We start from the raw sequence: 72,089 nt of genomic DNA, 5'->3' as shown, positions 1-72,089 counted from the left end.
TACTATATATTAAATCATTAATATATGACATAAAAAAACTCTCAAAGAATATAAAGGCAGCATGTCACAAAATAATAAATACAATGTGACTCCAATTATAGAATAAATGTGACTGTGTATATTTAAGCATTGCATACAAAGTAGATTTTAAAACTTCTTGGCCAGGCATGGTGGCTCACAACTGTAATCCCAGCACTTTGGGAGGCCAAGAAGGACAGATCTCTTGAGCTCGGGAGTTTGAGACTACCCAGCCTGGGTAACATGGTGAGACGCCTTTTATTTATAAAAAATAAATAAAAAGACTTCTGGAAAAATTTATTCCATAGTGCTATAATTATTTTGTTAACAGTGTACCTAGAAAAAGGTTTAATTAAAAAAAATCAGCTTTTATGCTATATGCTTCTCTACTACTTGGAAATCTAAAAAATAGAATACATTTCATGTGTAATATATAAAATTAAATTTTATAAATGTAATATATTTCATATTTCATGTGTAGTTCACATACTTAAAATTTTAAAGTGATAAATATTATTTATACTATCTGAATTTAAATTTTTCCATGTTGCCATTAACTTGTCTACATATTATTTTGTTCCTGGAATTATGCTTTAATTTCATTCCTCTTTATTACTTTTACTTGACCTTTATACCTGTGTTCAACAGAATATCATAAACACAGTCTTTGGACCAGCTCTACTAGGAAACTTTTTCGTAGGACTTCTTAAAAATGTAGATCACTGAAGCCCACCTCCTGTCTACAGAATCAAAATCTCTGTCAAGGATCTGGGGGTATCGATTTTAGCACTATCCTGTGTCTGATGTGTATTAAATTTTAATAATCATTGCTCTCAACCTAAAATGCACATTAGATTCTTTTTCCCACTTCCACTAAATACTATGATGAAGGCTTACCTTCTGAGATTTTAACTCAGTAGTTCTGAGATGGCAACTGAATATGTGTATCTTTAAAGAGTTGTCCTAGCAATTGTGTTGTTTATCCTTTAGTGTATGAACCATGTAGTGGAAATCTATCACTGGGACGAACATCCCAACTTATCTTTTAACAACTTGGCTACTAGTTTCACAGTAAGAGTCCTAGCTTTACAAAACAGAATTTTAACCAACAACATTTTGTTAATTTTATATGTTGTCTCATGTAATACTCAGAACAATCTGTTAAATGTTTAATATTATTAATAGTATTCTCTTGCTATATGAAAATCAGAGTGTTTGGTGAAAATGAAGTGGCCTTTAAATTTACACATGTGCATTCAACACATATTTCTTATGTTTTCTATTTTATAGACATTATTGAAGATATTGGATCACAGATAAGAATCAGACAAAGTCACCCGAGGTCAGGAGTTCAGCGCCTGTCTTGCCAACATGGTGCAACCCTGTCTCTATAAAAATACAAAAATTAGCTGGGCAACATGGTGAAACCCCATATCTACTAAACATACAATAATTAGCCAGGTGTAGTGGCACACACCTGTAATCCCAGCTACTTGGGAGGCTGAAGCAGGAGAATTGCTTGAACCCAGGAGGCAGAGTTTGCAGTGAGCCAAGATTAAGCCACTATACTCCAGCCTGGGTGACAGAGCAAGACTCTATCTCAAAAAGAAAAAAAATAATAAGAAAGAAATCACCTGATGTTAATGAAAGAATAAGGAATAGTACTGAAGAAAATAAGTGATCAGGTCAGGAGATAAAATCTTAAGGGCATAGGGTAGACTATCCCAAGAGTTGGAAGATGATAGACAAGGAGAAGGTAACTAGACAGTTTAGCTTGTGCCACAAGATTCCAAGTTGTGAATTTATAAGGAGAACAGAAATATGGTTTTAAAGTGGCAAAGAAGATGAAGGAACCTACCTACTCCAACCCCAGGCCTAGTTGTCTAGCAGACCCCACGTGACACAGATGCACCAATCACAGAGTTTGCAGGGGACTCAATTTCACTTAGTATCAGAAGATGAAAAGAATTCTCAGAAGTAAATTTGAAGTTGCAGTGGATTTTGGCAATGGGTGAGATCCAAAGGGCACATATAGTTTTTAAAAGAAGTGATACTAGTACCAAAATATCCTGACTCTTACTCCATTATTGTAAGAATGTTGCCTTGTTTCATTACTATTATAAATTAATGAAAAACTTGTTTGTTTGTTTTTGTAAATAATCCTTAAAATGAACAAATGCTATTCAGCCAAAATTATTATATAATTGTAGTCATATAATTGAAGTACCACAACTTTGGCTTAATCTGCACCTATTGTCATAAAATAAATAAAATGAAATATATCCAGCAAATCTATTTAAGGAATTCAAACTCTGGAATCATGTATGGCAAGGAAAGAAGAAAAATGAAATAAGAATCCTTCATGTCAAATGATATGAAAGCTTCCTTGTCTGTTGTTACCTCAAGCTTCAGGGGGTATGAAAATATCCTGCCTCCTTTAGGCAGGGAAAATGGCACTGATGCTGTGCTTTTTGCTATAACTGACACATCCTGCCTCACCTACAGTAATTGAGATATCAGACTGGATTCTCTCTATAAGCACAGTAGAGCTGCCTGGTATCCTGCACATTATGGAAATCTTTCAGATAGTCAATTGGTGTTTCTATCTCAAGAAGCATCACAGATGCCCGGTTTCCTAAGATAGAAACTTCAGAGCCAATCTGGACTCCTGATGTCTCCCTCATCTTGCACAGCCAATCATTCACTTATTAATCCTTCCTCATAAATATCTCTTGAATCTGGCTTTTCCTGTCCATTTCCCCTGCCAGTGCCTTAGTTCAGGTCTTCATTATCTTTTCCCTGAAAGTTTTTGCAGTTTCCTGTATAGGCGAGTATCAGTTAATCTTCAGTTAATCTTTTCTTCTCTCAAGTCCATACTTCAGTGGAAATAGAGTTATCTTCTCAGAAAACTACTTCATTGCATGCAGATATCTGTTTTTATACAACTCATGTTGAACTACCAAAGATTGTACATGAAAGTGAGGTTAATTATTGAATATGTATTTTGCTTCCTGAATTCAGTTTTAAGCATCTCCATGGAGGGCTTACTTTACAAATTTATTTTCTTTTCAATTTTGTTCACCGTGCCCAGTGCAAAGGTGAATGCAATTACGTAGGTGCTTAATGTAGAACTGGACAGTGGATTGCTTTAGTATAGGCAGGATTTCAGAATTTTGAGAGAATATCGGAGTTTTCTTTTCTTTTTTCTTGACAACCTTTTCCTAAATCTTCTCTGGCATAGTTCTTGTACTTCCATTATTGTTGAAGATGCTAAGGACATAATTTGATTCTTCCAGTATTTTTGATTTATATAATTTATGAGACGGAAATATGGAACTACCCTGAAAATCTGTTTGTGGTAAACTAGACATACTACAGATAATTGAAGAGTCCAGCTTAATGCTGCAATCAGTATTCAGATATACTTACATTAATTAAGAGGAGGCATTTCTGTAGGGCATTTTATTTGATGAAACACAAATAGGTATTAGCAGGCTGTCCAGCATCTAGTATATAACTCAATACTAAGCAGCCTTTGATTGCGTAGATGTACTGACTCAGGATTCTCAAATGGAGATGGTCACAATACATTTTTGTTTCCGTGTGAAATAACATCTTTTTAAAATTATTTTACAGAACATGTTTATAATATAATATTTTGTGCAAATTTAATGGTACATTCATACTGAAAATTAATTGTTGATCTAGTCCTTTATACTGACAGGAGCTGCAAACTGATGGATTAAGATTACACTATAGTAACAGATGTACCATTTGGATAGCAGAGTAGAAAACAGAAACATGTTCTTTTAAAAATTACTTATTCTCCTCCTGCTATTTGGCTTTTGGAGTTTAAGTAATAATTGAGTATGTAATATGGCTTAAGATGATTATAACAGCCTTCAGTTAAATGTATGAAAAGAAAATAAATATTTCAAACTCTCTAAGATTGAATCTAACATTTCACCCTGCCATCTTTCATGTTATTAAACACCAATAGGAACCAGTTTCATATCAACACTCTGTACATGAGCCCCATGAGGGAAACCTCATGGCTGGTGGTGCTGAGTTGGGCACTCAGTTGGGAAATTTAGACTGCTGGGCTTCACTGTGCTCACTCAAGGCCTCCTTCATCCTGGGTAACAACAGGCTGAGGGCCCAGGATGGCTCCACCTGGGCATTGGTGAGCTGCTGTGTGGTGGAAGCATGGGCAACGCAAATGGCTAGCTGTCTGTACTTTGTCAATGTTGAACTTTGGGTGCCCTGGATTAGCTGGTCCTCAGACACCACTATTGAGGGAGGAAGATGTTCGGGAAGTCCAGGAAGGGAAGGCCTTCTGATGCTTCATGAGTCATCCACCATCTTCTGGCTAAGGACTTACACCTGCTGAAAGGGATGTGAAGTTCTGAGCTGGGACTGCTCCATCAGCCTCCTGGTCCAACAACAGCAGGATGAAATGAGCACTGGTAATTGGACTCCTTGATGTCATCCCTGAATATGGAAATGTTGTGCTCTTAGCACAAAGTTGTATTCCTGACTATGTGTATATAATTTACGCAAGAGTTTCTTCAAGGATATTGCAATAGTGGAGAGAGAGATCAGAACTCAGTCTGAATTCAACCCTACTGGAACAAAAGGCGAGGGAGTTCTTCCAAGCTGGAGTGAGGTGAGGGAATCTTAGTCCATCCTTTTACTTCCTGAGAAAACAGTAAACTCTCTTACCTTCATGAGAGAAAGTTGTTTGACAATTTGAATAAGGTTTCCACCAACTTAGACTTTTACACTCCCAAAGACTCTGGAGGAGAGAGGCTCTGTCTTTCTTGTTTATTACATTTCAAAGGAATGGCTCTCCATTCCTTGAGGAAGACAATTCTGGGCCATAAAACTGGGAGGTGGCTTTTAAAAAGATTGACATTTTAGAGGGGGAAAGAAATTACAAGGTTTCTAAAGTACATGCTCTAATAAAATGGAGATCAGATCTTAGAGTCAGGAAGAAGGTCTTCTAAATAGTGTCACGCCAACGGAAACATTAATACCAGGTTCAGTAAAGCTGAAGAAAACTTTAAGGCTGTAGCTGTCTTGACACATATATATTCAGTTATGAGCTGCATAATGTCATTTTATTAAACAAAGCACTGCATATATGAGAATGTTCCCATTAGTTTATAATGGAGCTGAAAAATTCCTGTTGCCTAGTGTCACAGCCGTCCCAACGTGGTATTGCAACACTTTACTCACGTGTTTGTGGTGATGATGGTGTAAACAAGCCTGTTGTGCTGCCAGTCTTAAAGTACAGCAAATACAATTATTTTCAGCACCAATACTTGATAAGGACAATAAATGACTATGTTACTTGTTTGTGTGTCTACTATACTACACTTTCTGTTATTATTTTAGAGTATACTCCTACTTATTAAAAAAGGTAACTGCGAAACAGGTCCTTCAGAAGATATTCTGGAACAAGGCATTGTTATCATAGGAGGTGACAGCTCCATGGTATCATCCCCAAAGACCCTCTAGTGGGACAACATGTGGAGGTAAAAGACAGTGATAGTGATGACTTATCCTGCCTATGCCGAGGGCAATGTGTGTGTTTTTGTGTCTTAGTCGTCTTTGTTCATAACAAAAAGTTTAAAAGTAAAAAGAAATTTTAAAATATTACAAACAGAAAAAAGCCTATGGAATAAGGATATAAAGAAAATATTTTTCTATAGTTGTACAATGAGTGTTTTAAGCTACGTGTTATACAAAAAAGTTAATACTTAAAAAGTTCAAAGTTTATGAAGTAAAAAACTTAGAGTTTTTAGTAAGGTTAATTTATTAATGAATAAAGATAAAATATATTTTACAAATTAATGTAGCCTAAGTGTACATTTGTAAAGTCTACAACACATTACAATAATGTCCTGGGCCCTCACAGTCACTCACCACTCCTTCACTGACTCACCCAGAGAAACTTCCAGTCCAGCAACTTCCATGATGGTAAGTGCCCTATAGAGGTGTACCACTTTTTATCTTTTATGCTATATTTTTACTGTAAGTTTTCTATGTTTAGATATGTTTACTTACACAAATACTTAATATTGTATTACAGTTGCCTGCAATATTCAGCATAGTAATATGTTGTAAGATTTGTAGCCTAGGAGCAATTGGCTATAGCATACAGCCTAAGTGTGTGGTAGGCTAGCCCATCCTGGTTTGCGTAATTACACTATGATGTTTGCACAATGATGAAATTGCCTAAAGATGTATTTCTCAGAACATATTCCCACTGCTAAACAATGCATAACTACATAAATATTCATTAAGGACAGCAGGGTGGCAGGGTTAATTATAAGATTCAATCTATACATAATGTTCTATTTATTTTGTGTGTTTTATTCCTTCCAGGACATTTCTTAATTAATGTGTGTGAAAAAAACAACAACAAAAAAACAAACAAATAAATTGAGGGGAAATCCTGGAGAAACATTATTAGGATTTAATTTAGGAATCTATGTTCAAAAAAGTGACATGGTAAAGTAAAAGAAGCAACCTAAACCAAAAAAAGAACCCTCCAAAAAACAAAACAAACAAACAAACTCAAAACCTTCATTTGGGTACAGATAGAACTGAATCCTCTCTTTAAAATGTACTTTATGTAATTTGTGTAACATTAAGCAAATTGAGTGAGGTGGGGAAATCACCTCAAAATTAACTGTTGAGTTAATTTTCCACTAAATGGTTACTATAATTCAAGTTTCCAATTTTTAGAATATTAAATTTGTTGAAAAGAAAGACAAATTATAGAGTAAGTGAAATGTATAGGGAAGGTTAAGCATAAATGGTATTCAAACTAGTAACTTGTAATAAATCACATCATAGAATATGTTTGAAGTTACAGATAATGAATAATCAAGTAGATTGTGAAAAGAACAAGTAGTATGTAATTTAGCAACTTACAAGATATATAAGAGAGGGAATAAAATTAAGTTATGATGGAACAAACAAGTATGAGACTTTAAAATAGAAAGAGATAGAATGAATTGGTGATGCCAGTTCTAAGCAACTAGCTATGTTATTCTTACATCAGCCACCTAATGATGACAGTGGAGTTTCATCATGGCCCCATGAGTAGCCTTCTCAGAAAATGTAGGAAAAAAATCCCATAGCTCTTTAACAGCTAACTGGCCAGCTATATCTGTGGCCGCCTCTCTTTCCCTTACCATATCTTCTATCTGTGAGTGCTCATGATCAAAACTTACCCATAATCCTATTAACCACATCATCGGCAGGGAAGGTTTGGATATGGCAGAGAAAGACCATACCTAAGAACCTTGCCTAACCTTGGATTGAGGTCCACACACTTGGCAACTATATTAAGTCAAATAGCATATCCCATCCATTTTCCCTGTCTCCTCACTATCTGCTTTACACTGAATTAATTAAACATCTATTTTGAGCATTTTAATTTGGTCTGTGAGTCTGCTCTGTTCTTTCAGGATAGCTTGTGCAGAGGTAGAAGTGCATCAAGGTCATTTTCCACATTGCAGTTATTGGACATAAAATACCCAGCACAGAGAATGGCCTATACTTGATGTTCAAGAAAGGACTTCTATTACTTATTTCTTAGATTTGTTATCTTACTCTCATACTCTTATCTAGATCAGTGACTCTTAACAAGGTGCAATCTTTCTCTCCATGACATATTTGATAAGTGTCTGAAGACACTTTTGATTGTTATTAAAGAGGAGACACTACTGGCATTTAGTGGTAGAAATCAAGTTTGCTGGTAAACATTCTATGATGCTCAGGACAGTCCCCCAACACAAATAATCATCAAGTCCAAATGTCAGTACTGGTGTGATTGAGAAACCCGCATCTAGAATAATGATGTTCCACCCTCATCAAAAATTTTGAGACCAGAAATTCATATTTTAATGAATACTTCTACTTTAATAAATGTATTTATTTCAAAATAATTTTGAATCTATTTTATGCAATTACCTCTGCTACTATTTAGTATGCAAAGAGATTAACCATTCACTATAGGAAAATTAGATCACAGAGATTTCAATTCACTACTAAATATTTACTATAGAAAACACAAGAAAACTGATGAGTCTTCTGTTCTCATCCTTTTTCCAAATACTATGCCTCAGAAAAATCTTCCTTATTAATCATATTTTGAAAATGTTGTCAAAAGGAAGTATTTTCTAAGAGTTTGAGGCATTAGAGGCTCTGGTCAAGCCAGAGATCTTCCATGCTAAGAACAAGAAGATCAGCAGTTGAGCTGGATTATACTAATTGGCCAAAGGTTGTCTGAAACGCAAGATTTAGTAGGGACTAAAAAATAATTATGAAACTTCATTTAGCTTCAGATAAGATTTTTTGTCTTCATAACCAATTTATCTTCCCAATAGTTAAAGACAAAGAGTAGTATGAGGATGAAAGGCGAATTGTTCCCTTGATTTTATATTAGGATTAGAGCATTTTGAAGGTGGAAGTGTGGGAGGGAGAAGATTGGATTCTCAGATAGAGAAGAGGATAAAATAATAGAAGGCATAGAATAGGACAGAAGGTCTGCTTTCATGGATCTTCTGTGGAAATCGGCCCAGGTCTGCACCTAGATTGGATTCATTAAGCTGTCCATTATTTGAACGGATACAGGCAGTCTTCTTTCCCACATGAACTAGGTTTTGTAGCAATTAATGTTCAAATGCCTTATTTCTGACATTTAAAATTATCTGCAGTATATTCCTACAAACATTCCACCAATACTATTGTGTACATTGAGACTAATTCATATTTGCTTGATATTTGCCACAGAACAAATATTCGTATGTATGAGCATGTGAGAGAGAGAAAAAGGAAACTGAGATAGAGTGGGATGGGGGAAAGTATTAAGCTGGAGAGATAAAAGAAATAGAAAAAGAGAGAGAGAGAGAGATGAGAGGTATTAGAGATGAGAGAGAGAGAGAGATAGAGATGTGAGAGAGATGAGAGAGAGATAGAGATGAAAGTGATAGAGATAGAGAGAGAAAAAGAAAAAAACTGATTCTGTTCCAACATTCAAAAAGGAAACACTTTTGTCCATTACCCTGGAAAGAGAAAAAGAAGGAAATAAGTAATGAGTAACTAGTTTCTCTGCAGGCCAAATGAGACTTTCTAAGTTATTTTCCCTTTCACACATAAACAGGAGAATTGGTGGGGTCTAAAGCTTGTTTGGGAGGGGAGAAAAGACTCTCCTCCAGAATAAGGTATAGAAAAATCACATTAAATGAATAAGGCTCTAAGATGCCACGGCAGTGCAGTGGCAGGGAATGTCAGTGAAGACCAGTAGAGAAAGTGGCACCATGAGAACAGGGACATTGCAAACTCAAGGTGACTCAAAGGATGATTTCAGTCATTAACTGCGCTGACCGCTACAGAAAATGCTGGGGAATCTGCCAGGATTCTCGTGGGGAAAAGTAATGGCACTCCAAGTAGCTTAGGTTCCAGCAATTACTCTTATGAGTGCTTGGCCAAATAATACATCATTTTGGGATGACTCACATCCCGTTGACTGTCCTTCCCAGGCTTGTTGCCAAGAAAGTATCTTTACATTAGAGATATGCAAGAATGATTATATCTAATTTCTCATCCTCATGTCTGAATTGCTGAATGTTCTTGATGCTTACCCACATTTTTTGTTTGAACTGCCATATAAAAGTTTAAAGTGGTTTTGTATACAAGAGAGTGAGCTTCGGCATAGTTGTCATCCATTTCCTTCTTTCCTGAACATTATTAACATCAATAAGTGTGTTCCTTACATGTTTCCTGCTATGGTGGTATTTGGTAATATTCAATTGTTATGTAGGAGTAGTAACAGTGAGATGTAAAAGTATCACCAAGTATATATTCAAAGTTTCATTTAAAATTAGAAGGATACTCTGGCTACCTGCAATGCTGAGGATCTATGGAAAAGTCACATGATAATGGCTCACTGACTTAGGAAGTATTAGGCTACAGTTAAAAGTTTTCAAAGTATATATGGTGTTAATACACTTGTAAATATCCTTTAGATCCAGGACTTAGAATAACATATATAAATTTTCAAAAAAAACTTTGCTAAGTTAGATAGAAGATGAGCATTAATTCTTACTGTGTCTAGACAATAGTACCCTAGGAGATTTGTTCCCAGTCAGAACTGTTGAGTCTGGCTTAATCTGGGCTTATTTCTGAGCATAAATCACATAATGAGTTTCTTTGTGTATGATTGTGAGGATAAGCGAGTAAAGGTAAAGACATATTAGAATCTAAATGTACCCCCTTCTCTTCCTCACTGCCTTTCAATCCAGAAAGTGTCTAAATTAGACATACTTCTTTGTGTTTACAGCGAAAGTACTGCTGAAATGAACACTATTACAGAGAAAAAGGACCTGAACAGCTAGTTCCTTGTTCCACTTTCACATTAGCTAGTGTAGCACTATTACATGAATGCAGATATATTTGTATCTATTTAAAATATTCTGGAAAATATATTAAGATAAAGTGATAGGGGTTTTTCAGTTATAGAATTATTAGGAAAAAGTCAGCATCCTAAGAGGGCAGAAGAGGAAGTCTATAACTCTGGACTTATGTCTGGAATCTACTGCTGCATAGCTAACTGTTGTATAACCAAGGGTAGGTCTTTTGTCTCTTAAGCAGTTTCAGTCATCGGCCAAGTGAAGCTGGAGTCATCTGAAGCTTCACTGGGATACTGGGAAGCTCTCCCTTCCTGCTGGGAACTTGGCCTCTCCTAGTCACTCTCCCTGTTAGCTGAACTATTTACATGATAACTAAGAGATTCAAACATGAAACATGGAAGATTTCAGGCCTTCTTAAGGTTTAGAAGCAAAGCAGATACAGTGTTCCATCATCGTCTTCTGTTGGTTAAAACAAATCACAGGATCATTTAACAATCAGTGTGATAGGGGACCACACAATGAGATGAATGTCAGTAAATATGGTTTGTTACGGGCCAGGTTGGGAAACTGGCCCCTAACATACCATAGGAGCCATTCAAGACTCCTTTAATTGAGTAGCATCGGAAAGAATGGCCAATGTGTTGAAAGGAGGAAAAGACACAACATATGTTTTAAGCAGTGAGACAATCAGCTACACATATGTGATTACTTTCCTGCAGAAAATCAATTTCCTTTGCATTTCAATGTTATCTTAATTTTCATGAAATATCATAACGTTCCATGTTAAAGCATTTTTTCCATTGATTTCTCCCTGGTAATTGTTTTTATGAAAATATTGTTGTCAAACATATTCCCTTTTTCTAAGTCTCAAAGCAAATATAATAGGATGATATTGAACTGCCCTTTCTGTGCGACGTAACTGCTGGCCCTAAAAGGTATCTGGAAATTATGCTGGGGACATTTACACAGAGTCCAATAAATAGAAGTTACACTGAGCAGAGGAAAAGGCACAGAGATACAGAGTCCAACAAATAGTTACATTTGTAGTCTAAGTTCCAAAGGTAAGAGCCATAGAGAAATGATATTCATAGATATGCAAACAATGAAAATTAAGTTTTGCTTCCATAACAGAGTAGGCAGCATTTTCAAAAGGGAACTGAGTTATTGAGAAGCAACAAGAAGCCATGGATGAGACACCGATGAAAAATGTGGTACAGAGGAAATGCATGGTTTCCTAAAGGTTTAGAGAAACAACTCAAGAGTACAAAAAATTCACACAACTACTCTCCGTACTGAATGATTTTATTTTTTCTGTCCTATTTCCACAGATGTGTCTCTTAGGAGAGCATGAAGGAGAGCAATAGAGATGGTGATTTGGCAAATATTGACATTAATGAGAAAACTCAGTTTCTTCAAAGAGTTCTCCTATCCCCTGCTTAGTGACTGTGTGTGTGTGTGTGTGTGTGTGTGTGTGTGTGTGTGTTTTGAAGAGAGTATATTCTTAGCTGCATTCCCAAAGTGCACTGAAGATGAAGTAGGTTGTGTGACCCTCATTTAGCTGGAGACCTCTGAATCACCCACTTTTCGAAAAGTTCCATGTCTTTCCTTCTGCTGAAACTGGTCTGCTAGGCCTCTCTTGTTCACTTTCTTCAGAAAATTTGCCTCTGGTCTTTTGACTGCAGAGTTGGGTGGGTGGGGAGGAGTAATTATAGTGGTCCAGCTGCCTGGGGCAGAGGAGCAAGCAGCAAATCAGAGTTTTCCACAGCAGATTTGTTTTTAGTTTTATTTTATTTTTCATTGACAAATAATAATTATACACATTTATGGAGTAAAATGTCATGTTTTGATACATACATACATTTTGTAACGATCAAATCAGGGTAATTAGCATTTTCATCACCACAAATGTTTATCAATTCTTTGTGGTGAGAACATTCCAGATTCTCTCTAGTTTTTTTTTTTTGAAATATAAAATACATTATTATCAACTATAGTCACTCCACTGTGCAATAGAATATCAGAATTTATTCCTCCTAACCGTAATGTTGTATTCATTGTCCAACTTCTCTTTTGTCTTACACTGCCCCCCAGCCTCTGGTAACCACTATTTTACTCTCAATTCCTATGAATTCAGCTTTATTAGATTCCACATATGAGTGAAAGCATGTAGAATTTTTATCTCTGTGCCTTTTCCTCTGTTCAGTGTAAAAAGCTTCCACTGATCTTTCTGCAGGTCATTGTTTTACCTCTTCCCTTTGGTGGGGTCCTGATGTGTGTGTGTGTGTGTGTGTGTGTGTGTGTGTGTGTGTGTATAAGTTGATGGTCTAAAGAGGTTTTGTTGGACAAATTGACATAGCTGACACATTCCTCCCTCTGCCTTCAATTAAATTATAACTTTCTTCTCACTTTTAAGTCAGTTATCACTCTTCCGTCTGCATTACTTTTTCTAAGAACTATAGAAAATATTTTATTTGTTGTTACTATTGCCTTTGATGCCTATGTCTTTTTTTTTTGTGGTTTAAGTACTATTTAGTGGGCTTATGGAAAGGATAAATGATCAATACCCATGTTAAGTCACAGTATTTAGCTGTTACTCATTCATTGTTGCTATATGCTTTTAGAATTGTTTCATAAATTTGAACATTTGATTATAATGTACTAAAAAAAAATCACAGGCTATTGGTTGACCACTCATTCAGACTTTGTTGTTTCCTTCTGAAAGTGTTTCAAGTTTTTTTTATATAATACATTTCATATGAAACAAGTAGGTTATTAGGAAAAGTAACTCAATATTGATGACTACTCAGTATTTTTTATTTAATAGGAAGAACTACCAAGAGCAATGTATGAATTTTCTCATAATACTTTTATTATTCATTATATTTTAATTACATGAAAAGTAAGATGCTGACCTAGAAACCAGTTTAGTAATTCCTTATAGACCAGTGCTGTTAAAATACTGTGAAACAATCAGTGGTATGAGAGTATCCGGTAACTCCTAACCCCTGCCCTCTGCTATTTATTTCAGGTCTCAGATTAGTTAGACTGGTATTAGTATTTGCTATATCATATAATTTAAAATTATGTCATTTTTGCTGATGATAGAATTTTGCTTCAGAAGTGGTCATAGGAGCAACTGAAATAGTTGTTTCAGTACCGTGATAGAAAAGTAGCTTAACACCAATTAACAAAAACTAAACATTATGTGGATGAGATGTTTTCTTATGTTAAAATGAACCATATTAAATATTTTTATATTATAACTCAATTCATTGGTGTACTCAGTGTGTGGTTGTACTAGCAACAAAAGAACAACAGTAACAAAATGATTATGGAATCTATTCTTGTATTTTTCTATGGGCAATGCAAGTAAAAGTGCTTTGAGTCCTGGTACTTTTCCAGTTACTTAAACTGTTTCAAAGCTTTTTCCTCATCCCAAGGAATTGTGAACCTAGCTCACATGTACTCCCATTGCTCACAGATAATTGAAAAAGTAGGATTGCTTTTGTCCTAGGCCAGAACTTCTCAAATTTTATAGCAAAATAAAATTTTTGCTGCCTCTTCTGTAAGCTTTTGAATCAATTTTTAATTAGGGGTTAATTCCTTAGAAACATATAATAGAATATCAAATAGAAAACTGTTGGTATCAGAACAGAAAAGAATTGTGTAAAAAACTACAATTTTTTTGGTAGTATAAAGATTATATGGCAAGAAAATTAAAAATGTAGGAGTTATATCTTAGTAAAGAAGGAAATAAATGATATAAATTATTTATCATATAATTCACAATTTCAACTACACAATAAGATATTTTTTGTATATTCACAGGATTATTCACAATAAAATTTCAGAAAATTTTAAATAACAGATTGTTCACAATAAAATTTTAGAATATTTCAAAATCACTTAAAGTAATTTTGGATCTTTTAACAGTCATTCTCCCTTTTCCGTTTTTCTCACTTCCACCCCAGCCCCAAGCAACACTAATCTATTTTCTGACTTTATAATTTTGCCTATCCTGCACATTTTATAGAAATTAAATTATGTAATGTGTGGGGTTTTGTGGCTGAATTATATTTCACATAGCATGTTTTCAAGAATTATCCATGTTATAGCAGGTGTCAGTACATTTTTTTTTTATTGTGGAATAACATCTTATTGTGTGAATGTAGCACATTTTATTTATCCATTAATCAGCTGAAGAACATTTGGGTTGTTTCAACCATTTGGCCAAGGATGAAAAATGCTGCAATAGCATCCATATATAATACTTTGCATTAATAAATATCCCTTTTGTAACGTTTATTTTAGGTTTGGGGGTACATGGGAAGGTTTGCTACATAGTTAAACATGAGTCATGGGGGCTTGTTGTACATATTATTTCATCACCCAGGAATTAAGCCCAGTACCCAATAGTTATATTTTATATATTTCAATTCCCTGGAGTATATACAAAGATGTACAGTCAATGGGTATATGGGAACTGTATGTTTAACTTTTTGAGAAACTGAAAAACTTTCTAAAACAGCTAAAACATTTAATGTGTCTATCATTAATGCATGAATGTTTCAATTTACCCACATCCTCTACAACACTTATTGTTTGTCTTTTTAATTATAGCCGTTCTAGTTGCTGTGAAGTATGTCATTGTGATTTATATTTTCCTAATGACTAATCATATAGAACATCATTTAATGTGCTTATTACCCATTTGTATATCTTCTGTATCAAAATGTCTGTCCATATCTTTGTGCCATTTTTCAATTGAATTGTCTTGTTAATTGTCCAATTTTAAAAGGTATTTATATATTCTGGATACTGTCACAGATATATGATTTGCAGATGTTTCTCTCATTCTGTGGATTTTTTCCACTTTATGTTTTTTTTGCACAAAATGGTTTTTAATTTTAATTTAAACAGTTTTATGCTATCCAATTTATCTATTTTTCTTTTTGTCACTTATACTTTTTGTCTTATCTAAGAAACCATTGCCTAACCCACTTAACCCAATGTTTTAAAAATTTACTCCGATTTTCTTCTAATATTTTTATAGTTTTAGTTATTACACTTAGATTATTCATTTTGAGAAAAATTTTTAGTTTGATGTAAGGTAGGAATACAATTACATTATTTTGCATCTGGATACCCAGACTTTGTGCATGATTTGTTGAAAAGACTATTATTTTCCCAGTGATTTCTCTTGGAACCCTTGTCAAAACCTGACTGACTATAAATGTGAAAATTTATTTCTGGACCCTCAATTTTTTTCCATTGACCTATAAATATTTACTTATGGAAGACCACAGTATCTTGATTATTATTGGTTTATATTAAGTTCTTAAATTGGGACATGTGGTTTCTTTAACTTTGTTCTTCTTTTTCTTTTTTTTTTTTGAGAAGGAGTCTCGCTCTTTTGCCCAGGCTGGAGTGCAGTGGCGCGATCTCGGCTCACTGCAAGCTCCGCCTCCCGGGGTTCACGCCATTCTCCTGCCTCAGCCTCCCGCATAGCTGGGACTACAGGCGCCCGCCACCTCGCCCGGCTAATTTTTTGTATTTTTAGTAGAGACGGGGTTTCACCGTGTTAGCCAGGATGGTCTTGATCTCCTGACCTCGTGATCCGCCTGCCTCGGCCTCCCAAAGTGCTGGGATTACAGGCATGAGCCACCGCGCCCGGCCTGTTCTTCTTTTTCAAGATTGTTGATCTCTCCTGGGTTCCTTACATTTTCATACAAATTTGAGGATCAGCTTGTTAACTTCTGAAAAAAAGCCACTTGATATTTTGATACAGATTGCGTTGTTTCTGTAGATGAATTTGGAAGTATTGTCATCTTAATATTTACTCTTCTGATCTTTGAAAATATGTTGTCTTTAGTTTATTGAGATATTTAACTTTCTATCACTTAAAAAATTTGTAATGTTCAAGTCTGATACTTCTTATGTAAAAGTTCTGCCTAAGTATTATATTATTTTTGGTGCTATTGTAAATGTAATTATTTTAATTTAATTTCTTGGTTGTTCATTAAGAGTGTATGGAAATACAATTGATTCTAATATATTGATTCAGTATTGCTGAATTTGTTCATTAGTTTTACGCTATTTTGAGTGGATTCGTTAGGACATTCTATAGATGAGATTATGGCAACTAAAAAGAGCGATAGTTTTACTTCTTGTTTCTTTCACTGGTAAGAGTTTAGTTTAGTTTTTATATTTTTTCTATTTTATAAAAATTGTATTTTATATTTAAACATATAAACATAAATATAATCTTTTATGTATAAATAAATATTTATCTCTTTATCCTGTCAAATTTACCTAACTAGAACATCCAATACAATATTAAATAGAAGTAGCAAAGCTGAAAATGCTTCCTTTGTTACAGAATTGAGGGGAGAATATTCAGTCTTTCAAATTATATATGAGGTTGCCTGTGAGTTTTTCACAGATGCCCTTTTTCAGTTGGGGAAATATCACTTTATTTCTAGTTTTCTAATTATTTTTGTTATGAAAGTCTGTTGAATTTTATCAAATGCTTCTTCTGTATTTATTGAGGTCATAATATGACTTTGTTCTCTTTCCCATAAATACATTGTATTACATTCATTAATTTTTTATGTTAAACAACCCAGTATTTCTGGGGTAAATTTCACTTCTTCATAGTATATAATCCTCTTCACATGCTTCAAATCAGAGTAGATTTGCTAGTATCTACTGAGGAATATTCTGACTATGCTCAGAGATAAAAATGTGTGGTCTTCTTTTTTGTTGTTGTTGTTTTTTGATTTGTTTTAGTTTTTTTTTTTTTTTTAACTTGAGGGTCAACTTTATTCAGTATGAAGTTATTTAAAACATAACCCACAAAGCTTTGTATATTCACGAATTCTGCTGGTCAAGAATTCTTTTTTTTTAATTATTGTACTTTAAGTTCTAGGGTATATGTGCACAATGTGCAGGTTTGTTAAATAGGTATACATCTGCCATGTTGGTTTGCTGCACCCACTAACTCATCATTTACATTAGGTATTTCTGCTAATGCTATCCCTCCCTCTGCCCCCCACCCCACAACAGGCCCCGAGGTGTGATGTTCCCCGCCCTGTGTCCAAGTGTTCTCATTGTTCAGTTCCCACCTATGAGTGAGAACATGCGGTGTTTGGTTTTCTGTCCTTGTGATAGTTTGCTCAGAATGATGGCTTCTAGATGCCTCCATGTCCCTGCAAAGGGCATGAACTCATCCTTTTTAAGGCTGCATAATATTCCACAGTGTATATGTGGCACATTTTCTTAATCCAGTCTATCATTGATGGGCATTTGGGTTGGTTCCAAGTCTTTGCTATTGTGAATAGTGCCACAATAAACATACGTGTGCATGTGTCTTTATAGTAGAATGATTTATAATCCTTTGGGTATATACCCAGTAATGAGATTGCTGGGTCAGATGGTATTTCTACTTCTAGATCATTGAGGAATCGCCACACTGTCTTCCACAATGGTTGAACTAGTTTACACTCCCACCAACAGTGTAAAAGTGTTCCTATTTCTCCACATCCTCTCCAACATCTATTGTTTCCTGAATTTTTAATCATTGCCATTCTGACTGTTGTGAGATGGTATCTCATTGTAGCTTTGATTTGTATTTCTCTGATAGCCAGTGATGATAAGCATTTTTTCATGTGTCTGTTGGCTGCATAAATGTCTTCTTTTGAGAAGCGTCTGTGCATATCCTTTGCCCACTTTTTGATGGGGTTGTTTTTTTTTTTCCTTGTAAATTTAAGTTATTTGTAAATTCTGGATATTAGCTCTTTGTCAGATGGGTAGATTGCAAAAATTTTCTCCCATTCTGTAGGTTGCCCGTTCACTCTGATGGTAGTTTCTTTTGCTGTGCAGAAGCTCTTTAGTTTAATTAGATCTCATTTGTCAATTTTGGCTTTTGTTGCCATTGCTTTTGGTGTTTCAGTCATGAAGTCCTTGCCCACGCCTATGTACTGAATGGTATTGCCTAGGTTTTCTTCCAGGGTTTTTATGTTTTTAGGTCTAATATTTCAGCCTTTAATCCATATTGAATTAATTTTTATAAGGTGTAAGTAAAGGAACCAGTTTCCGTTTTCTACATATGGCTAGCCAGTTTTCCCAGCACCAATTATTAAATAGGGAATCCTTTCCTCATTTCTTGTTTTTGTCAGGTTTGTCAAAGATCAGATGGTTGTAGATGTGTGGTGTTATTTCTGAGGCCTCCCTCCTGTTGCATTTGTCTATATATCTGTTTGGGTACCAGTACCATGCTGTTTTGGTTACTGTAGCCTTGTAGTATAGTTTGAAGTCAGGTAGCGTGATGCCTCCAGCTTTGTTCTTTTGGCTTAGGATTGTCTTGACAATGTGGGCTCCTTTTTGGTTCCATATGAAATTTAAAGTAGTGTTTTCCAATTCTGTGAATAAAGGCATTGGTAGCTTGATGGGGATGGTATTGAATCTACACATTACCTTGGGCATTTATGGCCATTTTCATGAGATTGATTCTTCCCATCCATGAGCATGGAATAATGTGTAGTCTTTTTTTTATCTGACAGCTTTGTCTTATTTATTATCAGCATAATGCTGGCTTCATCAAGTGAGCAAACTATTCCCTCTTCTACTTTTTTTAGGAGGAAGAATTTGTGAAGTTACTAATTCTTCTTTTTATGTTATTTAGAATTCATCAATGAAGCTCTTTGGGCATGATTTTCATTTGTGGGAAAGTTTGTATTTACTAATTTTGTCTTTTTACTTGTTATAAGACAATTTAGAATGTATCATTTCTTTTTGAATCAGCTTTGATACTTTATCTTATTTTAGTAAGTTGTCTATTTTATCTATCATAACTATCTTATTGGCATTAGTTGTTTATAATAATTTTTCTTCTTTTTTTTTGTATTAACACTAATATCCCATCTTCTGTTCTTGGTTTAGTAATTTATCTCACCTCTCTTTTTTTTTTGCCTTCATTTTTTCTTTCTTTTTTTTCCACAGTCAGTACATCTAAAAGCTTGTCAATTTTGTTGATATTTTCAAGGAGGAAATTTGGGTTTTGTTTACATCTTTATTGTGTTTCTACTTTTTTATTTCATTAGTTTCTACTCTAGTCTTTATTATTTTCTTCCTTTTGCTTTGTTTGGTTTATTAATTTGTTTTAAATTAATTTTTAGGTGGAAGATTAGGTTATTAATTGAAAGCCTTTCTTATTTTTTAATGTTGAGATTTACAGCTAGTAGATTTCCTTTATATACTGATTAACTGCATCCCATAGGTATTGTGTGTTTTTTCTTTTTATTCTTCTTCAAGTATTTGCTCATTCCCCTTAGTTATTTGGGGGTGTGTTGTTTACTTTCCATACACTTGTAAAGTTTCCAATTTTTTTAATGTTTTCTAAATTATTTATAAATTAAATTATGGTTAGAAAATGTATTTTATATAATTTCTTTCCTTTTAAACTTACTGAGTATTTTTTTAGGGCCTAGCATATTGCCTGTTTTATAAATAAAAATATTTTATTAATATGTGTTGTTGTATACATTTGCTTTCTAAATCAGCTAAAGGAAGAAAAAATACACAATCATACGTTTAAAAAATTTACTCACATAATTTTCTTTACTGACAGTCTGTTCTATGTAGCATCAAATTATAATGTCATTTGCTTTTAACCCAAAAAAGTGCACTTAGTATTTTTGGTAAAGTGGATATGCAAACAAGACATATGCACAGTTTTTGTTTATCTGGTAATTTCTTTGTTTTCATTTCATTTATAAAAATTGTGTTGTTGAATGTAAGCTTTTTAACTTTTTTTTTCATTTCAACACTTTAAAAACATTGTCTCACCATCTTCTCACCTTCATCCTGTCTGATAAGTCTGCTCTTAATCGTATTAGTGCTCCTTTTTAAGAGATGAGTCATTTTTCTGTTGCTGCTTTCAAGATTTTCTCTTTATTTTTAGCTTTCAAGATTTTTACTGTAAATATGTCCAGATGTAGTTCTGTTTGAATTTATCCTACTTGAAGTTTGTTATGATACTTATTTGTATAGATTAGTATTTTTCCTCATATTTTGGGGTTTTTCAGGCATTATTTATTTAAATACTTTCATGTCCTTTTATCTCTCTACTTTCTTTTATGTTCTCTCATTAAAGCTATATTTTTGTGCTTGATGGTTTCCAAGATTTCTCTTAGACTCTATTTTTCTTGTTTTTTTGTTTTTTCTCTTCTTCATATTGCATAATCTCTATTACTCTATCTTCATGTTCCCTAATTCTTTTTCCTGCTGAGTCAAATCTGTTGATCCTTTCCAGCAATTTTTTAAATCCAGTTATTGTATTTTTCAGTTTCATTATTCTGGGTTCTTTGTGTAATTTGTATCTCTTTACTTATGTTTTCTATTTAGTGAGATGTTGTACTACACCTTATTTAAATCTTTACACACTGATTTCCTTTATCCCTTTTAGAAAAAAGAAATATATATGTTTTTTAATGTCTTTGTGTGCTAAATCTTAATCTCGGCCCCTTCACAGGTGTTTCTATTGCCTACTTTTCTTTCTGTGTGTGGATCCCACTTTCCCGTGTTCTTTTACCTGTCTCAACTTTTTGTTGAAATTGGATATTTTAGATCACATATTGAAGCAATTCTCCATACTGATACCCACTATGGGAGGGAGGGGTGCTATGGATGTTTGCATGGCCATTTGCCTATGTGTTTACTGAGTTAGCACAACTAATTCTTCAAAATATATTTGCAGTGTGAAATCTTCAATATTCCTGCCCAGGTATTTTTCTCTCATTTTATCTTTTAGGCAGCTCCCTGGGTCATCATAAGCCACTTAGTCAAAGATTGGATTACACCTCTATGGCAGGTTACATTTTACTGTTTTCTGCTGTGTTGTGTGTATGCATGTGTGTGTGTGGCTTGAAGGCAGCCATCACAAAATTTACATTTTTCATTTCACATTCAGCTTGGAACTAGCATAAACATTCTCTCCTTCTGGTTGCTGTTGAAAAGAACTCAGCCTTTGGTATTCGTGAAGCATTACAGACTGTCAGAAAGTTTTCCTAGTTTCCTAAAAGGAGTGTGACTCTTGGCTTCCTAGGTTAGGGTAGATAATTGCTTAGTGAGTGCTTAACACCTTTGTGCCAGTGGGGCTTTAGACCTGAGTTGTTGGGTCTGTGTGTAGTTTAGTGAATGCTTTCAAGTCTGCCCCTGGTCTTGCTCTGATACTCCTGAGGGGTGCAACCTCACCTATGCACACAGACTTGCTAACCTCCAGAGTTGTTGTCTTTAGTCCCAGAGCAGCTCTTTTCTCCTTGTTTTTTCTGCCAACCTTCTGACCATTCTGCTGTTTTGTTTTTATCAGACCTACAATCTCCTTTCAATCGGTGTAGGAAGAACTGCATTATTTTCAACAAAGGCCTTAGGAATGGAGTTTTCCACTCTCTGTTCCAAATGAAATCACTCCCCTCAGCCACAGCTGTGGGGCTCGTAGCCCTTCGGGTTTGTCTTTGCCTGTAATCAGAAGCTTTGCAACACTGCTCCAGAATTAGACGAATGTGCATTTACCAGACTGGCAACCCAACTCTACAAATTGGCACCGGGGAGAAGAGGATGGCAGTCTTTCCTGTTTATCCCTTCTGGCATGAAACCTCTCTCTACAAGTGAACTAGATCAAGGACAATCATAACTTCAGTATTCTCAGCCTGCCATATCTGAGATAAAACTCCTTCTGTATAATAAGGGCTGGATGGGGAACAACACAGCAGTCCTTTCTACTGTGCCTTCCTGGAATGGAGCTTGTGTAGCTTTAGACTTGGAGTCATATAGGTAAGAGATGCCAGGAAAGTGTGCTTCTAAGGGTTACACCATTGCCTCTGACTGGGAGCTGGAGTGAGAGGAAGTCCACATTGTCCTGGCTGCACATGCCCAGGGTACAGCTACTGTATCATGAGGAAGGTCATGGGGTAATGGAGTAAAACTTGGATCAGATGCCACGCACTTTTTCTTTCCTATAAAGATTTAATATATTTTCCTGAAGACATGTTTCTCCACTTGATATGCCCTGAGGATAATTTTTAAACTTTGACTTTTTTTTTTTAAATTTCTCTGGGTAATTTTTTTTTTTTTTCCTGTGGAAAGAGTTTATTGGGGAACTTAGTTTTTCATTCTGTAAGTCCTATTACCTCCAGTTGTTCTGAATCACTTTTATTAAATATTTTAATTTAAGCCATATTATATTTAAAGAATTTAAAAACAATTTTTACATATGTATATTAGAATAGCTTAAAACAGTTTTCCTCTTCTGTCATAGGCAGAAAAATGGTATACCAAAGATAGCCACATCATTATCCCCAAATTTTTACCTTTCTTGGAAAAGAGAAATTAAGATTGCAAATGGGATTATGGATGCTAATCAACCAGCCTTAAAGTGAGGAAATTGTCCTGTATAATCTGGGTTGGTCCAGTATAATCACAGGATCCTTAAATGTAGAAGAAGAAAGCAAAAGACGACTTGTTTTGGAGCAATGTAAAGCAAGAAAGACTTACCGGCAGTTGTGGGCTTGAAGGTGAAATGGGAGCATGAGCTAAGAAATGCATTCAGTCTTTAGAGACTAGAAAAGGCAAGGAAACACAGTTTCCTCTAAAACCTCAAGAGAGGAATGAAACCCTCGTGATATGTTGATTTTATTGCAGTGAAGCCTATTTTGAACTTTTAACCTCCAGATCCTTAGGCAGTGAATATGTGTTGTTTTAATTTACCAAATTTATGTTCCTATGTCACAGCTGCGATGGGAACCTAATACATCTTCCATTATCTTTAAATACCAATTCCGTTTGTCTATTTAAAAAAAAAAATCTTACAGAGTCAGAAATCATAAAACAGAATGTCCCATGGCTCTGGATTAAGATAAATATAATATATATACACACACTATATATAAAATATACTATATATACTATTTCTAGAAACTATATATAGAAACTATATATACAGAATCTATATATACAAACTATATATATATATATATTTTTTTTTTCTGAAACACAGTCCAAAATCACAACAAATTCTTCTAACTCAGCCTTTTACGTATTTAGCCCTATGAGAACAGAAAAACTTAAAATCTTAAACATTATATTGCTTTCTGATTTCTTGAAAACATATTTTGGGAGAATGCTAACTGTCCAAGTTATCATCTAATAATTATAGAAAATGTCTGGCATAAAATAAAAGCAATGGAATTTAATATGTTAAAAGAAACAAAAAAAAATACCAAGAAAGAAACTGGAATTAAGGGAGATATACAAAGTTTCAATTACTGCACTTGATACAAAATCTGTGTGGAATTTGAGAGCTGCCAATAAAAAAGTGTTTTAATAAAAATAATATAGTAACTAAACATTTATTTTTGAGTCATCGTTATTTTTCTCACAGGAAAATTTGGCATTTTTTAAAAAAGAAATCTAGGAATATAAATTCAAATTTCAATTAAAATTATTGTATTTCTTATATACTTCATATTCATCAAATACACAGAATCTTCACAAAGTACTTAGACGTTGATGATTATCTCCAAGATAAGATGATTTTGCTGAATATGAACACAACACAATTACGTCATTTGGAACCACCGAGCTTATGTGAGCAGAGACAGGCACTTGGCAGGTTCTGGGCAAAGAGTTAAGAAATTTGGCTTAAGGGAGAAAGAAAAAACAACGCAGGTTGAGTTGCTCTCAATGATCATCTTATTCAATTTGTTTAATCACTGTCTACAGGAAGGTTTGGTTTGGAGTTTCTCCTTGGCTCTATGGAATGTGAGCGAAGAAGGAAACAAGCTAATGAAGAATATGGCATTTAAGATTACACAGTATCATTTAACTTCTCTTCTTCTTCCTCTTTCTCTTTCTAATTCATTTAGAGAATGGAAGTGGGACACTGGGACATATTGGTGTTCTCTTATTTATTTTCCCTCTAGGATTCTTTGTTAATAGGTCACTTTCCCTGTTCAGGTAATAACAGATAGACACCTTATTATTGAATAACTGTTCAGCCTTCTCTTTGACATTCATTAACCGTGGAACATTGTGCTGTGAAATAGGTCTATTTCTTTTTTTATTTTGCCACCTTCTTGTGTGAACAGAGATTAAAGTAACTATTTATTTGTTGTCCTTATATTCTGTAACCCTTTGTTCTTCTGAAACTTGTGCATCTCATTTCTATTTATTTTGGTTATGTGTTCTTATTTCCATCTTTTATACATTTCATTTAAGTTTTTTAAAAAGTTGTACTTGTTGGAGAGCTCCCTGGTTTTTCACATTGTTGCTTTTGGCATCCTATTTTCAATCATAAAAACATTTTAATTGCATAACTAGACATATGTTTTTCAGAGCTTCTCAACTCTTTTAAGCCACTTTCTTTCTTCCAGCCTTGAAATATGGAATTGGTCCAATATACTCTCTGGGTTGACATCATGTCTCTTTCTATCACTTTCATGAATGTCTCTTCCTACCACTCTCTTTCCTAACACCCATAATAAGTATGCAAGATTTGGTAAACTTTAACCCTTAATTTTTCTAGGTAGCAGCTTTCTCTTTATCCAAGGTATGATATTTTTCACTTATGATAACCTTGACAGTCATTTTGATTTCTTTAACTTCTTCAAAATGTGGTAAAAAAAAAACAGGTGTTCTCTTGTATTATTTCTTTATTCTATCCAGGGGCTCTTCATCTACTCTGACAAATTAGAGTATAGAAGGAAAAATGCATAGCATTTGTCCATTTCTTAAAGCACCAATATATTGATTGCCCTAAATGCAAAGACATTATAGTGGTCCCACTGAGTTTATGGTCATTTTTATGCAATTTAAGGATACCAAAATTTTATCAACTTTGGTAAAAGCTGATGGAGTATATAGCTTTATCCCCTCTTCTCTAGACCAAAAATGAGTCAAGTATTCTACTTACATATTCCTACATAATCCTATCCAAATAATTATATAAACATGACAACATTGTATTTTAATTATCTGGTTACTTGATTTTCTCTTCCAAATTGCTCTTAACTCCTTGGAACCATGACTTTGATGAACTAATTAATTTAGCATATAATTGAGAGATATGTTGGAAGTAAAATCAGCAGAATTTGATAATTGATTACATGTCTTGTAGGAATAAAAGAATCTAGAACCAGCCATAGGTTTCTGATATCACTGAATGGGTTAAAAAAAATAAGGCATATTTTCCATACACCTTATATACTGTTCATATAGCTAAAATATGAAATACAGATAGAAGATTCGTCTATGTTTTTTCAGGTAGATTATTGAGCTGATTCCTATGATAATATCAGTTGTGAGTATATTATTTTATTTACTGATCTAATTTCTAATTCCAGTAATCTATGCTTTTCATAGTTCTTCATTCCTTTCTACCATGTTTATTTATGGTAAATTGGGAAACATTGTTAGGAAAGACCTTCTAGCTGAAACTAATACAAAATCTGCTATTTGGTTAATAGCACTATTTCTTTTAAGCTACAAAAGTCCAAGTTAGATGTCTCAAATAAGCTTATGAATGTAGACTTGGATTTGAACCCCAGAATGGCTGGATCAAATACAGCCAGAATGAAGAGATTTAGGTCAGTTCTACCAGGAGCAGTGCAAACCTAATTTAAGTACTATTCATAAACGAACATCTGATACACTGTTCATATTATATTATATTACACTACATGTATTACAAATAATGTTTATGTCTTTATCAATCATTTTGTTTTATCTTTTGAGAAAACTATATATACCCATAGAATGATATACATGCAAAAATGTTTTCATGCAAATCCTGATTTAACCTCATTTAAAACTGGATTACTGTGAACATTGTTGCTCCTAATCATAATAATTAATAATATACTAGTCATATACATGTAAATTCCCAATAATGAAATCAAAGTTGTAAATGCACCCAAAAATGCCATTAAATTTCAAGGTTTTAGTTATAAAGAAGCCATTTCTTATAAAGCTAATTTATTTCCCTTTGAAAATGGGAACTCTAATAGGTTAAATCTATATTTATTATTAATATGCAAAGTGTTAAGAAGATTGAAAGGAAATAAAGACTTCTTTACTAGCTCACTTTTGTATTCATTTATTCATTCATATGTTTCTAACTCTTGATTCCTCCAACGCCTCCTCCAGCCCAACTGTCAAACACCTTCACTATTCAAATCTCCAGTTAAGCTCCCTCCAGTGAGGCATCTCTTCATAACAAATTATGTGTTCATGCTCTTTCATACTTGTATTAAATTCAGTGCAGAGTGTCACTGTGGCAACTATCACATGTATTGTAATTGCTAGGTTCTATGTGCATCACTACAACTTAGAATTATGTCATTTCATCTTTGTATTTCCATAGGCTGGCATATCAAAAACTGCAAAAGAAATCACTATAGAAATGAATGAATGAAACTTACGATAGAATAGAGTAGCATGATCATGCAGATTGGCACAAAATAAACTAAGAGGTCTTTACAAGAACAAATTAATTATCTCTACTTGTTTTGAAGTTTGGGTAAGGTACATCACAGGATAAGGTGCAAGAAAAATTTCAAGGAGAAATATTTATCTGCTATAGTCAAAAACATCTAAAAAGGAAAGCCATCTGGTATTAAGAAAAATTTCAGTCAAGAAATGGAAAAGAAAAAAAAAATGGTTTGATAACATTGACACTTATTCCAAATGCTAATTTCTCATGTCTTGCCAATTCAAAATCATATCACTCTGAAATAGTATTTGGTTTAACTGGCATCTGATATATGAAACAGACCATGTTCTCACATCAAGGATTAATGTGCATATATTTATTCAAGGTTTAAAACTGGAATGGCAGGACAATCCATAGTACAACTGGCCAAATGGACATGACCTATACAAGCTAATAATTGTATGAGAGAGTATCAACCAGTAGAATCTGTGACTAAGGCATAGTGCAAATAGCACCAGCTAACACCAGTGAATTAGCCATTATTTCCTGTGAAATTTATGTTTTCCTCTTAACATGATGACTTACACTCAGAAAAGGACCTTTCCAGAAACAGAAAAGCAGCATGTGTGGTCTACGTAATTTAGCTTTTATTCCACCTAAGAATTTCACCCTCATATAGCAGGAAGTTGAAAATGATTGAATCATCCTACGTTATTATTTCATAGGCATCATTTGCTGTCTTTTTAATAATAGCACTGTGATCTAAACCCATTGTTACTCATAGTTCCTCAATGTAAAAATCAGTGACCTTATTTTTTGCCTATTTTTTTATGCTCATGATGAATGAAGACTAAAATAGAAAAGAACGCAATTACTTTTTGTTCTAAAAGAAAAAGACTTCAACCTGTGGTTTCCAAATTCTTCACACAGATAACAATAGCAAGCTAGGAATAGTAAAGAAAACATAGAAGAGGCTACATAGAGGCAGATTGCAAAAGAATGACAATATTAACCTTTCAGATATATAAATTGTCCCACTCACCTGAAAAAGGAGCCTCTACTCTCTGTTCTGCATTAAGTAGCTAGAATAATGGTTCTTAGAATAGGAAAAAAGTATATCAAGGTGTAGTTTTTTGTTTAGGGCATTTGTTATTCACTGACCTCTGATCAAGCAAAAGGCTGCAGGTTCTGCTTTACATATACTTACAATTTTATTCATAATTTTAAAAAGTTCACATATCTTGCAGTCATTCATAAGCTCCAGAATAGTTTGATATAATTTATAGGAAGTTATCAAGCTATAAATGAATACAAATTTCTTTTTCTATTTAGCTAGGAGACATAATTTATTTTATTGATTTAGAATGCAGAATGATTCTGTTGTCTGAGTTAATTCAATATCAAACAGTTGAAGACTTTTTAAAATTTTCTTAACTTACCTCAGTAGAATTAAAGAATTTAATATACAAATTCATTGATCTAAGTGTAAATATGAAAATATACTCATTTCTTAGTCCAGGCACTGTGTCAAATATCTGCTTTCTCACTCCTTTCAGTGGCTGTTTAAAGTCAGTATCATTACCATGTGAAGATACTGAGGTTTAGGAAAGTTAGATCAGTTGCCTGAGAATGTGCAGCTACTAAGGGTAAAACCTCAGATCTGTACTTTCATTTGCCTTAAATTACCACCTCAACACTTAGTAAACATCTTACACAGTCAATACACAAAGAAGTGTCCAACTCTCTGAGAATTCCCGTTCTCAATTAAATTCCAGTGACAAAAACATTTATGTCATCCGGAAGTTAAGTGAACATTAATTTGATTACAGTGATTACATATGCAAATTGATTTATGGAATTAATTCATAAATCTACTCATAATGGGTGGTAAAATATCACTTGCTAATAAAATTATGATGTATATCCAAAATTTCTTGTGTATTTAATTTTAATAGAAATATCCAATATTTTATCTTAATTCTGCACATGGTAATTCCTTGACATATTTTTTTCTTTATGGAAAAACCTATTAAATTCATCAAATTTAAGAAGGTATAATCTGACCCAAATAATACTGGCTCTAGAGATTAAAATGGTGGGTTATTTCTAGAATATTTTAAAGACATTAGGACCAGAGAAGTTGTTTTTGTTTATTTTTGGCAAGTGTTGAGGCACAAATTCCTAAGGAATATGAGAAAGAGATAATAACCTTGAAGTTGTCCTCTGAACCTCCCACTAGATTAATGATAGAATTAAACTGCCTAAATATGAGAAGCTATTTCTATTTAATAGGCATTGCTGAGTCAGTGACTTTCATATACAGCATAACAATATTCCCCTGTTTACTAAATATCTAAAAATGACTATACAAAAATTAGCTCCAAACCTTTAAACTTCATGAAATTTTCATTTTTCTCCAACATCTGAACAGTCATATGAATTGTTGGAATTGTTTGCCTCTAATAACATATTTATAACCATATATTTGCCATTGGGGGATGATAGTGAGTTAATATAAAATTGCTAATAAAATCTAACTACAATGCTCAGTACTGATGTTATCCCTAAGAAAGAATAACTGTGATTACCGCAAATAAATGTATATGCAATTACCTTACAAAAAATGAAGTTATATCATGGACAAAATGATAATAAATACAATTTTATTTGTGACTCCCTTTTTGTTAAGGTAAAAAGACAAATTATAGTCATTTGTTGGATAGTTGTTTACTTAAAACATTCATAGTACATCTCTGCCCTTGAAGTCTATACGGAAAGCATATGTTGCCAAGGGCAGTGGCTCACTCCTGTAATCCCAGCACTTTGGGAAGCCAAGGCAGGAGGATTCCTTGAACCTGGGAGTTTGAGACTAGTCTGGACAAGATGATGAGACCCCATCTCTAACAAAGTAAAAAATGAAATGTTAAAAATGTATATGCATTAGTCCTTGCAGAATTCAGGTCGGTCTTGTGGTGGTCTTAGAAGGGGAAAAGACTTCATAATCTACATGAAGGGGTATTCTAGAGGAAACAGAAAGATCTTTAGCTTGAAGTAATTCAGATGTAGCTTCAAATCTCTGCTTACTTAATCAGTAACTCTACACTCTAGGGCAAGGTGATTAATAATCTGAATTTTGACATAACATACAAAGGAGAGGAACTGATACCTATTACATACCCAGCTATATTGCTAATAATATCTGACAGAAGGTCTGGCTAAAATACTTGTTGAATGCATCTGAGAACAAGGAAAATGCACACTTGCCCTGGAGAATTATAGTAAAGATGATCAGAAATAAAATGTGCGAAAGAATGTCACATAATCCACGGCAATTGAAAGCAATCACTAGGTCTTATTTTCTCTCTCCTCTGTATACCCTTTCATTATAAAAAGTCCTGAGATTTCTAGACTGCTTGCCTTTATTTCTATCTCTAAAGGTTACTCATCTATATGAATTATCTCTATTTGTGACCCTTTGGTGCTTTCCTTTGATTTGAATTATTGGGTCTAAAGGAGCGATTCATGAGATTGCCTAAAATTGGGTCATTTGGAATTGGTTAGAGGAATCCTATTTGGGTACATGACATTTATATTTTGATACTTTTTTTGAGAAATCTTGGCATGGTCAAGAATATTAATTGTTAGTTTAAATATTTTTGGCTATGTAAAATTTTAGCAACATATATTTCCCATTGATAATCTTTAATCCTTTTCTCATCATTTGTTTCACTTAGTATAATTCTAGTTTCAGGAATCAGTAACTGCTTTCAAATCAGCTTTAAAAGTAATCTGGATTTATTTGCTAAAACAAATGAAATTTCATTTTTATTTGATTAATCAAACAATGTAATCAGGGCTCAATTTCATCTATGTCTTTCCTAGCTCGTCAGCTTTGCTTTGGATTATTTTATGGAAAACTTCCATTTTCTATCTGAGACACGTCTGTCTAGTATTTCCCCAGACTACCTGTTCCCATATTCAAATCTAGCAAAAAAGAAAAATTAAGCTGCACACCTCTAATTGGATTTATAACCAGAGAAAGGAATATTTTAACTGGATTATGTCAATCAGTCATATTTCTGAATAGAGAGGTGGGGGTCAATCTTAATTCAGCTACATGGCTAGAAAATATGAATTAGTGTTATTAAAAGAAAGGCAACCAATAAACAATAATCTCCAACTTTTTGACCAACCAATTTTTTTTAAATCCCCTTCTCATAAATGTCTTTAAAAACATGTCTAATGCTATAAATGCATATATTTAACTCCTCCTAAAAAGAAGACAAACAACAAAATATAATGTGTGATTACATTCCATTCTATACCCAGAATCTCTGGATGATACTCAGTTCTCTTTGTGAAATGTGTCTGTAGCTCACCATAGGCTAGCAGCCTGTCATTAACTGATAAGTTTAACTTGGCCCTGGATGTCCAAGATATTCACTGGGACAAAGCATAAGGAAAGTAGAATAAAACACCCATTTGGAAATACATAATGCCCCCAGGTCATAATAGATATCATAGCCTGTTGAAATGGAATAACAAACTATTCCTATGCTATTATTTAAGTTTTTTGTTTGCCTGTTTTGTTTCGTTTTTCCAAACTGAGGCTTTGGGTTGTGTTTTCTGGACGATGCTGCCTTGATCATTGCACTTCATTCCTTCTGATTCTTCTGTCCATGAGGAACTTTTTAAAATACCTGCCTCTATCTTTATGCCACTATTCTCACTGTTCCACAGGGCACCTCTGGTCTGTTCATGTTTTAGGGTCTGGGGATGGTTTCAGGACTTTAGATATCATATATTCTAATTGCCAGGATTTGGCTGGCCCTGACAGTAGAACCTATGGACAGAACAGAGGCCTCAGATATAACACCACATATCTACAACCATCTGATCTTTTATAAACCTGACAAAAACAAGCAATGGGGAAAGGATTCCCTATTTAATAAATGGGATTGGTAGAACTGGCTAGGAATATGCAGAAAACTGAAACTGGAACCCTTCCTTAAACCTTATACAAAAATTAACTCAAGATGGATTAAAGACTTAAATGTAAGGCCTAAAACCATAAAAACCCTAAAAGAAAACCTAGGCAATGCCATTCAGGACATAGGCATAGGCAAAGACTTCATGACTAAAACACCAAAAGCAATGGCAGCACAAGACAAAATTGACAAATGGGATCTAATTAAACTAAGGAGCTTCTGCACAGCAAGAGAAACTATCATCAGGGTGAACAGGCAACCTACAGAATGGGAGAAAATATTTGCAATCTATCCATCTGACAGAGGTCTAATATCCCGGATCTACAAGGAGCTTAAACAAATTTAAAAGAAAAAACCCCATCAAAAAGGCAAAGGATATGAATAGACACTTCTCAAAAGAAGACATTTATGTGGCCAAGAAACATAGGAAAAAAAGCTCATCATCACTGGTCATTAGAGAAATGCAAATCGAAATCACAATGAGATAGTATCTCACACCAGTTATAATGGCAGTTATTGAAAAGTCAGGAAACAACAGATGCTGGAGAGGATGTGGAGAATTAGGAATGCTTTTATACTGTTGGTGGGAGTGTAAATTAGTTCAACCATTATGGAAGATAGTGTGGCAATTCCTTAAGGATCTAGAACCAGAAATACCATTTGACCCAGCAATCCCATTACTGAGTATATACCTAAAGGATTATAAATCATTCTACTATAAAGACACATGCACACGTATGTTTACTGCAGCACTATTCACAATAGCAAAGACTTGGAACCAACCCAAATGTCCAGCAATGATAGACTGGATAAAGAAAATGTGGCACATATACACCATGGAATACTATGCAGCCATAAAAAAGGATGAGTTCATGTCCTTTGCAGGGTCATTGATGAAGCTGGAAATCATCATTCTCAGCAAACTAACACAGGAACAGAAAGACAAAGACAGCATGTTCTCACTCATAAGTGGGAGTTGAACAGTGAGAACACAGAACACATAGACACAGGGAAGTGAATATCCCACACTGGGGCCTGTTGGGGGCTGGGGGGCAAGGGAGGGATAGCATTAAGATAAATACATAATGTAGATGATGTTGATGGGTGCAGCAAGCCACCATGGCACATGTATACCTATGTAACAAACCTGCATATCCTGCACATGTATCCCAGAAATTAAAGTATATTAAAAAAACTTCATCAATCTAGAATTATAAATCTAGCAAAATTATTCTTCAAACGTGAAAGAGAATCAAAGCCTTTTGCAAGCAAACAAACAAAAAAGAACCTATGGAAAAACAGAATGAGTTCATTTTCTGCCCGTTTTGAATCAATTTCAGGGGTATTTTCCAGTTATAATTTTCAGTCTATGACAGGGCATGCTGAATATCTCTATTTTTAAACATTAAAATGCTGTTTTTGCCTATTCCTTCAGACTTCATTTACCTGTAATTTGCTTTCATTTTAACCTCTGCCTGGAGGAAATTTGAAATAAATGCCAATAATTTGTATCTGTCCCTACGTGACATTCAGGTTGCACTGTCAAAATGATCCTGTTTATCGTAAGTAATGGTATTTGCCAAGCATAGAAAAATTATTAGGTGTTTGTGAGAGATTTGTGGGGCCAGGTTTCTCCTGGAGTCCTAAGTTATCCTTTTTCTAATTTCCCATATCTCAGGGTTTTTCAACTGCGTCAAGTTCCAGATCATTTCATTCAGTTGCTTTTAGTTATAGTCTCCAGGTGGAACAATCTCCACTGAAAAAGTCCTTTTTTCCCTCTGTGATTTCTCTGGCCACTTCTGTAGCATGATTTGCTACAAAAGAAGCTGCTATAAGATGCAGGAAGTATTCAGCAAACTCCAACAGTGTGAAATTGTCCTAAGTTTCCTAGTGTTGTAGCCTAAGGTAGGACATGATCTGCATTCCAAGATATATTTCTTAATACCATATAAGGGTGGAAAAATGGATTACTGATTCCTATGCTTAGTAAGTTCATCACTGTTTCCACCAGAGAGGAAGGAGATAGCGTGGCAGCATATCATTTCAACTTCAATAAGCTCCAGTGCAAGCACGTAAATATAATAACTGTTGTAAAATCATTTTTTAAAACACTCAAATGATGGTCTCTATAGGTCTACATCCCCTGGCATGAGTCAAGACAAAAAATTCAGAAGTTTCTGTCCCCCAAGTGCAGGAATACAGTTAACATAGGTTGGGGAAGAAAAGAAGAGAGAGAAGATTTATGTGGGCAAAGGAATAGTAGTAGACTAGGAAACCATGAGCTTATGCCAGAGCAGAAACAGATTGGCAAGCAACATTTGAAAGATATTGTGGAAAGTGAGTAACTGCTGAGTGGACTCGCTTGTCACTTACTGATGAGAATCTTTGTATTTGAGACTGCTAGCATTCATCAAAGTGGGGTAATCTTCTTCTTGGATGCACAACTTGACAGCATTTCGCAGGCTCCCTGGAAGTTAGATTTGATCATGTTTCTCAGATCTAGCCAATGAAAGGTAAGAGGAAGTGGTCTAACACTCTCTTTACTCTCTCCAAATAAATAACCTCCCGAAATAAGTCCTCCATGTTTCCTTCACCCTGACTGCTAAATGGATAGCGAAAACCAAGCTAACCTGGAAAGCTGTATGTGGAATACCACAGAATGTTCCTCATCTTGATTCTCTGAATATGTGAGGCAGACCACTTGAATCACCTGAATTCTGTCCAAGATTCTTAAGTAAGCAAAACCCTACACAAATTCATATGGAAATCAGTATATAGCTTGACTGTTATATGGTAGGCAATTATAAAACTGATATCACAGATTGGAAAGGATTCCTGTGTCACGCATTGATTAAAAACACTTAAAACACTTGATGAAATCATTACTTCAGTAAACCAGGAGGCAAAGAGCCTACCACTACTTTGGTTCTAGGGGAAGAGATCCAATAGAGCCTACATAGAATTTCAGTATTGGTGCCTTTAGTAAGATTTTAATTAAAAACATAGAATTTCAGTACTGCTGACTTTAGTAAGATTTTAATTTTAAAAAAATAGCTGAAATAAGGGCTTTCTCTTTGAGAGAAGAGATCTAAGGTGATAAGAGTCAAGGAATGAGAAGCTTACAGATAAGGAGAAGTCAACTCTTATTGGGCCCCAAACTATAGAATACAAGATTTTCTACCTAATCGTATTGTTTTATGTCATCTCAAATTTGAATGGACTCCTATTACAATAAGAGAGGCATAAAAACAAAGAAATAAGAATAAAAATCAGTCTAAGAAATTTTTCCTGGAAATAAATTTTGTGAAAATTACTGGATTAAGGAACTGAATGAAAGCAAAAAGGATCAGTAATCTATTGAGTTGTTTTAGAAGGAAATTGATTACTTTATCAAAAAAATAAAAATTGTGACTGTGGAAACCTGGGCTGTACAATATGGTACAGAGTATACTCCCTTGACCACTTCAAGTGTGGTCACACGAGTAATTGTCAGGGTAGGAGCCCAGGGAGAAAGAGTCTGAGCATGGTATTAGATCCTAGGTACAATCTTGTCTTGGGAAAGAAGTCCTATTTCTCCAAGTATGTTAGAGGAATGAAATAGTAGCAAACAAGGTTTAAGATCAAGCTACAAGGTAGGAAATCAATAAAAACTCTTAATACTATGGAGTAAACTAGCATGGAAGTAGCCAAGCACATCCTCATGAATTAATTACTGTCAAATTCCCAGTGTAAAATCTTCATGAGAGCTTGGATAATATTCCTTCTTGCCCCCTCCACCTTGGTGCTAACACAAACAAAGACTAGAGAAAACTGCGAGAAGCTGGTTACTCTATGGATGAAGAAATAAATGATTAAATAAATTTCTAGGGCATACTAAAATATGTCTACATTTTTAAGATTAGCATAGGTTAGATTTGTCTTGGTCCAACAGAATTTTCTATGATGAAGAAGAAATTATAACATCTGAGTTATCCAGTATGATAGACACGAACCACATGTGGCTACTGAACACTTAAAATGTGGCTAATGCAACTGATGAATTGATCTCTACATTTAATTTATTTAATCACAAGGTAAATTTAAATAGTCATGTATGGGTATTTGAGTTAGGCTACTCATACTTCTGGAACAGGAGATGATCATAGAGCTATTTAAATCAAATACCATTTTATCAGGATGCAAATAACTTTCTTTTCTTTCCATTAATATCTGTTAATTTATTTACTAAATCTATAATGAATCTATTTTTTCCTTCTATGTAGGATACTAGTTAGCTGTTTTGAGAGATGCAAAGGATCTTCTGAAGCCTAATGGAAGTGGAGATAACTGGATATTAGTTTGCTTTATATTCAGAGAATACAATCAGGGTTTCAGGACATAAGTTTGGCCTATGTATTTACAATCAAAACTTTTAAAAATTTCCCTCCAGCCTCTTCTCTATGCCTGACTTCCAGTTATTCTGCCAATTCCTCCATATATTGTAGATGAATGTCATTATTCTCCCTGAAAGTTGTTTCCTCCACTGTACCCAACCTATCACCACTTCCTCCTCCTCCTTCCTCCTTTTTCTTCTATAGACCCTTTATTTCTGGCCAGACATGGTAGCTCACACTTGCAACTCCAGCACTTTGGAAGGCCAAGGTGGGTGGATCGCTTGAGCCTAGGAATTCAAGACCAGCCTGGGCAACATGGTAAAACTTCGTCTCTAGAAGCTAATTTAAAAATTAGCGGGGCTTGGTGGCACATGCATGTAGTTGCAGTTACTCAGGAGGCTGAGACGGGAGAATCACCTGAGCTTAGGGAGGTCAAGCCTGCAGTAAGCCAAGATTATGCCACCGCACTCTAGCCTGGGTGACAGAGTGAGACTCTGTCTCCAAATAACAAAACAAAACAAAACAAAACCCCTTTATTTCCCGTTTTAAAAACAGTTGAAAATCATTTTCTCTTTTCAATTTCTATCACTCTTCCAATTAAGGCAGAATTTAGAAAAATCAGTGATTTCCCTTACTTTCTAATTTCATAACTTTTATACATAACTGCTATAGTATTTATCATCATTTATCATGGACTTCTACTTAATCATGAATGACTTTGCTCTCTGAAATTCTTGAGATCTGCTAAACTTGAGACTGAGATATTCGGTTTAAATTTTACTCGAATACATTATTCTGATAATAACATCTTTATTTTGCTATCCCTCTAGCAACACTAGAATTCCTTTTTACAACCATTTCCCTTTGAGACTTCGGGGTACAATGAAGAATACACTGTTCAAGAAAATTTAGCATAGTTAATTGAATCCTGGAGTCTGCCATCCTTCTCAGAGGCGAAGCTTTGCTTTGTCTCAACCTCACAGTAGGAAATATAATTTACGAACATTTGTAAATGATCTTTGCCCATACTAAAATATTCACTCAATTCTACAGTTTCCATCTAGCCAGTAAGCCACTGTATCTTTATCATTGTATCACTACAATCCATAATGAGCAACATAATGTGTGTTTGGAGTCACACACAACAAAGTTTGTCTTTCGTGGCGTCCCTAGAATCATATTACCATTCTATTATCAACCAAGTCACAGGCTTATGCTATAAAATTCAGGAGGCCCATGGGAATTGTGCCTTCCAGCAAGCCAGTATAAAATATGTTTCCTTCCAAATCTTCCTGTCTGGCATTCACCCATCAGAAACCATAAATTATCAAAATCTTCTAGGGTAGCAAGGAAAAAACATGAATACTTTTCAACTTTCTGTTATCTACAACCTAATCCTAGAAGACTTAACCAATCCCAAGTAAAAATTTCAAATGCCTTTAGATACCCTCTTTCAAATTCCAGGCATCTCTACTATAAATGAAAAAATAATGTATTGGACTTGTCTGTCTTGGGGTGAATATAAACATTTGAATAAATGGAAAAAGAAAAGTATCCAAGTTAATTATTTTCTGCCTTCAGCTTAGGTCTCTTCAAACATGTGCAATCATAAGAATCTTTAACCCTTGCTGCTTCCCAAGAATTTCACACAATGTCTGAGGAAGGGCTGATGGTGGAGATTCATGAAGTTTTCATCCTCCTCATACTCCTTTCTGGTTATTGAGAATAACCAGTTGTGCCCTGTATATTGTTTAGATCATGATATCAGGGGACCACTTACTAATTCACTAGTTTGTCTTTGTTGCACAGATTTAACAATACGAGGCTTTATTACGTCAGGAAATAGTATAAGTCCTGAGTCCTCTTTACTTCTATTTTATTTAGTAAGTACTTGCCAAGTGGTTCAGTAGTCCGATTCTATGACAATCAAGTTGTTAATCTCTACTAGTTCCTCAGTGAGTCCCATTACCATCAAGTCCAAGTTCATTTAGATCCTTACAAGCATCAACCTCAAAAGAAATTTTCTAAATATTGATCAAATAATGAAGAATATAGCTCCTCATATTTATTATCCACTTTTATTCAGCAGACAGAACTATTTGCCATATGATCCTTGGCTAAAGAATTGAGCTGTTCTGCAGAAAAAGGGCTTTTCTCCATGTATTTCTTTCCAACTGGTTGATTGTTAGCTAAAATGAGTAGGCAGTAAATCTAGTGAAGAATAATGATGAGTTAGGGTTGATTATTTTAAAACATTTTCTCAACTCCTTTTCAATTCCACAGGTCCCATCTAGACACTCCATATTTCTAGAACTTTTAAGGAGCTACTGTAGTCAAGCACAAGAAACTGTGTTTCCTGGGATCTCTTGAGTCCTATTGACATTCTATTATATACAAAATCACTGACTTTTTTCACCAGTATTACATTGTCTCTTGTTTGCTACCAGCTAACACCATACCTGAATTACCTTTCAGTTTTTCTTTCACCTGCTTTGAATCTTATCAATTGCAAGGTAGTTAACTCTGAAAATGGGATACGTGTTTGCATTTTTCTTAATTTTATGTTGTGGTCTTAGTCTTAAATGCTCAATAATACCCAACCCTGCAATAGTGAGGGTTTGCAGCAACGTAATTTAGGTAAATTTGATTTGGGCAGTGGATAGAGTCCAGTGTGGAAAATGAGAGGGGTGAACAGTGAATCACATTATTTTGAATATCATCGTTTGAATTAATCTTTTAAAAACATATACCTTTAACCCACCTGCATTTGAGTCACTGGCATGCCCAAACCCTATTGAATATTCAAACTGCAATTTCCAAATCTGCATTTTTGTCAAGACCAAACTATCCAACCTCTCAAGACTTTGAAGCACAAAGAAAGCTAATAACACTTGTCCCAGACTTACACGGAGAAATTTACATGGCAAGATTACAATTTAAGCTAAGAATTTTTGAGAAAGTAACATCAGTTGATCCTTTCATGCAACATACCAGCTCGGGGATGAACAGAACCAAATTTATGTGTAATAGTTTTCATTTAATTTTTTATGTTCCAAATTAGAGAAAAAAAGTGATGATGAAACACAGAAGATAACGTGAAAGGCTCTATTTGGAAATTATCTTTGTGCTTATGTTGCTTATAAATTCTTACTATCTATAAATATGCAGCTTTGAGCATTCATTCATTTCGTATTATATCATACCATTGTAGCATAAATTATTCTGTCCTAACATAAGTGGGTAAATCTTAAATTTGAAGTTGATTTCTTATCCCAGAACTAGTCATTCCTTCATTTCTTTCAATCAATATTTTTTATTATCTACTATAAAAGAAATAATTTAGATTTTGAAGACTTAGTTGTGACCAAATCAGACAAAACTCTTTGTCTTTATAGAGCTTAGATTCTTGTTTGATAAGGCAGGCAATAAGTAAATACATAAATAAAGCATAATACGTGCTAAGGGTAATGAGTGCTTTAAAGAAAGATAATTTAGGGAAAGGAAAAATAAGAGATTCATCATTTTTACCATAGCCCAGAAAGTGAAACATGGCTCTCATGTTAATGATCGAAATTTTTTAGAAGTATGGAAAAATAATGTTCATGAAATAGACCCCGAGAAAGAAGAATGAATAACATGACCTAGCTTTTTAGCCTGGTAGATAAATATTTGTCTATTAGGGGATCTTGGCAGTAGCAGAAAAAGAGGAAGGGAAAGTTTACAGACTCTTCTCTCCATTATCTTTGCTTCTTAACTCTCTTATCACTACATTTGCTCCCATTTAACATTTTCTTCTGTTTCTTTTAATTTTGAATTTTTATGGATGCATAGTAAGTGTATATATTTGTGGAGAACGTGAGATATTTTGATACAGGCATACAATGTGTAGTAATCATGTCAGGGTAAATGGGTGCCTGTCACCTTAAGCATTTATCATTTTTTGATGTTACAAACAATCACACTATTTTAGTTGTTTTTAAACGTACAGGCCAACTGCAGTGTTTCATGCCTGTAATTCCAACACTTTTGGGAGGCTGAGGTGGGTGGATCAGTTGCACCCAGGAATTAGAGACCAGCCTGGGCAACATGGCAAAACTCCATTTTCACAAAAAATTAGCCAGGCATGCTGGCAGGCACCTGTAGTCCCAGCTACCTGGGAGTCTGTGGTAGGGGATTACTTGAGCCCATAAGGTTGAAGCTGCAGTGAGCGGTGATGGTGCCCACTGTACTCCAGCATGGGCAACAGAACAAGACCCTGTTTCAAAAATAAAATAAAATGTACAACAAATCATTGTTGATTATAGTCACCCAGTTGTTCTATCAAATAGTATATTTTATTCATTCCACTTAACTACATTTTTGTACTCATTAACCATCCCCACTTTCTGTCCCGTCCCCACTACCCTTCCCAGCCCTGGTAACCATCATTCAATGCCCTGTCTCCATGCATTCATTTATTTTAATTTTGCTGCCAGTAGGGTGTGGTAGCTCATGCCTGTAATCCTAGCACTTTAGGAGGTTGAGGCAGGTGGATTGCCAGAGCTCAGGAGTTTGAAATCAGTGTAGCCAACATGGTGAAACCCAATCTCTACTAAAAATTAAAAAAAAAAAAAAAAAAGCCAGGCATGGTGACGCACACCTGTAGTCCCAGCTACTCAGGAAGCTGAGGCATGAGAATCCCTTGAACCCAGGAGGTGGAGGTTGAAATGATCCAAGAATGCACCACTGCACTCCAGTCTGGGTGACAGAGTGAGACTCTGTCCAACAAAAAAAAAAAAAAAAAAAAAATTGCTCCTACAAATGAGAGAGAACATGTAAAGTTCTCTCTCTGTCTCTGTCTCTGTCTCTGTCTTTCTGTGCCTGGCTTACTTCACTTAACATAATGTTCTCTAGTTCCATCCGTGTTGCAAATGACAAGATCACATTTTTTCTATGGCTGAATAGTACTTCATTATGTGTAAGTGTCACATTGTCTTTATCCATTCATCTGTTAATGAATACTTCCGGTGCTTTCAAATCTTGGCTCTGGGGAATAGTGCTGCAATAAACATGCGAGTGCAGACATTTCTTCAATATACTGATATCCTTTTTTTTGGGTATATACCCAGCAGTGGGATTGCTGTAGTAGTTATATTTTGAGTGCTTTATGGAACCTCCATACTGTTCTCCATAGTGGCTGTACAAATTTACATTCTCAAAAGCAGTGTACCAGGGTTCCCTTTTCTCTACATTCTCATCAGCATTTATTACTGCCCGTCTTTTGGATAGAAGCCATTTCAACTGGCGTTAGACTATATCTGATTATAGATTTTATTTGCATCTCTTTGATGTTCAATGATGTCGAGCACCTTTTCATATACCTCTTTGCCATTTGTGTGCCTTCTTTTCAGAAATACATGTTTAGATCTTTTGCAAATTTCAAAATTATTAGATTTTTTAATAGAGTTGTTTAAGCTTTTTATGTATTCTGGTTATTAATCCCATATCAGATGAATTGTTTGTAATTATTTTATGTCATTCTGTGGGTTGTCTTGTCACTTTGTTTTTTATTTCTGTTGCTCTGCAGAAGCTTTTTAACTTGATGTGATCTCATTTGCCTATTTTTACTTTGGTTGCCTTTCTTGGTATCACTCAATAAATTTTTGCCCAGACCAATGTCCCGGACAGTTTCTCCAATATTTTCTTTTAAGTAGTTTCATAGCTTTAGGTCTTACATTTAATTCTTTAATTCATTAAAGACATAATGGATTAATAAAAACATTTTCTTCAATTTCTTAAAAGTTAAACTTTATGTCCCAAGTTAGCCATTGATTGTCATCTTTTTCTCACCATAATCCCATCTCCTTTGCCCCAATTAAATATCACTTTATTGTGTAATTTACCTCTTAAAAAACTTCTCTGTAAAATATCTACTTTTCAATTATTGATGCATTCCTGTAAATGATCATTATATGTATTCTTTTCAGGGGGAGCCTCAAAATACTGTACTACATTCATCATGGTAGTTAAAAAGAATTACATAAACCATCTAATTATTTAAGCCAAGATTAGCCATAATAAATACAAAGAAGTGATTAATAAAAATATAAGTGAATGTCAGCTTGATAGAACTAGATCTGGCAATGATAGGCAATAATAAAATAAATGATATTAGCTGTAAACAAGGATCTTTTATTTCTCCTTTCTCACTTTGCCATCCCAGAATAGGTTGTAATCTACACTTGCCTGGATTACTGCAATGGTTTTATACCTGGATTACTAGATTCTAGAATGTCGTTGTTTTATCCATTATGCCTTGCATTTTTTATAGATTAATTTTTAGAAAAATCAAATTTTCTCATATAAATTATACTTTTAATTTTTATTTATCTAATAATTTTTTTAGCAATAGGGTCACACTCGGTCACCTAGGCTGGAGTGCAGTTTTGGGATCCTATTCACTGCAGCTCCAAACTCCTGGGTTCAAGCGATCTTCCCATCTCAGCTTCCTGAGTAGCTGCAACTACAAACATGTTCCACCATGTCCAGCTATTTTTTTTTTTTGAGAGATGGGGTCTCACTACATTGTCCAGGCAGGTCATGAAATCCTGACCTCAAGTAGTCCCCTTGCCTCAGCCTCCCAAAGTGCCGTGATTACAGGCATGAGCCTGGCTTAATTTTTTTTTTTTGTATGAAACATTACAATTTTTATTCTGTCACATTATGAAATATCTTTATAATTAGATGATACCTATGTATTTCCATTAATATTAAATAGAGAATTTAGGCTCCAATACATGGTATCAACCACGATATTCTCAACAGGGCTTACCCTCATGAAATATAATCTGCAGTTGTATAGCACTGTTTGGAATGCATTATTCATTGTGAAAATGCTTCATTTTGAAAATATCATTGTTGCCAAACACCTCAACCAAGTTCTTTAATTTCATCTCTATCATTAAGAAAGTAAATATTCTGGCCGGGCGCAGTGGCACATGCCTGTAATCCCAGCACTTTGGGAGGCCGAGGCGGGCAGATCACAAGGTCAGGGGATCGAGACCATCCTTGCTAACACGGTGAAACCCCGTCTCTACTTAAAAAAAAAAAAAAAAAAAAAAATTTAGCCAGGCGTGGCGGCACATGCCTGTAGTCCCAACTACTAGCGAGGCTGAGGGAGAAGAATCCCTTGAACCTGGGAGGCAGAGGTTGCAGTGAGCTGAGACCACACCACTGCACTCCAGCCTGGGTGACAGAGCAAGATTCTGTCTCAAAAAATAAATAATAATAATAAAAGAAAAGAAAAAAAAAGGAAGGAAATATCCTGATTCACCGCTTTTTATGTCAGGCAATTCTCCCTCTCATTGGGGAACGGAGTAAAAATTGAGTAACTACTCAACTGAGAATTTAGAACCATTTCACAAAGGCTATGATTTGACAGTGTTTAAATGGAGGAAATTTTTGGATGGTGAAACATACTAATGTCATGTACTTTGAAAAGAAGAAAAACATTTTAATGACCAAATTGTGCATTTTACATAATTGAAAACATTAATTTGAAGAATAATAAACTTGTATTTCAACTACTCTCATTTTTGAGCAATGTGGGAGACAATAACTCTCTGTGACTCATCATTGCTACTTGTATCTCTAAAGTACAATAAAAATCAGAAATAAAAAGAAACAAAATACCAGAATGATATTGTTGTTGAGGTGAACTGAGAATAAGGTGCACTGTAGGCTTAAAACTGAAGTACAGAAGTTCTAAATTTAAGTTTATGTAAACATCTTTTCTTCTCTAAATGATATTTCGCTTATTTCTACTACTTCTCTTTCAGGAGGTAAATTTGGAGATTCCCTGATTACATTCAGGTATTAAAGTGCCCACTACATTTACTAAAGAATTGATGATTTATAATTGTGTAAAAAAACTATTTATGCTTTCCAGATACAGAATAAGCTCTAATATGATAAATAGATAGATCTTTAGGAGAGGTATTAAGTTTACCTGACTGAAGACATGGATTTTGAGTTAGTTTTGTCCCTTCAAATTTATCTATAAAAATTATAAAGTAAAAATTATAAAATAAGTTAAATCAATTTACATTAAATATTAGGTTTCAAGCATACATGTAGACTGTGCTTAAACAGACTTCTGAAGTTAAATTAATAATATTACTGTCATGATGTGATTGTGATTTCATTAAAGTTTATTGTCTATATCAGTTGACTCAGTCAGTTAAAGCTTCCACCTAATAAAGTCAAAGTGTTGAAGCTGATGCATGGATAGCCAAGGGCATTCTGATACTTTTACATTCTCTCTAGATACTTTCAACATTAAGAACCTTGGTCAAGAAAGAAAGATGATGGAAGACAGTGACTAATAGCACCACCCATCAATAATGATGGAACTTTATATTTCATAGGTAAATTATCTGGATTGTGACTGAAACTAATGAAAACACATAAAAATATATAAGAAGACTGAGAAGAACAACATCATCCTAAACTCAAAATTTCCATTGTCTCATCTCAAGATAGTCTGAGGCATTTAAAATTTAACTTATACTTCCAACTTTTCAACTGTTTTATCTTCTTTTTTTCTTTTCCTAAAAATGCTAATTTTCATAGTACATCACTTGTGGTAGGCAGAATAATGATTCCCTACAGATGTGCATATCCTAAATCAAAGAATTCATGAATGTGTTATGTTAAATGGCAAGGAGGAATAAAGTTTCCTGATAAAATTAAAGTCGATAATCAGCTAACATTGAGATGGGAACTTATCCTGAATTATCCCAAAGGGCCTAATGTAATCACAAGTGTCTGTAAATGTACAACAGGGAGGCAGAAGAAGAGTTAGTGTTAGAATGATGTGATGTGAGAGTTACTTACTCACCCAGTCATTGTTAGCTTTGAAGATGGAAGGATATCAATGAGTCAAGTAATGCATCTATTAATAGCTTCTAGGCCTGGAAAAGGCAACTAAAGAGTTTATTCTTTAAAGCCTTCAGAAAAAAATGTAGCCCTTCCAACATCTACATTTCAGCCCATTGAAATTCATTTAGGGCCATTAACCTGTAGAACTATAAGAATATATTTGTGTTACTGTAAGCTGCAGAGTTTGGGATAATTTGTTACAGCAGCAAAGGAAACATATACATCATTCAAGAGCATTCTTATCAGTATCCTTGATATCTTGCCTTACACTTTTCTAGAACTACATTGTCACACTTGAATTATTCAATTTTTTCTTGAATTCTGGAGTGGATAAAATCTGTTTTTGACAATTAATTAATTATGCCAAATAGAAGAGTATGCACAGTATTAATGTGGCAGAGGAAGGATCTATTATTTACTTCATTGTTGATTTCATTGAATACCAATCATAATTATTTTATTTTATATTTTATTGTATAATTAAATAATAGTCATTGAATAATAATCATATTATCCACTTCCTTGGATTATAGATGTGAATTTTAAAGTTTTGAGAATCTTTTTAAATCTATGCATTTGTTTATTTATTCTGTGTGATTAGGAAGAGTTAGATAGTTTTGGTATGTGCACACTCTGAAATCTTGATCAAAAGTCTGTCACTGCAAATTAATTGTTAAATTTTCAATATTAATAACACTATGGTATTACTAAAAATCTATTTTAATTATACTTACAATAGCTTCACTTTCTACATTATGAAGCATTTGCAGCAAAACATTTTATTTAGCTGATATAACTTACTATCATAAAGTTACAAGTGTGGACTCTGAAATAAAACTGAGTTTAAATCTGTTTTTGTAATTTATTAATTGAAAGCCCTGGGCAAATTAGTTAAGATACATGTGTTTCAGCTTTCTCACCTATAAAATTAGTATAACTACATTTACATTGTACAATTGTTGCTGAAGATTAAATATAATAATTATTATGAATATAGCACACTGTAAGAACCCAGTAAAGATTAACGTCTTTATAATCATTTATTTGCATAATGTGCTCTTATAATTCACTGAGAAAATACTTACTTTTAGCCACAACTGTCTCCAACTCTTCTGTTCTCTTAGTATAAGCTTTTTTATTTACCTGTCCTTCCTTCCTATCTTTAGGGGCAGTTGCTTTTAAGTCTATCTGCCATCTTCACTTCTGCCATCTCTACTCACCTTTCTTAATTTCTATAGAAAACGGATTCATCAGTCATTGTCTTTAAAACTGAAGTATTTAACTCACTCTCTGAAATGGTCTTTCTTACTCATTGTATAAACACATTGATTCTAGCTCTTCATAAGTAAACAGTCCCAAATCTATTAATATGTGTTCGATCACCCATCTCCCTTACAGCATCAAGCTTCCAGAAAGTGTGGACTGTTATTGCTGCCCACACTTTGTTTTCACTAAAACCTAAAACTATTCTTATTTATGTATTCATTGATATTAGTTATTTATTCATTGATATGGAGTCTTATGTTGTCACCAAGGATGAAATGCAGTGGCACCATCATAACTCATTACAACCTAGAATTCATGGGCTCAAGCAAACCTCCTACTTTAGCCTTCCAAGTAACTGGGACCACAGGAGGGCATCACCACACTCAGATTATTTTTAATTTATTTTTATTTTTATTTTTTTGTAGAAATAGTATCTCACTATGTTGCCTAGGCTTGTCTCAAACTCCTGGCCTCAAGCAATCCCCTTGCCTTGGTCTGCCAAAGTGCTGGGATTATGGATGTCAGCCACTACACCCAGCCCATAAAACTATTATTAATAGCATTATTTATGGCTTTGCAAAACCCAAAACTATAAAAACCCTAGAATAAAATCTAGGCAATACCATTCAGGACATAAGCACGGGCAAATAATTCATGATGAAAACATCAAAAGCAATAGCAACAAAAGCAAAAATTGACAAATGGTATCTAATTAAACTAAAGAGCTTCTGCACAGAAAAAAAAAATATCAGACAGAACAGACAACTTACAGAAAGAGAGAAAATTTTTGCAATCTATCCATCTGAAAAAGGTCTAATAACCAGAATCTACAAGGAACTTAAACAAATTTACAGGAAAAAAAAAACATTAAAAAGTGTCCAAAGGACAGGAACAGACACTTCTAAACAAATATTCATCCAACGAGCATATGAAAAAAAGCTCAACATCACTGGTCATTAGAGAAATGCAAATCAAAACCACAGTGAGATTTCATCCCACACCAGTCCCAGTGGTGATAATTACAAAGTCAAGAAACAACAGATGCTGGGGAGGCTGTGGAGAAATAGGAAAGCTTTTACACTGTTGGTGGGCATGTAAATTATTTCAACCATTGTATAAGACAGTGTGATGATTCCTCAAAGACCTAAAGACAGAAATAACATTCAACTTAGCAACCTCATTACTGGGTATATACCCAAATAAACATAAATTGCTCTGTTATAAAGACACATGCGCACATATGTTTACTGCAGTACTATTCACAATAGCAAAGACATAGAATCAACCTAAATGTCCATTGCTGATAGACTGGATAAAGGAAATGTGGTACATATACACCATGGAATACTATGCAGCCATAAAAAGGAATGAGAGTTATGTCCTTTGCAAAGATGTGAATGGGGCTAGAAGCCATTATCCTCAGCAAACTAACACAGAAACAGAAAACCAAACACCACATGTTCTCACTTATAAGTAGGAGCTGAACAATGAGAACACATCAACATGGAGAGGGGAACAACACACATTGGGGCCTGTCAGTGGGTTGGGGGAGGAAGAGCATCGGGATAAATAGTTAATGCATGTGGAGCTTAAATACCTAGGTGACGGGTTGGTGGATGTAGCAAACCACCATGGCACACATTTACCTATGTAACAAACCTGCACATCCTCATATGTATCCTGGAACTTAAAATAAAATAATTGTTTTTAAAAAAGGAATTGTTTATAATTTTCTCCTTCTTTATGATTCTACCCTGTGGTCACTTCTGCTAAAACCATTTTCAAAAATTTGTGGGTTTTCTTATCTTATTCACTACCAACCCAAGTTTCTTCCACTCCTTCTGAGAATGTTAATTTTCTGTCTTCTTTTCTAGCTTTTACTCCTTTTCAGATTCACTATATGCTAAGGCATTATATTTTAATGACTTCTTCAAATGACTTGGGGAAACACATTCATTTTCAGAAACAAATGATTATCAAATCTCTACTCAAATGTAGCCCCTGTCCTAAATTTTAGTAGCTTATTTTAATTCTTCTTCCGGTTAAGCACACATAAATGTCTTGCAGCACCTCAGAATTTAATATTAGGTAGTGAACATGCTGCATGTCTATTCCTATGGAAATAAAGCCTGTTTCTCCTCCTCTACTCTCTATTTCAATTAGCAAGTTCACCTCAACCTCCCTCTCTAGCAGTTTCAAATGCACTCCTTGCTGCATCTTTTAAATGCTGCATTTGATTCTATCACCTAATTATTAATTCAGCATTTATCACGTAGATATTGAACATATACTGTGTGCTACGAACTACTAAAAGCCGAACATGCAAAAATAAATGAGAAAAAAATTCCCCCATAGAGGTAAAATGTGACGAATGAAGAAAGGCTAGCTGTGTGTGGTTTTGTGTGTGCAACTTTGAAATGGGTAATGCAGTGGATACTGTGTTTGACTCTCAAAGAGCCTTTCTATCTAAAATAATTAATCTAAACCAATACTGTTAATTACAATCTCACTGTTGTTGAATAATTTGTGAATGGCTATTTGATTCGATTCTCATATATGAGATATGAGGATCCAGCTGCTGGAGTACCCTGGGGAAGTCTCTGTCCTAAATGAGAGCCACAGGAAGTTTTTCTTCTTCCTCCAAACTTCATCATGATTACAACTGTTTTTAGGTCTACTGTCAAGCAAACAGAAAATGCTGCTTTTCAAGTATATATATATATATCCATGGTTGTTTACCACAGGACATTTGATGAATCATTTTCTTATTTAATAGTGAAGAATTAAGAGTATGATAATTTTTCTTTAATATTTATTTAATAGATTCATTACAAATCAATGGGTAATAACATGTCCCTCCGAAGAATGAATGATGTTGATGTTCCATTGTTCTCAATATTTTGTTAAGAGCAAAGTTACAACTTTATCTTTGGTAACCTTTGTCAACCTTTATTAAATGTAAAATGTAAAAGAAATAAAAACGTCTTTTGGCCAGGCGCCGTGGCTCACGCATGTAATCCCAGCACTTTGGGAGGCCGAGACGGGTGAATCACGAGGTCAGGAGATTGAGACCATCCTGGCTAACATGGTGAAACCCCGTCTCTACTAAAAATACAAAAAATTAGGCAGGCGTGGTGGCGGGCGCCTGTAGTCCCAGTGAGAGGTGACAGCATGCTGGCAGTCCTCACAGCCCTCGCTCGTTCTCCGCGCCTCCTCTGCCTGGGCTCCCACTTTGGTGGCACTTGAGGAGCCCTTCAGCCCACCACTGCACTGTGGGAGCCCTTTCTGGGCTGGCCAAGGTGGGAGCCGGCTCCCTCGGCTTGCGGGGAGGTGTGGAGGGAGAGGCGCCAGCGGGAACTGGGGCTGCGCACAGCGCTTGTGGGCCGGCTGGAGTTCCGGGTGGGCGTGGGCTTGGCGGGCCCCTCACTCAGAGCAGCCAGCAGGCCCTGCCAGCCCCGGGTAATGAGGGGCTTAGCACCCAGGCCAGCGGCTGCGGAGGGTGTACTGGGTCCCCCAGCAGTGCCAGCCCACTGGTGCAGCGCTCGATTTCTCACCAGGCCTTAGCTGCCTTCCCACGGGGCAGGGCTCGGGACCTGCAGCCCGCCATGCCTGAGCCTCCCACCCCCTCCATGGGCTCCTGTGTGGCCGGAGCCTCCCAGAAGAGCGCCACACCCTGCTCCAGGGCGCCCAGTCCCATTGACCACCCAAGGGCTGAGGAGTGCGAGCGCACTGCGCAGGACTGGCAGGCAGCTCCACCTGCAGCCCCAGTGCAGGATCCACTGGGTGAAGCTAGCTGGGATCCTGAGTCTGGTGGAGATGTGGAGAACCTTTATGTCTAGCCCAGGGATTGTAAATACACCAATCAGCACCCTGTGTCTAGCTTGAGGTTTGTGAATGCACCAGTCGACACTCTTGTGTCTGGCTGCTCTGGTGGGGCCTTGGAGAACATTTGTGTCCATACTCTGTATCTAACTGATCTGATGGGGACGTGGAGAACTTTTATATCTAGCTCAGGGATGGTAAACGCACCAATCAGCGTCCTGTCAAAACAGACCACTCGGCTCTACCAATCAGCAGGAGGTGGGTGGGGCCAGATAAGAGAATAAAAGCAGGCTGCCTGAGCCAGCAGTGGCAATCCGCTCGGGTCTGTGGAAGCTTTGTTCTTTTGCTCTTTGCAATAAATCTTTCTACTGCTCACTCTTTGGGTCCACACTGCTTTTATGAGCTGTAACACTCACCACGAAGGTCTGCAGCTTCACTCCTGAAGCCAGTGAGACCACGAGCCCACAGGGAGGAACAAATAACTCCAGTTGTGCCACCTTAAGAACTGTAACACTCACTGCGAAGGTCTGCAGCTTCACTCCTGAAGCCAGCGAGACCACGAGCCCACTGGGAGGAACGAACAACTCCAGACGCACTGCCTTGAGAGCTGTAACACTCACCGCGAAGGTCTGCAGCTTCACTCCTGAGCCAGCGAGACCACGAACCCACCAGAAGGAAGAAACTCCGAACACATCCGACCATCAGAAGGAACAAACTCCAGACACGCCACCTTAAGAGCTGCAACACTCACCGCGAAGGTCTGCAGCTTTGCTCCTGAGGCAGCGAGACCATGAACCCACCAGAAGGAAGAAACTCCGAACACATCCGACCATCAGAAGGAACAAACTCCAGACACGCCACCTTAAGAGCTGTAACACTCACCGCGAGGGTCCGCGGCTTCATTCTTGAAGTAAGTGAGACCAAGAACCCACCAATTCCAGACACACCAGCTACTCGGGAGGCTGAGGCAGGAGAATGGCGGCAACCCGGGAGGCGGAGCTTGCAGTGAGCCGAGATTGCGCCACTGCACTCCAGCCTCGGCCAAAAAGCAAGACTCCGCCTCAGAAACAAACAAACAGAAAAACAAAAATGCCTTTTTATCATTTATTTAAAAACTTCAGAGATAAAGCTATTTGTAAATGAGTTGGGAGGGAATAATAATGGGAAAACACATTTTAAGGGCAGTTTTTACAGTGTTTAATATTGAAACTGAGTATCACAAGACATACTTTTAAAAATTATTCAAAATTACAAGACCCAATTACCAACATAAATTTGATTTTACAGATAAGCTATATAAAGACAAAACATTATATTCCTCATTCCAGTTGCCAACACAGTAAAATAATTCATACTGAAAAAAATTTTATTTGAACACTCAAAATAATGTTAAAAGTGGTAAATAGAAATATCATAGCATTAAAATGTAGCTTTTTGTTTCAGACAATAATCAATTTCATACCCAATATTTTATCACAAATATTAAAAGCATAGTAGTAGGTAGTATAGTTAAAAGTCACAATATTTCAAGAAAGAAGTAATGCACATGCAGCCGGTTTAACATGTTTATTTTGATAAATTGAGTGTTGAATTTAAACATATAAGTCTCTTATAAGAGTGTGTAAGATAACTTACATCTCCAAATTTCTAAATAAAATAAGATTGGAAAAATTCATTATGAACTCAGTTGTGTACAAGTTTTTATGTGAATTATTAATTAAAAAGCGACAGTAAGGTGTGTTTTCTTTTCTGAAAACAGCAAAAGACAAACCTTAACATTTGACATTTTTAAAATTCTGGACATTAAAAAGAACACACATGTACATAAATATTCTTTAAATTTTTCTAAAATTTGAGCACAAGTATAGTGTCTCAAATCTACAAAGTAGATAATAGATTTCCATTAGTTGCTTGGCAACATCATTTTATGTTCTGCAGTGGAATTTCAGATTGATGAATTATTTTTAAAGCTGTCTGCATAAAGTTGTTGGAAACTTGATCAGGTATAGTTAAGTTCACTGAAATTTCCGTACATCTGAGTGCTTTGTATAAAATAAAATAATAATAGTATTAGCATATGACAGATGCACAATAAATGGCTGCCAATTTGCATTTTACCAATTATGATCTGTATGCTCAAAAATTTAAATTGCATTAACTTATTACTTTAAATTATATGAGGAAATATCATTTTCCAGTACTGAAACTGAATTCTGTATTAAAGAATATGGATTTCTCAATGTACTTGTACACACACACACACAAACATGGCAAAAGTAGTGATTTTCCTTAGTGGTACAATTTTAAGTTTTCTTTTTTGGTAACTCCTGACACAGAATTCCTGATTTCTTATCAAAGCTGTACTTCTTTATATTACAAATTTGTGTTTTAAAAGCAGTTGCTCTAAAGTAATAAAACCAGCCTAAAGAGTTGTCACTAATTATTTGCAGTAACTTTACCAGGTTACTTTCCTATGCAAAGAGACAAATATATAAGAATCAAGGAGAGAGAATGTGAAAAGAGGTGAATATGTATTATGTTTGAAGTTCATAGACTTGCATGGGTGAGGCACGGGAATCAAGATACTCAGAAGTTGACTATAATTTGATATAAGCTAAGCCTCTTTGTAGGTACAAAAAATATTTGGAAAAAAAACTGTTATGAGAGGTGAGAAAGTACTAAGATTTTTGAGTTGTAAACTTCCTTTTCCATGTATTGGCACTAGTATTTCACCACTTCCTGGGACTTCAAAATTTAGGATGGTTCTTTATTGTAATTATTATTTTTAACATTTTTGCTTACTTATTTTTTTCTTTTGAGTTTTATGTTCAGGGGGTACGTGTACAGGTTCGTTGCATTGATAATTTGCAGGTCACTGAGGTTCGGTGTACAAATAATCCCAACACACAGGTAGTGAGCATGGCACCTAATAGGTAGTTTTTCAAGCCACTCCTCTCTCCCACTCTCCCCACTTAAGTGGTCCCCAGTGTCTATTGTTCTTATCTTTGTGTCCATGTGTATTAAATGTTTAGCTCATATTTATAAGTGAGAACGTGGTATTTTGCTTTCTGTTCCTGTGTTATTTTGCTTAGAATAATGACCTCCAGCTGCATCCATGTTGCTGCAAGACATAATGTCATTCTTTCTGTTATGGCTGTGTAGTATTCCATGGTGTACATACATATTTTTTTATTCAGTCCACTGTTGATAGGCATCAAGGATGATTTCATGCCTTTGCTATTTTGAATAGTGCTGCAAAAAACACACAAGTGCAGGCATCTTTTTGATATAATGATTTATTTTGCTTTGGTTATATAGCCAGTAGTGAAATTGATGGATCAAGTGAAAATTATCTTTCAAGTTTTTTGAGAAATCTCCACACTGCTTTCCACAGCAGCTGAACTAATTTACATTCCCATCAACAGTGTTTAAGTGTTTCCTTTTCTCCACAACATCACCAACATCTGTTGGGGTTATTTTGGCTTTTTAATAATAGCCATTCTGACTGGTATGATACGGTTTCTCGTTGTTTTAATTTGCATTTATCTGATAAGTAGTGATGTAGAGCGTTTTTTTTATGTTTGTTGGACACTTGTATGTCTTTTTTGAGAAGTATCTGCTCATGTCTTTTGCCTATATTTTAATTGATTATAGTTTTGTTGTTGTTGATGTTGAAATTTCTTATAGTTTCCAGATAATAGACCTTTTGTCAGATGCTGTTTTTTTGCTGTCGTTTATTGTTTAAGTTCCTTGTAGTTTCTAGATGTTAGACCTTTGTCAGATGCAAAACCCCATCCACAGACTTCACAAAAGGCTTGTAGAACTGATAAATGACTTCCATAAAATTTCAAGATACAAAATCAGTGTAAAAAAACCAGTAACATTTCTGTAACATCCAAGCTGAAAGCCACATAAAGAATTAAATCCCATTTATAATAGCCATGATAAGAATAAAATATCTAAAAATATGGATAACTCAGGAGGTGAACTACTTCTACAGTGAGAATTACACACACATTGCTGAAGGAAAACAGAGCTGAAACAAATGAATTAAAAAAAATTCCATTCTCATGGATAAAAAGAATCAATATTGTTAAAATGGCCATTCTACCCAGAATAATTTATAAATTACATGCTATTCCTTTCAAACTACCAATGATATTTTTCACAAATTAAAAAAAAAAAGTTCTAAAATTCATAAGGAAACAAAAAAGAACCCAAATACAGAAAGCAATTCTAACCAAAAAGAACAAAGCCAGAGGCATCATACTACCCAACTTCAAACTATACTATAAGGCTCCAGAAACCAAAACTGTCTGGTACTAGTAAAAAAAAAAAAAAAAAAAGAACAAACAAACAAACAAAAACAGGCACATAGAACAATGGAACAGGCTAGAGAACACAGAAATAAATTTGCATACCTACAACCATCTGATCTTCAATAAAGTTGACAAAAACAAGCCATGGAGAAAGGACTCCCTATTCAATACATGGTGCTAGAATAACTGGCTAGCCATTATCCTGCAGAAGATTGAGACAGGACCCCTTCCCTTCAACACATACAAAAATTAACTCAAGATGGATTAAAGACCTAAAACTCTAAAAACTCTAGGAGAAGGCTTAGAAAGTGAAATTCTGGACATTGGCCTTGGCAATAAAAGTAATAAATGGAATTTATGACTAAGTCTCCAAAAGCAATTATGATGAAAACAAAAATTGAAAAGTGGGACCTAATTAAACTATAGTGCTTCTGCATAGTAAAAGAAACTATCAACTGATTAAACAGACAACCTACAGAATTGGAGAAAATGTTCACAACTATACATTCATCAAAGGACTGTTCCTTGATTCTGTGTTTTCCTGTTGAGAATAATCTGGAGAAGTGTTTTGGTGTCTACAGTCTAAAGTCAACCACTCTTAGTGGCATTCAAGCTACTACTTCATTTGGTCTCAAACTAGAATTGCAGCTTTATTTCTATTGAGGAATGTTCTGCCAGAGGCCCAGTGACATTTACATCCCAGGCATTTTCACAATGATGTTGGCTTTGATATTGCCCAGCACCAACCTCCTTGGTAACTGTTTTTTGAAAAGAAGAAAGAATTTCTGCTATTTTCTCAGTCTGAAACAGCCTGCCTCAATTTTTTTTCTCTCTGTAGCACAGTATTTAGAGTGTTTTCAGTCCCAGATCAGTTTCTTATCTTTCTTAACACATTAGTTGTTTCTTTCCCATACTATGAAAACCTTTATTATCATGCCGTTCTTCATTGTATTGCAGTAAAATGTTTATGTATCAATTTCTGCCACTTGATTGTACACTTTGCTGTGGCAGAAATTATGTTGTAGTTTCAGTGCTCCTGATATAAAAAATAGAGAATAAATATATACTTCTCTCAAAATTCATCATCATTTTTGGCCACAATGCCTTAAGATGCCCTTTCTTCATAAGACAACTGTATTCTCATTTTATCCACGTAGATTTTTTAGTCTTTCCCAAAACATAAATCTCCACTTATTTGCATTAATAAAATTGGATCCTTGACAACCTTTTCATGACTCTCTTTTTTCTGTATCCAGAGAGTCCAACTCATAATACTCTTGGTCAAGAAATAATTATTAATGTACTACAAAAATGTTCTAAGTTTACATTCAAAATTTTTAAAGTCTGTAGTCAAAATAGACTAAACACCATATGCTGCGAAGAAAAAAAAAAAAAAGCAAATTGCAACATAACATAACTTTGCTCCTGAGCACGTTATATTTCAGGGCAGATAAACAGTACATGTAGCCTGAGGATATGATAAAAACTACTTCTAACTTGAGTCCCTGAACACTTACATTAGTCCAATGGGCACTAATATGGTTAGACTTTGTGTGGCCACCCAAATCTCATCTTGAAGTATAATCCCCTTAATCCCCATGTGTCTAGGGAGAGACCTGGTGGGAGGTAATTGGATCATGGGGGTGGTTTCCCCCATGCTGTTCTCATGATAGTGCGTTCTCATGAAATCTGATGGTTTTATAAGGGTCTCTTCCCCCTTCACTCCTCACTTTGCTTTCTCCTGCCATCATGTGAGAAGGTCTAAGCTTGCTTCACCTTCACCTTCTGCCATGACTGTAAATTTCCTGAGTCCTCCCCAGTCATGCATAACTGAGTCAATTCCTCTTTCCTTAACAAATTACCCAGTCTCGGATATTTGTTTACAGCAGTGTGAAAACAGATTAATAAAGACACCCACAAAACTTACTAAGAATCTGTTTTTACATTATGCAGACTATTTCTGGTCTCAAAAGACCTTGTTTATCTTAGTTTTGGTGTCTGATCTGTATTCCAAAAATGTTGCCCCAACTTTAGAAATTGGAAAAGAGTAGGAAGATTTTATACTTTCTTTCCTTCTCCTCTAGTTTTTATTATTATTTTTACTATTTTGGTGAAGAATATACAACATAAAATTTATTATCTTAGTCATTTTTAGGTGTAAATTATAGTAGTGTTAATGATATGAAAATTATTTTGGAACTGATCTTTAGAAATTTTTCATCTTGAAAAACTGAAACTATAACCATTAAGCAACAAAACAAACAACCACCTTTTCCCCACTCCTTCCTTACTCTGGAAACCATCATTCTAATATCTGTTTCTAAGAACTTAACTACTTTAGATCTCAAATTAGTGGAATAAGACAGTATTGTGTGTTTGCATGTGTGTTGCTCATTGCAACCCCTGCCTCTCAGGTTCAAGCGACTCTCCTGCCTCAGCCTCCCGAGTAGCTGGGACTACAGGCATGCACCACCACACCCAGCTAATTTTTGTATTTTTTTTTTTTTTTTTTAGTAGAGATGGGGTTTCACCATGTTGGCCAGGATGGTCTTGATCTCTTGACCTCATGATCCACTCAACTCAGCCTTCCAAAGTGCTAGGATTACAGGCCAAATTTATAAATTTCCTTCTTTAAGGCTGAATAATATTCCATTTTATGTATATACCACATTTTCTGTTACATTCATTTTTTGGTTCCTAGTTAGGTTACTTCTGCTTCTTGGCTACTTTAAATTTTGCTGCAAATATCTCTTCAATATCCAATTTTCAATTATTTTGGTTATATGCCCAGAAGTGGGACTGACTGGTGGATCATATGATAATTCTACTTTTAATTCTTGAGGTAACTTCAAACGGTTTTCCATAGCAGCTGCACATTTTATATTCTAACAACAGTGCATAAATGTTCCAGTTTTTCCACATCCTCTCCAATAAATTTTTTTTATTTTATATTTGTTTTTGACAGTGGCCACCCTAATAAGTTATATCTCATTGTAATTTTGATTTTCATTTCCCTGATTATGATTATTAGTGATACTGACATCATTATTATGCTTGTTGACTATTTATATTAATATATCTTCCTTGGAGAATTGACTATTCAATTCTTTGAATATTTTTAAATTAAGATATTTGCTATTAGATTGGTGAAAAAGTAATTGCAGTTTTTGCCATTACTTTTAACCGATAAACACTGCAATGACTTTTGCATCAACCTAGTACTTTGTTGTCATTGTTGAATACAAAGAGTTCTTTATATATATCTTGGATTTTAACCCCTGTTCAGATATATAATTTGCAAATATTTTCTCCCATTCCATATGCCTTTTCTTTGTGGTAGCTATTTCCTTTGCTGTGCAAAAGTTTTAAAGTTTGAAACAATCTCATTTGTCTATTTTTACTTTTGTTGATTGTGCTTTTGGTATTATATTCAATAAATCATTGCCAAATCCAATGCCATAAAGTTTCCCTCTGTTTTCTTCTAAGAGTTTGAGAAGTTCAGATCTTACTTTTCAATCTTTAATCTGTTTTGAATTAATTTTTGTGTATGGTGTGAGTTAAAGGTCCAAGTTCATGTTTTTGCATGTGAACATCCAATTCCCAACACCATTTGTTGATGAGAAAATTATTTATTCGTTGTGTAGTCTTAGAACCCTTTCTGATGATTTAACTTTATACACAAGGATTCATTAGTGTGCTCTTGTTTCTTTTCCATTGCTCTGTATGTCTGTCTTTATGCCAGTAATGCTTTGGTTTGAAAGGGTATAGAATTTTATCAAATGTTTTTTCTACATCAATTGAGATAATCATTTTTTTTTCCTTCATTCACTTAAAAATCTGTTTTCTCTTGTGAGTTAACTGTTCTAAAGGCAGAATGGCAAACTGTGAATAGAATAGAATGATAGCAATCCATTTCCAAATGCAAAATAGTGGCAATGATGCCAGTGTTATACATTAAAGTAACAAATGCTGTATTTATCACTTATTTACTTTTTGATATTAATGTCCACTAAGGGGACTAAGCTAATAATATATTAATATAAACAAATTAAAACAAGGTTTTCTTTTCATCAGTCTCAGTAGATCCCCTTTGATCTTTTATAATTCTTCATGTGATGACCTCACTCAGGTTCTGATGCTGCCTTTCTTTACTGGAATATCAACTTATTATTCTGCTGCTGCCTTCTATCCATCACAGCCATTGCACAAAAAATCCAGAGAACTATGCTATCTCAAATGGGATATAGGATTGGCATAATAAGTTTTTCTTTGTTAATGATTCAAGAAGTTTTGTAACATTAACATTACTGTTTAAATAGTATCTCCAAATTAAAATTCTGATGTATTCTCAAATTAAGTTCAAGGTTTTTACCTGCTCTGGAGGATGAAGAAAGATTAGAATATGTTGTTCTCTAGCTCTAGCTCTGATTTGCAGGTCTGCAATTTCTTAGCATTCTCTCATATTTTTGGCTGCCCTTTCATCATCACCTTCACTTAACTCTCTTTCTCACCTACACTCTATTGGGCTTTAAACAAAATTATATGTAATGCATAGGTTTATATAAATTACATATAAACATATGTGTATGTGAATAGATAGATATAGAGGGTCATAATTTATATTTATGTTTACCTTGAATATATTTTCATAGTGATTTTCTTCATATTTGCATAGTTTTAAAATTTTAAATTCCAAAAATAGGGTATGAGATAACCTTTTTCTATAAGGTTGATTGATATTTGACCAGGATTGTTATTATTCACCATTCCAATAGGTTTAATAATTTATGTTGTTCCTTTCTCAACGTAAAGAAAGAATGCACATTTTAAAATACATTTGTCGTTGTCATGTTTCTAGGATGGCTGCAAAGAGTCCCATATGTTGATATACGTAACTTGTCTAATTTTTATGGATATGAATGAAACCTGTGTATATGTGATAATGTTATCCTATTGGCAAAGAGATTTTTTTAGTAGAAATAATTAACTTTAGGGGTTTTTGCAGGTGTCATAAATGTCCTTAATCAATTGACATCTGTGAAGGAGATTATTTGAGTGAGATTTCTATAGGAGGGGACCTTGTAAAAGGGAGAGCTTTAAAGCCAGAGATGCTCTCTACTTGCCATTGAATACATATGTCACAAGGCAAAAACTAGAGGACAACCTCAAAGAGGTAAAATGGACTCAATTGACAGCAATAAAATAGGGACTACCTGCAAGGAACTGAATTTTTATAAATGACCTGAATCATCTTGAAAGAGGACTCTGAACTCCAAATAAAAGCTGTAGCTCAGCTAACACACTGATTACAGCCTGTGAGTACCTAAGCAGAGGACTCATCTGACATATATCTGCAGTCTTGACCCATGGAACCCATGAGATAATAAAGGTTGTATTAAGTTGCTAAGTTTGTTATAATTTGTTATGCAGCTAAAAAAATCAATGATTTTTTGAAGCTATATATATATTCCTCTTTCTGTGGATTACCAGCCGAAATCTTTTGCTCATGTTTTGGTTGTGTTCACCTTTTACAGAAATTCTTTACATATTTCCAGTACTCATCTTTTGCTGTTTTATAGAATGTAAGTTACTTCTTTGCATATTTTATTTTAATAATGGTACAATTTCATACAGATTTTTAATCATGTTGATACAATTGAGCTATTAAACTTTTATATGGTGTATGTTTCTTGATTTGGCTTATGAAACTATTCCCTACAAGGTCAACATACACCTCTATAAAAGAATAGCACAAACATAATGTGTATCAGCCAAACAAACTACCAAACATTCTATATTGATTGATTCATTGTACATAAGTTTCAAAAAGAGAAGCTACTGCTGTGTGTTAGAAACCAAAATTTGTGTGACCTATGGGGTAGTCATACATCCTATCTCACTAGAGTGGGATGGGAAATAAAGAAAGGGCACTCTGTTATGCTAGTATGCTGTATAACTTGATCTAGTGTTGGTTTCAAAGGTGTATTTAAATTGTAAAAATATAGTAAGTTGTACCCTGACAATATGTGTACTTTTCAGTATGCTTGCTCCTAATAGCAATAGCCTGTTTTATCACTGCCATAGAGCATACATACCATCATATGACTATACTACAAAATATCAATCCAGTTTACTGCTGATTGGTATTTACATTATTTTGATGATTAAAAATAATACTATTGGGCCAGGCATGGTGGCTCACACCTGTAATCCCAGCACTTTGGGAGGCTGAGGCTGGTGGATTGCTTGGGCCCAGGAGTTTGAGACCAGCCTGGGCAATATATTGAAACCCTTTCTCTACTAAAATACAAAAATGTGCCATGTGTGGTGGCACATGCCTATAGTCCTAGCTACTTGGGAGGCTGAGGTGGGAGGATCACTTAAGCCAGGAGGTTAAGACTGCAGTGAGCTGTGATCATACCACTGCACTCCACCCTAGGCAACAGAGCGAGACCATCTCTTAAAAAAAATAGTGCATTATAAACATTTTTGTATATGTCATTGGTCAAGCTATACAAGCTGTATAAGTATTTCTTCCATTTAGCTATCTAGTAGTTTAACTGTTGAGTTGCAAGATTTGCTGTCGTTCAGCTTTGAGTGATATTGGCAAAAGACTTTTCAAGGTGGAAATTGGCAGACTGAGAAGCAACATATAAGCATATCAGATATTTCACATTTTACAAGTAATGTCATTTTCATTTTAGCCATTGAAAGAGAAAGTACACAGTTGTATCCCATTGTGATTTCAATGTACATTACCCTAATGAAATGTTGAGTAACTTTTAACCTGACATTTGCATATCTTTCTTTGTGAGGTGCTTGTTCATAGCTATTATCACAATCTGTTAGATGTTGTTATCAGTTGTTGATTTGTAGAAACTCTTTATTATGAATATGGGTCTTTGTCAAGCATGCATTTTCTTCTCCTACACTGGGACTTGTCTTTGTAACTCCATCATGGTGACTTTTGATGAGCAAAAGTTATTTTATTCCAATGAGTAATTATTTTTTTCTTTGCTTTACTTTGTGTGCCTTATGTCAAACATTCATCTCACTTTGAACAGTGCTATTTTCTTATTGCTTAGTATGGAACTGGAAAACATGTATAATAGTATTGTGTTTGATAGCAAGAGCTCAGTGTATTTAACTATCTGCAAATGAATCCTACTTTTCCTACTTGTCAGCTGTATTATTTTGGGAGGTATCTTAGTCCACTTTGTGTTGCCATAAAGAAATAACTGAGGTTGAATAATTTATAATGAAAACAAAGTTCATATTGTTCACAATTTTGGTGGCTGGAAAGTTTAGGATTGGCATCTGCATCTGTGTGAAGTTCTCAAGCTGCTTTCACTTATGGTGGAAGGTGAAGAGGAGCAGGCTGTAGAGGGATCACAGAGTGAAGGAGGATGCAAGAGAGATGTGTGTGTGTGTATGTGTGTGTGTGTGGCGGTGGAGAAGGGAGTCAGGCGTTTTTTAACAATCAACTCCCATGGAAACTAATAGAATAAGAAGTACTCCCTCCCAGTGAAAAACATTAATACATTCACAGGGGAATCACACATATGACAAAAACCCCTCTCATTAGACCCCACCTCCAACATTGGGGATCAAATTTTAACATGAGTTTTGGGTGAAACAAACATACAAATCATAGCAGGAAATTCATTTAACCTTTCAACATGAATTGTTTGAAAAAAATAACCAACATATCTGATATAATAGCTATGAGAATTAAATGAACTAATATACATAGAAGCCATGAAACAACACCTGGCATATAGAAAAACTGCACAATAAATTTAAATCTAAATGTATAGTAACTAAATGCATAGTTTTTGTTAATTCTATGTGTACAGAATAATACATAAAAGCTTATGAAAATTTGTGCTAATTGTCAAAAATAGTAGAAATTTTTCTGACTTAATTTTCAACAATTATGTTAAAACTCTTGCTTATTGAAAATAAAACGTAGATGATGAGTGAAGAAAATACATCCATCCATCCAGACACTTAGCTGCAGGCAACAGAATCTTAGTCTGGATAATTTAAGCAGGAGGGAATTTTTAAAAACATGTTTGGTGAGTTTATGTCATTGATATAGATGAACAACCTGATAAAGAGGTACACTATCAGGCATAACAGCCAACTCCATCCTGCAGAATGTTCTGCGGCTGAGGGCTCCACTGTCTCCAGTCCTCTCTCTACATATAAAATGTGCATTTCTGCTTGTGCTTTGGAGAACTGAGTCTTGCTGCACCTCCTACTATTTTGGGAGAGAGAAATTACCACAGGGCCTGCATCTTCCAAATATCTGTTACCCTCTTTGTCTGGTTCTTTTCTGCTCTTGTATAATAAAGCCAGTTGTCACATTGTAAGCTGCCCTATGGAGAGTCCCATGTGGCAAGGGACTGAGGACAACCTCCACCCACAAGGCACTGAGAACCTGAGTGCCCTCATCTAACAACCTGTGAGGAACTCAATCCTGCCAAAAGGCACTTGGGTAAATTTAGAAGTGGATTCTTTCACACTTGAGCCTTGAAATGATTGCAGCCCCAGCTGACAACTTGACTACAATCTTATGAGAGGTATTGAGCCAGAGAAACAAGATCTTCAATGCCTAGATTTCTGAACCATAGAAACTTTGAGATAATAAATCTTTGTTTTCTTAAGTCTCTAAGTTTTATGTTAATTTTTATGTAGCAATAGATAACTAATAGAGTCTCTATAGGTAATTTCAATATTTTCTGATAATGAGTATTAAAAATAATGAAACCCAATATTAACCATTATCATTATTAACCAAATAAAATCCATTAATTAGGATACTCAAATAAGTGGATTGATTTTTTCCAGAATTTTACTTTATATCTTCTCTAATGAAAATATATGAGAAAAAGAACAATATCAGGGTATATATTAGTGTTAAGGTTTTAGTAATGATGATTATTAAGATTTCTATGTTCAAGTACGTGTTAACCATTGATATAAAAAAGATAAACCTTGAATTTTGAGCATCTGTTAACTAAAGAGTAAAATTCATGTTCAGAGAGTCACACGTTTCTTGAGTGATAAAAATTGTTAATTAATATTTATGGAATAAATGGAAGACTAATTTTCTTCAGGATAATACTTTTTAAGAAAGAAAAAGGATAAACAAATTATAAAATGATTAAAAGTATGGATCAAGAAAGGTAGTTTCTCTTTTGTTTTAAGTGAAATTTCACCTTTGTTTAACCATCATAATTAATTAATCCTAACAAAATTTATCCACTTAATCAAAACAATTTGGTCACTATAATTAATTTTTAAAAATCCTCTGTTATATGACACTATTTTTCTTTGTTGTTGTTGTTCAAATTAGCACATTATTTTCACATTAACATTTGAAAGAGGCAAACCTAACCAACGGGAATAAAAATATTCACCAAAATTGCTAATATCACTGCTGCTTTAAAAAATCACAACAGTCATTGAATTATTTTCTTCTTTTTATCATTGTTTTCTTTCAATATAAAAAGAATCACTTTAGACAAGAGACAGAGACCACAAAGGCAATTCGTCTTCAAAAGTAACACTTTCTACATCAACTAACAAAAAAATGACATTTATGAAATGTTAAAGTTGAATTTTAACTCTCAGAAATCATAGAATTCCAAGTAATGTTACACAAAGCAATGTTAACAGTACTTACTGATACGCAGAATAAGCTTCATAATGTCTATTAAGAAACAGTTTACTAAAAAAAATGCTTCTTGATTAATATTATAGTATTTTTAACTTTGTATCCACCAATTAGAATGTTTTCTTCAGCACTTTTATTATGAAAAATAAAAAGGTTAGCTATTTCAAGCTTATAGTCTTCCACGTCCTTTTATTAAAAGGCCATTGTACCTAGAAAAAGTAACAAAATTCTTGATAAAACAACATATATAAGGCTATTATAGCCCAAATATAGTACTTTTAAAAAATTTATCATTTAGGCCGGGCATGCTGGCTCACACCTGTCATCCCAGCACTTTGGGAGGCCGAGGCGGGCGGATCACGAGGTTAGGAGATTGAGACCATCCTGGCTAATGCAGTGAAACTCCATCTCTACTAAAAATACAAAAAATTAGCCAGGCGTGGTGGTGGATGCCTGTAGTTCCAGCTACTCAGGAGGCTGAGGCAGGAGAATGGCGTGAACCCAGGAGGTGGAGCTTGCAGTGAGCCAAGATCACACCACTGCACTCCAGCCTGTGCAACAGAGAGAGACTCCCTCTCAAAAAAAAAAAAAATTACTATTTAAAATGCATTCTTTTTAATATGACTTTTACATTTAACGTTAAGTTGGCCAATTTTGTTGTTAACTTATAGACTGGAGACATTTAAAAGGATATATATTGACATGACAATGAAGTGAAACAGTAATAAATAAAAATGATTTACTTATTTATTAAACAGCTCCACATTTACACCAAATCTGGTGCTATTTGGTGATACATGCTGAGGTAGAGATGAAGCATGGCTTCTAGGCTTAAAGGTTTCACTCTGGGTCCATACATTTCAGCAATGTGGTAGCTAGTGATTTTCAATTGTTAGTATTCACACTTTTGATAATTCTCTCCCATGTTTAATGGGATGATGTGTGAGAAAAATAGGCTTTTGTGAAATATGACAAAGCTAGGTTATAAAAGATATTGCAACTTTCACCTTTCTCTATGAGTAACTTGCTCTAGGAGTAATCAGCTGCCACATTCTGAGGCCATGACTATGGTCCTAAATAGAGATCAACATGGTAAAGATTTGAGGCTTCTTGACAAAAACAACCAGTAAGAAACTGAGCCTCTTACTGACAATCATGCGAATGAGCCATCTTAGAAGATCTTTCAGCCACAGTTAAGCCTTCGGATGACTACAGCCCCAGTTCACATCTTGGCTTCAACCTCATGAAAGATCTTCAGGTAGAAGTAACCTTTTATGCTTCTCTTGAACTCCTTACCTACAGAAAATGTGTGACTTAATAAATATTCTAGTCATGTTAAACCTTTAAGTTTGAAGGGTAGTCAGATATACTACAACAGATAACAAATATAAACAGAACAGTATATAAAAAAAGAAATATTAGCATACATGTATCATTGTAAATTTTTCTGTGCTTATGTATATGCCTGTTGATGGATGGGACAAAGAGAAATATATGCATATTCAAAATAATACCAAGAGAGAACATATCAGAAAAATTTGTGAAGCGAGGATATCCAATTTCCCAATGTAAAAACATGATGTGTGATATGGATTTTTAAAGAAAAATGGATATAATAAATTCTTCTCACATAGTCAATCATGCCAAAGACTGTTAAACACATATTCTTGCCCACTGATGCACAGCAGGATAAAAATGAGAGCATGTTTAACCAGGTGTCTCTAGAGCTGACTACCATTTCTGTCAACCAAAATGCTCCAAATGGCTCCTCTCAGACTGTTTGCATTAATGAACAGATGATATCTAAAACCATATGGGATTCTACACTTGCCTTAATTAAAATTAATTGTCCCATGAATGATTAATACTTAGTCTGAATTTTTCATAGTTTCTATATTACTGAGATACAAAACAATGTAACTCATCTACATTTTATGTTGCTCTTTCAATCTCCATTAAAGAAATAATTACTGCATCTGTTTTCTTTTGCTAAATATGACTAATTGCTAATTTTTAAGCATTAAGAATTTACTAAAGAAATTTACCTGAAGAAATTTCTGGTGACTTTAGTAATTTAAATTTAACTTAGAACTATGAAAAACAACTATATAATACTAAGTAAAACTTGAGAATGAATTGGTTTACTTTACCTGTCAATAAGAAGGCATATATACCTACTTGAATCTATTTTTGATAATTAAAAATTAAATATATATAAAATATTTAAATATCTTTGCAAAAGTCGTATTTTTCAAAATATTTAACATTTTTTCTCTGTTACAAAAACTTGGAAAATTATCACATCTGTATTTTTCTTGTAAAAAATAATCTTTTTCTAAATATATTTACTGCCATGCTCAAGAGACTATGTCTTCTAAATTAAAACATTTGCCAAAAACTTTTGACCCTAGGTTTAGCACCTAGTCATTTACTCTTACAAACTAGTGTTCAGGATTACAAAGAAGTTTTGTGATAGATCATAGACTGAATTAGTCATTTGTTTTTCCCTTGGAAAACATGGCCCCCTCATCATAGAGCTACAGTGGCCATTAATAGTTATAAAAAATTAGCTGGTTCTAGGAGTTAAATTTTTGACAAGTTAGTGGTAAATGTTTTTTCAAACATGTTTTAAGCAAATTGTTTTATTTAAGTAAAATACTTAAATTTACCATTTGGGCTCATTAGTTCAACGATTTCATACTCAGTACCCAATTTATATTATAAGTAATTTATAAGAAAGCTAAGGAGACTGGCCAGGCGGGGTGGCTCATGCCTGTAATCCTAGCACTTTGGGAGACCAAAGGGGGCAGATCACCTGAGGTCACAAATTGGAGACCAGCCTGACCAACATGGTGAAACCCTGTCTCTACTAATCTCTACTAAAAATACAAAAATTGGCCAGGCGTGGTTGCGGGTGCCTGTACTCTTAGCTACTGGGGAGGCTGAGATGGGAGAATCACTTGAACCTGGGAGGGGGAGGTTGCAGTGAGCCAAGATCGTGCGTGCCTCTGCACTCCAGACTGGGGGACCGACTAAGACTCCGTCTTACAAAAGAGGAAAAAAAAAAAAAAAAGCTAATGAGACTAAAATATGAGTCTTTATTTGAGCATGCTTATTTTGTATACAGAAAAACTGAGACCCTATCACTCATTTTCACTTAAGTATACCAACATTAATGAATACAACAGATATTAGAGAAGAGAAAGACTATAACCCAAAATCTTTCAAGGGAAATACAAGTATTATGCTTAAATAGGATGGGTCAGTAACTTAAGAATTGACATTTTAGGCTGGGCATGGTGGCTCATGCCTCTAATCCCAGAACTTTGGGAGGCCCAGGCGGGCGGATCACGAGGTCAGGAGATCGAAACCATCCTGGCTAACATGGTGAAACCCCATCTCTACTAAAAATACAAAAAATTAGCTGGGCATGGTGGTGGGCACCTGTAGTTCAGCTACTCAGGAGGCTGGGGCAGAAGGCTGAGGCGGAAGAATCGCTTGAACCCGGGAGGCGGAGGTTGCAGTGAGCCGAGATTGCACCACTGCACTCCAGTTTGGGCGACAGAGCAAGACTCCATCAAAAAAAAAAAACACAAAAACAAAACAAAAAAAAAGAATTGACATTTTAAAAATGCGTCTTGTAATTTTTATTCTAATTTTTATCAAAGTAACAAAGGTAATTAATTTATAAAAATAAAATGGTATTACATGGTTTATAATTATAAAAAAGTATTCTCCTGTCCCTAAACTCTCATTATTATTGTCCCAATTTTTAGAGTCATGCACTTTTAACTCAATTAGCTAATTTATCTTAGTATTTCTCTTAGTACGCTCTTAGCTAATTTCTCTTAGTATTGCCTAAGAGAAATTACTTAGTACTCTTAGTACTGCCTAAGAGAAATTTAGAAACATGGTACCATGTTTCTAAATTCTGTATGAGAGTACTTTAGGTTTTCTACACTTACCCAACTCCCCTCAAAACCCTTAAGATTTTATACAAAGGCATCCCTTCCTCCTATCTTCTCAAGATTTTGATATACAATATATAGCCAAATCAATAGTCGGTGTTTACATTACTATGGAGATTAAACTATTATTCATTGTAGCAGGCAAAATAGATTCTAAAGAAATTCCCCCAAGTTTCTTATCCTCTGGTTATTTAATCAAACACTAATTTAACTACTACTGTGAAAGGATTTTGCAGAAGGAATTAAGGTTACTAATCAGCTGACCTTTAAATAGGAAGATAATACTGGATTATATGAATGGCTATAATGTGATTACATGAGCCCTTAAAACCAGAAGAGGAAAGTGGAATAATCACTTGAAGAGATGTGGCAGAAAATAAGATAAGAGTAGTGAGGCAGAGTAATGGAGGTCAGCAAGATATGAAGTGTGAGAAGGACTCAATCAACCATTACTTTTTGAACACAAAGAGGACCAAAAGTCCAGGGATGCAGGCAGCCTCTGTAGAGGCTGAGAAGAAGCCCTGCCAAAACCTAGCAAGGAAGCAAGGACCTCAGTCCTACAGAACCATAGAACTGAATTCAGCCAACAACCTGGGTGAAATCTGAAGTAGAGTCTCCTCTGTAGCCTCCAGATTGAGTTCAGATTGGCCAACATTTTGATTTTAGCCTAGAGAGATCCTAAGCAGATTTTTTGGGCCCAGCCAAGCTCATTCATGTCTGATCTACACAACTCTGAGATAATAAATCACTGTTGTTTTGAATGTACAAGTTTGTTACAGCAGTAATAGGAACCTAATACATTCATCATTCAGATATTTAACACAATATAATCACTTTTCATTTACTAGAAATGTCTGTGCTGCGATCATCCTTTACACTTGGCATATAGCATTCACCATGGCCGTTGCCTTTATCTTCTTCCAGTCGTGGATCTGTGCTATCTCTAGATCCTAGAACTTTTTTTTACTCTTTCCTTTTTTTTTCTCTCTTTTTTTTTTTTTTTTTTTTTTTTTTTTTTTTTTTTTGAGATGGAGTCTCGCTCTGTCACCCAGGCTGTAGTGCAGTGGCACGATCTCGGCTCACTGCAAGTGCCGCCTCTTGGGTTCACACCTTTCTCCTGCCTCAGCCTCCAGAGTAGCTGGGACTACAGGCACCTGCCACCACGCCTGGCTAATTTTTTTGTATTTTTTTAGTAGAGACGGGGTTTCACCGTGTTACCCAGGATGGTCTGGATCTCCTGACCTCGTGATCAGCCCACCTCAGCCTCCCAAAGTGCTGGGATTACAGGCGTGAGCCACCGCACCCGGCCTACTCTTTCCTTTATGTGGAAAGTGTCCTTCAACAAGTTTCAGAGACAGAGAAAGAGCGAGCGAGAGAGAGAGATCCTTCAACAGGTTTCAAAGACAGAGAGAGAGAGAACCTTAAAAGATCTTTGTTTTTTAAAGCTTTTCTGAATTAATACTGTTACACTTTTCATTCTGCATTTTATCTGTTCTTTCTTTTTGGAAATTCAGTTACTGATAAACCGAATATTCTAGATACATTAATACATTTTTAAAATTATCTGTCTTACTTTGTATACTTGCTTTTTGTTTTGCTTTCTTGGAGTTTTTTTCAAGCTTATTTTAAGAAATCTCCTTTTCCATTTATATTTCTGATGTCATGTTTTTGGTTTCCAGAAGTTTCTATTGTATGTATATTCCTAAGAGTTCTTATTTTCTGAATATTTCTTTTTTATAGAATACTCTTCTTGTTTTATGGTGGAATTATAGTCTCCTGTATCTCTAAAGAGATATAATAATTTATTGTACCAAGCCTTTCTTTTGTTATCTTTGATATCCCAAATCTATGGCAATAATTGCAACAGAATTTTCTATACAAGAAGAAAGCATATTATCCCTTTTTGTATTTATGACTTACAGAATTTCTTTTGAGTATTCATAGTTGGAATGCATAAAATGTGTCTTTAGGCAGTCGTTTTTGATATTTATTGAAAAAACAGAAATACTGATAAATTATATTGCAGTTTCTATTTCAAAACAGGCAATGATGTAATTATAATTGGATGTGTTTTATTATTAAGTATTTTACTGACTTGAGAGAACTTTAATTTCAATTACATGGTGAAAAGAAACAAATCTCCCCTTATATCTAATAGTTGGATAGTCCACAGTGGTTATCAGTTTAATGCATCTGAATCTGTTTCTCCTCCATTACCCACATCTTCTGGTATTGACATTATTGGAAGTGTTTGAATTATATTACCTCTGGCTCTGCAGCTTGTTATCACACCTGGTGAGGCAACTTGGTGGGAAGTACCAGTATTCCTGGAAACCATTTCTACAACAAGACAGCTAGCAGTAAAATTTAAGACTAAACAAATGTTACCGGGAATTGTATACATGTCATCTCCCTAAACTCACATTAAATGTATTCTCCACTCATCTTTCCCTAATTTGGATCCAAAAAGTACCTGCAGATCCTTGGGCACTACGTAATAGGGGGAAAATTGGGATGTAAGTGCTGTCAAAGTAAAAAAACGACAATGATCTTAACTGAATGCAAGTAATATTTTTAAGGTTGAAAATTTTACCAAAATATATATCCATCTGAACACATTTCTGGGTCCCTCTCAAGGTCTTAGAAGGGGCCTATGCAAGTTAAGGGCCCTGAAGCTTCTTTTATTAGCTTCATGACTTCTCTACTTCTGCAACCAATTTTCTTTGGGAGTCCACCACAGATACGAATTCGAAGTATAAATTTTGCCCTAAAAATTCTAAGAAATAGGTCAGGATTATACATTTAATGAATCAACTTCAAGTTAACTCTGTAGTTAAGCCTGAAAATTCACTTTATTATGCAGCTTAGATTATCTGCAACTGCATTATCCTGTGTAACCTATCAGACATAAGGCAACGAGATAAAATTTCAGCATAACAGAGATACCTTACACTTGAATGTCAACTGACGCTCATTGTGAAATAGAAAGAAAAAAATTAAAATTTGAAAATTAAATTGTCTTGCAAACGAGAGTCCAAACAACTAAATTTCTCTGTAATTAAAATCTAAATTGTATTGTCTCATGCTTGAGATTTGAAATTTAATGAAAATAAGTAAGAACACCATTGTTCGTAACCGCTTATTTCCACTCAATTTCATTTGAATTTCAAACCCTGAAGTAGAAATGGGTGGCTTATGGGATCTCTGATTTGGACTAAGTTTTGCCAACAGGAGATAGTTCATTCAGGAAAGCCAATGATGTCTGAATCAAGGCATGCGCTCTCACAAATGTTACTTTCTAATAGCAGAAACAGTTAATAGGTCACATGAGGCCATTAAGCACTAGCCTTAGGCATAACCCTCCTGGAAAACAAATAAATTTCGATTCTTGGAGCACTTATCCCAGGCAAAATGTCTCCCAGAAAGCAACACCCACAGTCTGTGAGTATATTTACATTGTGTTTGTTTTGTTGTTGTTGCTGTTGTTTTGTAGAGTGTATCAGTCATTTTATTGAAGGAATTGGAGGACACACAAATTACCCTTTTTCTAGTCATTTTTCTTAAGCCAATTCATTTCTCAAGAGTGTATTTTTCAAATTTCCTATCTTGGATATAATTCTGTGTGTTGATGTTCTGGAATGTGAGTAAAAGAAGTGGAATAGGAGATGCCATTATTTAGAAGACGATTCTCATATTTTTCAGTCTCATGCATCGATGTCACTCTTGGTGATGCCAGATCTCCCCAAGTCTGAAAAGTCTCTAGTTTAAATTAACCAGGGAGTAATTTGTCCACCATCATGTCAAAAAGGAATAGGACCCTT

This window comes from Nomascus leucogenys, chromosome 20, assembly GCF_006542625.1.
Source record: "Nomascus leucogenys isolate Asia chromosome 20, Asia_NLE_v1, whole genome shotgun sequence".
Classification (NCBI taxonomy): domain Eukaryota; kingdom Metazoa; phylum Chordata; class Mammalia; order Primates; family Hylobatidae; genus Nomascus; species Nomascus leucogenys.
Note: the sequence above shows the minus strand (reverse complement) of the source record.